The 72,089-nt window shown below is 46.3% G+C and overlaps 1 pseudogene; it reads left to right on the plus strand.

Annotated features, from left to right (window-relative positions):
• Window positions 1-9,336: 9,336 nt before the first annotated feature.
• LOC103629123 (uncharacterized protein At4g06598-like) lies at window positions 9,337-50,256 on the plus strand (annotated as a pseudogene).
• Window positions 50,257-72,089: the final 21,833 nt, after the last annotated feature.

A 72,089-nucleotide genomic window follows, 5' to 3' on the forward strand; every position in this document is an offset into this window, starting at 1 on the left:
ACACTTCACGTGAGCTCCCACCTTTGGCGAGTTCATGCACATTATTCCCCACAACTTGTTGAGCGATGAACGTATGTGAGCTCACTCTTGCTGTCTCACACCCCCCCACAGGTCAAGAACAGGTACCGCATGATGAGGCACTTGGAGGATGTTGTGGCGAGTTCGTGAGAGATCTAGGTCGTCGTCTCCCAGTCAACTTTGGGTTGCTGGACCGTTGTCTCCTTATATGTAATTATTTATTTATTTTGTATAGAACTCCTATTATGTAGTAAAGATGTGACATTCGATCCTGTGCCATGAATCATCATATGTGTGAGACTTGATCCCAGCACACCTGGTGATTATGTTCGCGCCCGGGTTTTGGACCCCTAAAATCCGGGTGTGACAGAAGTGGTATCACAGGAATGTTGACTGTAGGACGAAACCTAGATAGAATTGGACAACCATTGTCTACTTACCTCTGCTACTTTTATTTTTTTCTAAACTTTTCTTAATCTCTTCTCATCTATTTCCGCTTTACTCTGATTATTCTTACCTTTTCCTTCTAAAGACAAATGTGGATTTCACACTTTGAAATCCTGTGCCTAAAGTGACCTTTAGGAATAAGAGACCTACCCTTAAGAACAAAAACAAAACTATTTTTTTATATAGATATCTATGAACTTGAATGCTTGTTCTTATGATACTTGTCTGATTTGGATCTTTGATTGAGTGTGATGAGTTGTGGAGTAATGTCCACAATTACATCTGCATATACATATAGAAAAAATGCTTATAAAAATAACTAGATAAACTAGATTATCCCTCGTTAAAGTATCTAGCCTAACAATATCCATCTAATCTTAAAATATTATATCCTACACTCATAAATCCATCTTATCCTAAAAAATACTCATCTTATCTTGAAAAGGGTCTTATGACATCCTAATAGATCTAACTGACCTCAAAAGATTCTACCTTGTCCTTATGGATTCATCTTACCCTAATAAGCATATTTACCCCCACACTAGTAACAACTAGGATCTAATCCAAAATAATGAGATCTTAACTAGTCTAATCTAGTCATATCCAATCTAATCTCGATCCTATCTAATCTTATATGATCTAATCTAGTGTGAGTTACTTAATGCTGGTACAAAGGATAAGGCCATACTTCTAATTCACTTACACCTAAATTGGTGACTTAGATCAACTCGGCCATACCCAACAACTTGACCTACATGATAGGTTACATAACCTATCCCACCCGTCTAGAAGCAAACGACCAAACCAGATTCTGACTAACCTCATTAAACTCATAGCCATCTACTAAACCAGCTGCTCTACCTACGTGTTACATACAGATCTATCTTAACCAAGACACCAATACGAAGAAGATCAACCTCATCAAGGAAAGGATAAGAGTCACCGTCAAGGAAGGTAATCGTCAAGGATAAAAGTCAAACCAGATCTCTAGATGCATCAAGATCCACCATCCAGGATAGAAGTATTTCTTGCCTAACCTTCTCTTATCCTAAGCTTTTCTAAATCTTACTTATTAGCTAAAACATAATATGTGCATGTTTCCTAGCCACACTTGCTAATGAAGAGAAACTTTTGGGAGCATTAAAACTAATTGAAAACAAAAAGTTAAAAAAAAACTTTCTATATCCCTTTCTTGCAAATCTCGAGGACGAGATTCTTTTTAAGGGGGTAGGATTTGTAATACCCACTTTGTAAGAAAAGTCTAAAAGGAGAAATTATATTCCTTTATATATATATGTGTGTGTTGTCCCTATTTATTACTTCATGTGAACACCTCATTTAAAAAAACAAATACTTAATAAAGGACATGCCATTAAATTGTGCATCATGATGAGTTTTGTTTGTTTTTGCACTTAATAAGAATAACAATAATATGAATTAAAATATAATAATAATGAGAAAAAGGGGAGGAATATAAAAATAAATAAAAAACATAAATATATCTTTATAGTGGAATATCTATTTTGTGCACATGACCTATGAAATCTGCAAATCATTTTGGAATTCAAATAGTATGTTTGAATTTAGAAAAAAAGGTATTTCAAAAATAAAAATAAAAATAGAAAAGAACCCACCTGGGCCATTTCCTTTCCTGCCGGCCCAACTCCATTTTTTTCCTTGCGCAGCCCATCTATCCAGCTCCATCTCGTGCGCTAGCTGTGTGTATGGCGCGTGGGGCCCTTTAGTCAGCACCACCTTTTTGCCTCAAGCCGATGGACTTCTGTTTCGGCGCCTGCGAACTCTACGGAATCCATAGCTGAGTCGTCGGGGTTGTTGAGATCGGGCGAGTCTCTCGCCGCCAATCTCCGCGAAGTTCGTGGCTCCTGTGGTTAAGTACCGTGCCGGCTACCTCTCTCTCCTCTCCATTCTTCTCCCACGACCGAGCCCTTTCCCTGGGGCAGCAGCTCCCTGCTCGCCGCGCTGCTCTTCAATGGCGCCCAGGTCCGGCGACTCCGCTGCTCACTCCTTCCTCCTCCTCCCTCCGGCACTGCGACCAGCGGACTGGCCCTGGTTCTTCCCCAAGTCACGAGCACCGGCGCCCTCACGACTCATGCGTTTCAGTGGCGCACCCAGGATCCATCACCGAATCGGCGGTCCGCGGTGCGAAGTCGGCTTCCACGGAACCTGGTTCTTGGGCGCGCTCGCACATCCTTCGTGTTGGTCTACATCCGCCCGCGGCCACCGCCCATGTCCACCCCGTCGCCTCTGCGCTGGTTCGGCCTCGCCGCGGCCGAGATCCGGAATGCGCTCTGGCCTAGCCATGATTCGCAGCGAAGTCCTCCAATGCCGGTAAAGCCTCACCCACTCCGTTCGCCTTGATGTCGTCTACTCTTATAATTATGCGCCATCGACTGTCGCGCATCGTGTGACCATGGATTTCCTTGTCGGTGGTTTAGCCTCGCCAAGGATCCGCCTGCGCGTAACCTGTCGTCTTCATGATCGTCGTCGGTGCGCCCTTCCCCGGATTGGATTCACCATAATCTTACCCCATACCACCGCTACCAGGGTAGGGATTAGGCCTTGGGGGCACCTGGGGATTTCACTCCGGCGAACCCACCACTGTAGGTGTAGAGCACCGCCGTTCCTGACCATCCTGGGGTAGAAGAGAATGTTTGCGCCGTTGATTCGGTCAGGGACGGCGCAGATTAGAGAAACCATCGTACTGTTTCAGAGATGTGATCCGGACCGTAGGTTTTGGATCCAAGGGGCGTGATCTCATACCATTCGCGATTTAATCTATGCCCTCGCGATGGATCCAGCGGTCAGGATTCATAGATGCCCTTTCGCCATAGTAAATTTGTAAAAGAGCCCTCGGGGTTATTCATAATAAACACGCCGTCCAACTCGTGGTTTACTGAGTCTGGGGAAACTTGCAGGCTAGCCCCTGGGTTATCTGGTTATTCGGTGCGCAGTCCAGGGATTTTGTAAATCAGAGGAATAGAGTTAAAAATAGATTTTTAATATAAAAATAATTGCTAGAATTTGTATAAATCATAGAAAATGCATATGACCTCCAAATTGATCCATTCCAATTTCTATAATTTTGTAATAATGTGGTTTATCACCTATTGCCTCTGTTTTGGCATGAAGGCCACAATAAAATTTATATTTTATTCAATCTTGTACAAAACACATAGAATCTCTGGAAATTCATAACATAAAATCTATAACTCCGATTTGAACCGTTCAAGATGCGTTAGTCCCATATAAGTATTTACTACACAGTAACAATATTTATTATACAATGTCTTATTCTTTTGCAATTAGATCTTTATTTAACTTATATTGGTTAGTCTCGTTAAACTACTTATCATTATAATCTTATAGAATATAATCTATGGTCAATTTATAACTTATATTTAAGTTGATATAATTATAATATAGTTTAATATTTTAATCACACAGATCTTTTATAAAAATCATAACTCCTTAATCGTAAATCCGATCTTAGTAGTTCTCGATCCCGCGATCTCGTAGCAACGCGTAGATCATTATTTTGTAGTATGTTCTTATGTCTGGTGTGATGTTAATTTTATCTATACCATGTTTGTTTGTATTGCTACGACTAGCGCGAGGACACGTGTCATCTGAAAAGCAAGTTTTACCTGGAATCTCAAGTGCCAGGCAAGTTGTGCCCTTGTCCACTTTGTACCCAATAATGTTCTTTATAATCATTTACCATGCATAGGTTTAATTTTGATGGGACCCAATAGGTCACCCTAGTTTGTTTATCCTGAATACCTTGTTTACCGCTGAATCACTTGGGTAGTTCTGCTACTGCTTTATATGGTTTCGGGTTAATATTTCATTATATATGTTCCAATTATGTTGTTATTTTATTTATGTTCATGACAAGATCATTAAATGTTAATTGGAACATAGAGCATAACTTGAGAAACACGTGCCACCACAAGGGTTTATGGACGCCCTTGGCTGATTAATTAGGAAAGCTAGTGGAGGACTACCTTACCCGAAAGGGGCAAGGGCAGTAGGGGAGTGGTCAGTGTAGGGAGGTCCTTGGTTGATTTTGCTGCGATGGCGGTCAGTCAAGAACCCTGCATTGGAGCTTCCTATAAACTGTAGCGGGTTTTCTGAAGCTAGTGGAACTTTGTAAAGGCCTCGTAGTGTTACCCTGCCTCGCCTCCTTGGTAGAGGTGTATGGGAAGTCACGATCCCTTGGCAGACGGGTAACATGACTTGTGGGTAAAGGGTACCACCTCTGCAGAGTGTAAACCTGGTATACTAGCCGAGCTCACGGTCATGAGCAGCTTAGGACTCTCTGATGATTAACTTATGGAACTAAATTCAATTTGTCATATGCATTGCATCGCAGGTGATGTTGTTACTTTTGTTCTACTACTTAATTGGGTTGGTATTTACTTATACTTAGTAATTGCTAATAAAATTTTGACCAACTTTAAAAGCAATGCTTAGCTCTAACCATCCTCTTTGGTAAGCCTTACACTTCACGTGAGCTCCCACCTTTGGCGAGTTCATGCACATTATTCCCCACAACTTGTTGAGCGATGAACGTATGTGAGCTCACTCTTGCTGTCTCACACCCCCCCACAGGTCAAGAACAGGTACCGCAGGATGAGGCGCTTGGAGGATGCTGTGGCGAGTTCGTGAGAGATCTAGGTCGTCGTCTCCCAGTCAACTTTGGGTTGCTGGACCGTTGTCTCCTTATTTGTAATTATTTATTTATTTTGTATAGAACTCCTGTTATGTAGTAAAGATGTGACATTCGATCCTGTGCCATGAATCATCATATGTGTGAGACTTGATCCCAGCACACCTGGTGATTATGTTCGCGCCCGGGTTTTGGACCCCTAAAATCCGGTGTGACACGAGAGGAGTACAAACAAGGTTTCAACTTGGGATGGCCATTGCTCTGTTAATCTAGCCTCTCAAGGGCACTATGCGGGGGTATTTATAGGTGCCTGAGTACCCAGCGTCTTGGATTAAGGACGCATGTGCCCTCAGGCGCCTAGGTCATCCCCGGAATATTCCCATAAAGCAGGGTTACAGACGGTCATTACAGAAAAGCCTTTACAAATCGGGCCCGTAATACACTCAGCCGCTCGGGGCCTATTACAATGGGCCGAATTCCTCGTGGGCCTTCGTGTTGGACGAGGACGCGAGACAGGGCGACCTCGTCGTAGGCCTTCGTCTTGCAGCGTGTTGGACGAAGAGTGGAAACTGCCGGTCGCTTTGCCTCCGTTGGTGCGGCGAGACCGACAAAGGCATCGAGCGAAGGGTAGCGTCTTCGCCTTCGCCCCAACAGGACACTTGCCTTCACCAACCAGCTGCTACTCAGGGTCTTCACCTGCAATTCCTTCGGACTCCACCAACTGACCGTTATCTATACGAGTTCAAACATACATTCCACACATTTAATACATAAGAACAGTACACCATACAATAGAATGTTATAAATAAACAGACACTCAGCGCAGGGCTCACACCTACGACTAAGCGAGAAAGGGAGAGTAACGGTCGAGGCTACGGTCGAAGAGCGATCACGTTATGCAGTTATAAATCGAAGAACTCATCTAAACATAATAGTATTAATTTAGCCATCGCTTTAAGCATAGGGTAAAGTCATGTTCCATGTTTAATCATTATGAATAGATTAAAATAAATTAAAAGGATTTTCGCGTGGTGAAACACGCCACACAATACCTAGACTGAATTAAGAACGAATCGACTCGTCGCGCGACGGAGCGCGCCATGAGACACATAAACTAATTATGAAAATAACATCAAACATCGCGCGACGAAGCGCACGACAGCATACGTCATCCAAACTGAATTTAAAATGAAATGTCGCGCGACTGGACACGCGACGCCATACATTAAACAATCTGAAATTAAAATGGATCGTCGCGCGACGAAGCGCGCGACACAACACATTAATAGAATATGAAATTATACAAATTCGCCGCGCGACCAAGCGCGCAACGCAGCATGCTAACTAAACAGAGTTTAAAATTAATTAAAACCAAAAATCAATCACCACACGCGTGGGGCTGCGCACGGAACGCGTTGGGCGAACCAGGAGCGCGAGACCGCGCCGGGGGACCACGCTGCTGAAGGTAGGGGCCACGCGTAGGGGGCCAGGGAGCCGCGCGCGAGGGGGGCGAGGGGCCGCGCACGAGGGAGGTCGAGGGGCCGCGCCGCCGGGGCCGGGGAACCGCGCGCGAGGGGGCCAAGGGGCCGTGCGGGGGGGGGGGGGGGGCGCCAGGGAGCCGCGCCGGGGGGCGCCGAGGGGTCGCGCTAGGGGGCGCCGAGGGGGCTGAGCAGGGAGGCCGCGCGAGGAAGAAAGAAGGGGAGGGGAAGAGAGAGAGGGAGAGGGGAGGGGAGCTCACCTCGGGGTCCAAATCCAGCGATCACCATCTCCAAAACCTAGGGCACCACGGGGAAGAGAGAGATGTGGAGGAGAGGAGGATGCTGCGCGGGAAAATTGAATGAGAGAAAGGAAGAGAAGGGAGAGGGGGAGGGGAGCTCACCTCGGGGTCCAAATCCGGCGATCACCGTCTCCAAAACCTAGGGCACCATGGGGAAGAGAGAGAGAGGTGGAGGAGAGGAGGTTACTGCGTGGGAAAATTGAATGAGAGAAAGGAAGAGAAGGGAGAGGGGGCGCGCGCATGGGGAGGGGCAAGGCGCTAGGGGCGCACGGGCCAGGGTCGGGCCGAGCTGGGCCGGGCTGGGTCGCGTCGCGGGTCAAATTCCACGACACGCACAACCGCAGATCGGAAACCACCGCGAAACGAAATCCAAAATGAGACTAAGCAAAACACGCGATTAAGCACGATATCATACAAGAAATATGCCTCGACATGATGCAACACCCACGACAACTTAGGTTTTTGTTTACACGCAATACGGACACCAGTCGCTATACCGCTTTGAAACCGGGAAGGAGTGAAATGAAAGAGAAAAGAGAGTAAGGCCTGAATTTGGTGAGTAAAAAGGAAGAAAAAAATCTGCCCCCAAATTCAAGGTGTTACAGTTTTCCCCCAGTTTAACCTCGTGCGAAGGAAAATTTGCAATAGTAGACTTATCAAACGCACGCATTAGCCTTTTATAATTATTTTGTATACCCCCTACGATATGTTGCATTTGCTCTCGCTGTTCGTCTATGTAAGCTTTAAGAGATTGGAGCTCATTGGTGTCACTTACATTGAGGATATTCGTAGTAGGTCGGAGCGAAGCCAGATCTGTCGACCGTTGCCATACGACTTTGTTGTTCCTGTCCACCTTGAAGTCGGCCATGAATTTCGCCTTTGCTTCCTTGATTAGCTGCTTCCGGCGCTCCTGGAACATGAACTGTTCTTTAGCCGACAAGGTTTCTCATGTCGGTTTGATGATATTGCTGGAGGAAACTTCAGAGATATCCTTTGAACCGGCCATTGAGGGCCGATCTTGATAGGTCTATATGAAATGTCCCCAGCGGAGTCGCCAAAAGTGTGTTGGTTCCTTTTTGGGGCACCAATCACTGCGGGAGAACCGACGGCGATGCTCTCTACATAGGCGCGGACGGTCCACAGCCAGGGCCCGAACGGTCCGTGACCTGGGGCAGGGCTAGGGTTTCCTGCCTAACGGGCCGGACGGTCCGCGCGTACTGAGGGGCGGAGAAGGTCGCCGGCGGCGCCTGGATCTCGCTCCCGGAAGGGACCCCGTCGGGGAGGACAGGTCTTAGGTGTTGTCTAGGCTCGGCAGGCCGACCTAGACTCCTCTAATCGACGTAGAGTCAAAGAGAAGAAGAGAATTTGGGGATTGGAAGGCTAAACTAGAACTAAACTAGAATTACTCCTAAATGTACAAGAACTAAATGCGAGATAAATTGATTATTGATTCGATTGTTGATGCTTAATCGATCATAATCTTATGTGTTTATAGAGGAGGGGGCAGGACCCGTTACAAACAGATTTCCCGAGCTAATTCCGCGAATCTAGCCAACAACTATAGCAAGAAACTTGGAACCCGAACTGGTTCTGCATGCTCGGACCGTCCGGCCACAGGGCCGGACCGTCCGGCGACTCAATACGGTGCTCAACAGAATCCAACAAAAAGTTGCATCATGTGATTGATCTTCATCTCGCAACATGTTACCTCAGAAGTTTTAACCTTTTCCCCATCCTACATGAGTATCCAAATCAAATTCCCCGCAACATTGGCCCCTTCGTCGGACTACGCGATCCAACGGCCAGGATGGATCGATCTAGATAAAGTGCATCGATCCCAGGCGTCAAAACCCTATACTTTTCTTTCCCCGTCCTCTCTATCTTGTCGTTTATCTGCCTCCAGGATTATTATGAGCCACAGGAGCCTAAGATTCGGATTTAGGATTGGTATTCTGGCACGGGAATCAAAGCGGCCACACGCCGGCTAGAGCCGTGACCGATTTGGTACGTGCTTTTCCTCCACCTATTCTGCATAGCCAATTTAGTGTTCTGTTATTGACTGCCCTGTCTCGATCCGGTTCATCAATTGGCGCAATTCCAACTGGATTTCGTTTTCCCAGCCCTTCTTCTCCGTGCGAGAGATTGGTTTTAGCTTCGTTTGTTTACCGCCGTTGATTTTTCTCGCTTTGATACTTCCTTGATGCGAATTCGCTGTAAGTTCTTTGATTTTTGGCACACGTGGTGGTTCCCGGACGAGATCTAGCTTGAGCCGCAACATTTTCGCTTGAATTTTAACTTTTCGGCGAGGTAGTTTGAGTGCTACGGTTTCTCAAACCTTTGGGATTTTTCCTCATCATTTTATATCACTATTTCTCTGGCCAGTTTGGGTGAGCACGCCAACGCCATGATGGCAAACGGGAGGCTTCAGAAGCAGGCGTTGCTTCCCGCCGTGGAGCCTGTTCCCCGCGGTAGCGCCGGCGCCGCACGCGGAGCTCGACCCGATCGCGCGACCGCGGGACGCGCACCACCGCGGCCACCAGCGCACGTCGTTCGAGAGATTCCTCACTGACGAGCAGCTGTCATGGCTGGATGACCTGCTCGACGAGCCCGGGATGCCAGCGCGGGCACATGCCCGGCCAGGTGTCACACCCGGTTTTAGAAGGCAAACCGAATGCGAACCATGTACGTGTCAGGATCAGCAATTCACGTACACAGCAGTTACATAACTGGACATCATCACACAGTGCTCAAATAATAACATAAAAGGGGAATAATAGTCGATTACATCATATGTCTGAGACATCCACATAGTATTTACAATAATCGAAGTGCGGAAAAGAAACGTAGATACACGCGGCCTTCACAGGCAGCCGACTGGGGGTTGCCGCTAACCCACACCTAGAACTCGTCGTAATCTTGAAACTCCTGGAAGTCTCCTTCCACGGCTTCTTTTTCTCCTGAGCAGTGGTTGCAATGCTGACAACCTGGGGATGGGGGGGGGGGGGTTTGGTGTGTAGAGCAAGGGTGAGTAGACATCAACATACTCAGCAAGTGTCCTGTTTGACTATAGTGGACTAGCTTTATGTGGGGGTAAGTCAAGCAGTTGCTTTTAGTAGGTCAGATTATTATTACTAGTAGAGAAAGCCAAGTTTTAGAATTAACCCACGTTATTAACCCAAGAGTACCCTTTCCAAACGGAAAGAATACCACTTACCATTACCAGACTCAATACCAAAACCATCATTCTCATTGCCACCTGCAATCCGAACATCTCTGATCAAGTATCACTAATCAATGGAGCTTCCTTGGCCGCTCATAACCGCGAGCATGGCTGATATATCAGTTTTCAAACACTCTGCAGAGGTTGCGCACTTTACCCACAAGCCATGATTCCCTTTCTGCCCGGAGATCATGACTCTCCATTGATCACTACCAAGGTGACCCAGCAGGGTATCACTACGTAGCCTTTACAAAGATTTCCCGGGGCTGTAGCCGCCCGTTAGGTTTCCTAAATGCACCGCACTCCTCCCCAAGGGGCGAACCAAACTTGGCGGAGCGAGCCGCATACACCGAGCCCCATTAACGGCATGAAGGCTAAGCGAACTACACCCCAGTTCCTCTAATTATTCAGCTAATGGCGTCCCACTCCACCCTCATGGTTGCATTGTTTTCCTGGGCGATCATCCAACGAACAGGTCCTTATAGAGAGGCACTCAAGAAACCGCTCGAGCCCCCTTAAATGCCACAAGTATATCATAAATAAGAAGGGAAACAACGTATCATTGATAAATCTCATCATGTTCATTGATTAGTGTTGAGCAATAGCATAAAGCTAAACAATAATAATCCAACCCAAATAGGTAAACAAGGACATGGATACCAAAAGCTAGTCAATCCTTAGGTATAACTGTGTAAATGTGGGAAGTGAATTACAGAATGTATAGGACAAAGATAGGTCAAGGGACACTTGCCTCCACCAACCAGCTGCTGCTCAGGGGCTTCTCCTGCGAGTTCTTCGGGCTCTTCAACCAGATCGTTCTCTATACGAGTTCAAACATACATTCCACACATTTAATACAAAAGAACAGTACACCATATAATGGAATGCAATAATCAAATAGACGTTCAACGCGGGGCTCGCAATTACGCTTAAGCGAGAAAGAGGAAATGACGGTCGAGTCTACGGTCGAGAAGCGATCACGTTACATAATTATAAATTAAACCACTCGTTTAACAGAAGGGTATTAATTTGGTCACTGCGTTTAGCATAAAGTAAGGTCATGTTCCACATTTAATCATTATAAATAGATAAAGATGAATGAAAGGGAGTGGTCGCACGTCGACTAAACTAAAATTAAAATGGATTAAGACGAGAGTTGAACGCAGCGCGACTACGTCGCACGCGCAAGAGCACGCTGCGCGTGCCGAGGGCACGCGTACCGTGCAGGCGCGCGGGGCGCGAGGCCGCCAAGGCATGGGCTCGGGCAGGGGCGCGTGAGGGCGCGGGGGGGGGGGGGGGGGCAGGCTCGCCGGGGAGGGCCGGGGAGGGAGCTCGCTGGGGAAGGGCTCGACGGGGCGGGGCTCGCCAGGGAGGGGCGCCGGGGAGGGGCCGTGACGGGGAGGGGCTCGTGCGGGGGAGGGGCGCGACGGGGGCGGGGCTCGCCGAGGAGGGGCACGCGGAGGGGCGGGGCGCGCGCGGGGGAGGGCAGGGGAGGGCGCGCGGGCAGGAGGAGGGCGCGCGGGCAGGGGAGGGCACGCGGCCAGGGGAGGAAGAAAGGGAGGGGGAGGGAGAGAGAGAAAGGGAGAGGGAAGGGGAAGCTCACCTCGGGGATCCAAACTCCGGCGATCACCGTCTCCAAACCCTAGGGCACCACGGGAAGAGAGAGAGAGGTGGGAGAGGGAGGTTACTGTGTGGGAGAAATCAAATGAGAGAAAGAGACCAGGGGGAGGGGGGCACATGGGGCAGGGGTGCTAGGGGCGCGCGGGCCGGACTGGACCGGACCGGGCTGGGTCACATCGTGGATCAAAACCCACGACACGCACAACCACCAATCGGAATCCGATCGCGAACCGAAATCTGAAACGGGATGAGACGAACACGCGACTAACCACGACATCAGACAAAGAAATATGCTTCAGCATGATGCAACACCCATGACATTTAGGTTTTGTTTACACATGACATAGACACCCGTCACTATATTGCTTTGAAATTGGGAAGAAGGAGCGAAACGAGAAAAGGAAAGAGAGTAATGCCTGAATTTGGTGAGTAAAAAGAAGAAAAAATTCTACCCCCCAAATTCAGGGCGTTACAAACCTATCCCCCTTAAAAGAATCTCGCCCTCGAGATTCAAGGTTGGCCAGTGAAGAGTTCAGGGTACTTGGCCATCAGATCATCTTCACGCTCCCAGGTTGCTTCTTCCTCAGAGTGGTGACTCCATCTGACTTTGCACATTCTGATAGTCTTCCTCTGGGTGACTCTGTCTGTAGTCTCAAGAATCTGCGCTGGCTTCTCTATGTAGGTAAAGTCCTCCTAGACCTCCAGACATTCCACTGGAAACTGCTCTTCTGGCACACGCAGACATTTCTTCAACTGAGACAAATGAAAGACATCATGCACTACGGACAAGCCTTCTGGCAAACCGAGCTGATAGGCCACTTCTCCATGCCTTGCGAGAATCTAATACGGACCAACATAGCGGGGCGCTAGCTTGCCTTTGACTTCGAATCTTCCGACTCCTCTGATAGGCAAAACCTTCAAATAGACGAAGTGACCGACTTTGAAACTTAGCTCTCTCCTTGTGTGTGCATAACTTCGCTGCCTTGATTGCGCTATCTTCAAATTCTCCCGGATCATCTTGATGTTCTCTTCAGCTTCAAGCAAAATGTCTGGCCCAAACACTTGCTTTTCTCCAGGCTGATCCCATTGCAGTGGAGTTCTACAACTCCTCCCATAAAGCGCCTGAAATGGTGACATCTTCAAGCTGGCCTGGTAACTGTTATTATAGGAGAACTCTGCATAAGGTAATCTCTTGTCCCATCCAGACTGATCTTGCAACGCACAGGCCCTCAACATATCTTCAAGGATTTGATTAGTTCTTTCGGTCTGACCATCTGTCTGCGGATGATAAGCTGAATTGAAATTCAGATGTGTACCCAAGGCTTCATGCAACTGCTGCCAGAAATGAGAGGTGAACTGTGTTCCTCTGTCTGACACTATCTTCTTTGGCACACCATGAAGACAAACAATCCGAGACATGTACAACTCTACCAATACTGCACTGCTTTAGTTGGTCTTGACAGGTATGAATTGGGCTGACTTGGTTAAGCGATCCACCACTACCCAAATGGAATCGTAGCCGGCTCGAGTGCGAGGCAATCCTACTATGAAATCCATACCGATTTCATCCCATTTCCACTGAGGAATTTGCAACGGTTGCAACAATCCGGCTGGCCTCTGATGCTCTGCCTTGATCCGTCGACAGCTATCACACATGGCCACATGCTCTGCGATTTCCCTATTCATTCCGTACCACCAGAATTTCTTCTTCAGATCCTGATACATCTTCTCACTTCCAGGGTGTATCGAGTAAGCTGTCTCATGAGCTTCCTTGAGAATCAATTCTCGAATAGACTGGACATTGGGAACACACAAGCAGTCTTTGAACCATATCACACCTTCTGCATCTTCCCGAAAATCTTTACCTCTGCCATCTAGAATCAGTCGCCGGATTTCATTGATCTTCTCATCATTCTTTTGTGCTTCTTTGATTTCCCGCTCCAAGGTGGGTTCTAACTCAACTGTTACTCCTCGCATATTATTCAGAAATCCGAGACTCAGCCTGTCAAACTCTTTGGCCAACTCATATGGCATCGGATGAGCGACCATCAGATTGACCTGACTCTTCCTGCTCAAAGCATCTGCCACTACGTTCGCTTTGCCTGGATGGTAATGAATCTCCAATTCATAGTCTTTGATCAACTCTAACCATCTTCGTTGCCTCATATTCAGCTCCGACTAAGTGAATATGTACTTCAGACTCTTGTGGTATGTGTAAACATCACATTTCTGCCCATACAGATAGTGCCTCCATGTCTTCAGTGCGTGAACCACTGCTGCCAACTCTAGGTCATGGATTGGGTAATTCTTCTCATGAACCTTCAGCTGTCGGGACGAGTAAGCCACAACTCTTCCCTCTTGCATCAACACACATCCCAAACCAGTGTAACAAGCATCGCAATACACTGAGAAGGGCTTGTGCACATGAGAGCACCTAGAGGGGGGTGAATAGGTGATCCTGTAAAAACTTAAAACTTAATCCACAAAATTTGATTAGGAGTTAGCACGGTTAAGCCAAGTGGCTAGAGAAGAGATCTTGCAGAACACGATAACCACAAAGAGATCAACACAGAGATGGCACAGTGGTTTATCCCGTGGTTCGGCCAAGTACAAAACTTGCCTACTCCACGTTGTGGCATCCCAACGGACGAGGGCTGCAATCAACCCCTCTCAAGCGGTCCAAAGACCTACTTGAATACCACGGTGTTTTGCTTTCTTGACTATATCCCGTTTGTGAGGAACCTCCACAACTTGGAGCCTCTCGCCCTTACAATTGATGTTCACAAAGAAGCACGGAGTAAGGGAGGGATGAGCAACACACACAAGACATGAAATCAGAGTACCAACACGCACACAAGTCGCAACAAGAGCTCACAACACAACTCGACGAGTACACAACTCAAATGGAGCTCTAGTAGCTATCTCAAAGAATCAAATGCGCGGAATCGAAGTCTTGGTGCTTGGGAATGCTTAGAGAATGCTTGGTGTACTCCTCCATGCGCTTAGGGGTCCCTTTTATAGCCCCAAGGCAGCTAGGAGCCGTTGAGAGCATTCTAGGAAGGCAATTCCTGCCTTCTGTCGCCTGGCGCACCGGACAGCCCGGTGCACCACTGGACACTGTCCGGTACGCATCTCTTTCCTTATCTGGCGAAGCCGACCGTTGGCGCTTTGGAGCCGTTGGCGCACCGGACACTGTCCGGTGCACACCGGACAGTCCGGTGCTCCTCCCGACCGTTGGCACTTGCCACGCGTCGCGCGCGGATTCTCTGGCCGACCGTTTGCTCGGCTGACTGTTGTCTCACCGGACAGTCCGGTGCACCACCAGACAGTCCGGTGATTTATAGCCGTATGCTGCCGACGAAGTCCCGAGAGCAGCCAGTTCGCCTGACTCAGCCTGGCACACCGGACACTGTCCGGTGCACCACCGGACAGTCCGGTGCACCCAAACCGAGCAGCCATTTGGCTGTACACAGCCAACTTCTCCAAAATCGATTTTCCTGTTTCTAGCACTTAGACACAATACATTAGTCTTTAAAACAATGTACTAAGTCTAGAAACATACCTTTTAAACTTGATTTGCACTTCTTGAGCCCTTTGCACAATTTAGCACTTAAGCACTTGTGTTGGACACTTAATCACCAAAATACTTAGAAATGGCCCAAGGGCACAATTCCCTTTAAATCTCCCCCTTTTTGGTGATTTATGCCAACACAATAAAAAGCAACTAAAAGAAGTGCAGTATCAATGCAAATGAAAACTCACATTTGTTTTGAAACATATTTGGCATATTTGGATCACTCTTCGCCACCATTTGTTTTGTTTTTGCAAATCGAACTCAAATTCCTATCTCTAAGTCAAAAACTCCCCCTATTTCCCATAATTAACCATTCTCCCCACAAGAGGCCAACTTTTGACAAAAGAGACAATAAGCGATTTTTGACAAACCAAAAGCTCTATTCTACTATTTTCAAAGGTTCTCAAGTGGTAGCTGATCCATTTATTGCTTTGGCCTTTATTTTCTCCCCTTTTGGCATCAAGCACCAAAACGGGATCAATCTTGGCCCTTTAACCCCATTGCCTCACCAAAATCTTCAACTAAGAGTAAAAAGGCAATAAGAGTACAAAGATGAACTTGGAATTAGTTACTCTTTCATCGGAGTGCAGTGGAAGTCTTGCATGGTCCAAGTCCACCTTTTCCCTTTCAAACCTCCTTTGAGACTAAGTTAAGCAAACTCAAGCACACGGTTAGTCTCAAGGAGTCAAGTTGTAGCACATCTCCCCCTAGATATATGCATCACTTGCAAATGGACTTGTGAGGTCCGGGGAGTGCTTGTACAACTTGAGCATCATGTATAAACAACAAAATGCATAAGGAACATGATCAAAGCATAAAACACATGTATGCTACAAGTCAATCCAAGTTCCGCGAATCTAAGACATTTAGCTCACTACGCAGCCTGCAAAAGGTCTTCTCATCTAGAGGCTTGGTAAAGATATCGGCTAGCTGGTTCTCGGTGCTAACATGAAACACTTTGATATCCCCCTTTTGCTGGTGGTCTCTCAAAAAGTGATGCCGGATGTCTATGTGCTTTGTGCGGCTGTGCTCAACAGGATTATCCGCCATGCGAATAGCACTCTCATTATCACATAGGAGTGGGACTTTGCTCAGATTGTAGCCAAAGTCCCGGAGGGTTTGCCTCATCCAAAGTAGTTGCGCGCAACACTGTCCTACGGCAACATACTCGGCCTCAGCGGTGGATAGGGCAACGGAGGTTTGTTTCTTAGAACTCCAGGACACCAGGGACCTTCCTAAGAATTGGCACGTCCCTGATGTACTCTTCCTATCGACCTTACATCCAGCATAATCGAAGTCTGAATATCCAATTAAGTCAAAGGTAGAACCCTTTGGATACCAGATCCCGAAGCAAGGCGTAGCAACTAAATATCTAAGAATTCGCTTCACGGCCACTAAGTGACACTCCTTAGGATCGGATTGAAATCTAGCACACATGCATACACTAAGCATAATATCCGGTCTACTAGAACATAAATAAAGTAAAGACCCTATCATAGACCGGTATGCTTTTTGATCAACGGACTTACCTCCTTTGTTGAGGTCGGTGTGTCCGTCGGTTCCCATTGGCGTCTTTGCGGGCTTGGCGTCCTTCATCCCAAACCGCTTTAGCAAATCTTGCGTGTACTTCGTTTGGGAGATGAAGGTCCCATCCTTGAGTTGCTTTACTTGGAACCCAAGGAAGTAGCTTAGCTCGCCCATCATCGACATCTCAAACTTTTGAGTCATCACCCTGCTAAACTCTTCACAAGACTTTTGGTTAGTAGAACCAAATATTATGTCATCGACATAAATTTGGCACACAAAAAGATCACCATCACAAGTCTTAGTAAAGAGAGTTGGATCGGCTTTCCCAACCTTGAAAGCATTAGCAATTAAAAAGTCTCTAAGGCATTCATACCATGCTCTTGGGGCTTGCTTAAGTCCATAGAGCGCCTTAGAGAGCTTACACACGTGGTAGGGGTACCGTTCATCCTCGAAGCCAGGGGGTTGCTCCACGACATCTCCTCCTTGATTGACCCGTTGAGGAAAGCGCTCTTCACATCCATTTGGAACAACCTGAAAGAATGGTGAGCGGCATAGGCTAACAATATACGAATTGACTCTAGCCTAGCCATAGGAGCAAAGGTCTCCTCAAAGTCCAAACCTGCGACTTGGGCATAACCTTTTGCCACAAGTCTAGCCTTGTTCCTTGTCACCACCCCGTGCTCATCTTGTTTGTTGCAGAACACCCACTTGGTTCCCACAACATTTTGCTTGGGACGAGGCACCAGTGTCCAAACTTCATTTCTCTTGAAGTTATTGAGCTCCTCTTGCATGGCCAACACCCAGTCCGGATCTAGCAAGGCCTCCTCTACCCTGAAAGGCTCAATAGAAGAGACAAAGGAGTAATGCTCACAAAAATTAACTAATCGAGACCGAGTAGTTACTCCCTTGCTAATGTCACCCAAAATCTGGTCGACGGGATGATCCCTTTGAATCATCGCTCGAACTTGGGTTGGAGGTGCCGGTTGTGCTTCTTCCTCCATTACTTGATCATCTTGTGCTCCCCCTTGATCACTTGCCTCCTCTTGATGAACCTGTTCATCATCTTGAGTTGGGGGATGCACCATTGTTGAGGAAGAAGGTTGATCTTGCTCCTTTTGTTCCTGTGGCCGCACATCTCCAATCGCCATGGTGCGTATTGCGGCAGTTGGAACATCTTATTCATCTACATCATCAAGATCAACAACTTGCTCTCTTGGAGAGCCATTAGTCTCATCAAATACAACGTCGCTAGAGACTTCAACCAAACCCGATGATTTGTTGAAGACTCTATACGCCTTTGTATTTGAGTCATAACCTAACAAAAACCCTTCTACCGCTTTGGGAGCAAATTTGAAAATCCTACCCTTCTTCACTAGAATGTAGCATTTACTCCCAAAAACTCGGAAATACGAAACATTGGGTTTGTTACCGGTTAGTAGCTCATACGAAGTCTTCTTGAGGAGGCAATGAAGATAGACCCGGTTGATGGCGTGGCAAGCCGTGTTCACGGCTTCCGACCAAAAGCGCTTGGGGGTCTTGAACTCTCCAAGCATCGTCCTCGCCATGTCTATAAGCGTCATGTTCTTCCTCTCTACCACACCATTTTGCTGTGGTGTGTAGGGAGCGGAGAACTCGTGCTTGATTCCTTCCTCCTCAAGATACTCCTCCACTTGAAGGTTCTTGAACTCGGACCCATTGTCGCTTCTTATCTTCTTCACCTTTAGCTCAAACTCGTTTTGAGCTCTCCTTAGGAAGCGCTTGAGGGTCCCTTGGGTTTCAGATTTATCCTACAAAAAGAATACCCAAGTGAAGCGGGGAAAATCATCAACTATAACAAGACCATACTTACTTCCTCCTATGCTTAGATAGGCGACAGGTCCGAAGAGATCCATATGAAGTAACTCCAGGGGTCTTGATGTGGTCATCACATTTTTTGCATGATGAGAGCTTCCCACCTGTTTCCCTGCTTGACAAGCTGCACAAGGTCTATCTTTTTCGAAGGTAACATTAGTTAGACCTATTACGTGTTCTCCCTTTAGAAGCTTGTGAAGGTTCTTCATCCCCACATGTGCTAAGCGGCGATGCCATAGCTAGCCCATGCTAGTCTTAGCAATTAAGCATGCATCTAGACCGGCCTCATCTTTTGCAAAATCAACTAAATAAAGTTTGTCGTCTAATACACCCTTAAAAGCTAATGAACCATCACTTCTTCTAAAGACAGACACATCTACATTTGTGAATAGACAATTATATCCCATATTACATAATTGACTTACGGATAACAAATTATATCCAAGAGACTCTACTAAGAATACATTGGAAATAGAGTGCTCATTTGAGATTGCAATCTTGCCTAAACCTTTCACCTTGCCTTGGTTCCCATCACCGAATATAATTGAGTCTTGGGGATCCTTGTTCTTGACGTAGGAAGAGAACATCCTCTTCTCCCCCGTCATGTGGTTTGTGCATCCGCTGTCGATAATCCAGCTTGAGCCCCCGGATGCATAAACCTGCAAGGCAAATTTAGGCTTGGGTCTTAGGTACCCAACTCTTGTTGGGTCCTACAAGGTTAGTACAAATAGCCTTAGGGACCCAAATGCATGTTTTATCTCCCTTGCATTTTGCCCCTAATTTTCTAGCAACTACTTTCTTATCCTTTCTACAAATAGCAAAGGAGGCATTTAAAGCATGATAAATTGTAGAAGGTTCATTAACTTTCCTAGGGACATTAGCAACATTTCTCCTAGGTAAATTTCTATCATGCACATAGGAAGAACTTGAAGCAATCATTGCATTTGAACCATAAGCATTACAATTCCTATCATGATGAACATTTTTAGCAAATTTCCTATCATGGTATAAGAAAGCATGGTTCTTTTGCACACTATTTGCCATAGAGGCCTTCCCTTTCTCCTTGGCGGAGATGGAAACCTTATGGCTTGTTAAGTTCTTGACTTCCCTCTTGAAGCCAAGACCATCCTTAATTGAGGGGTGTCTACCAATCGTGTAGGCATCCCTTGCAAATTTTAACTTTTCAAATTCATTCTTGCTAGTCTTAAGTTGGGCATTAAGACTAGCCACTTCATCATTTAATTTTGAAATGCAAACTAGGTGTTCACTACAAGCATCAACATTAAAGTTTTTGCACCTATTGCAAATTTCTACACAAGAGTTAGATTTATTTGCTACTTCTAGTTTAGCATTTAAATCATCATTAACACTCTTTAAAGAAGAAATGGTTTCATGACAAGTAGATAGTTCACAAGAAAGCATTTCATTCCTTTTAACTTCTAGAGCAAGAGAATTTTGAGCACTAACAAATTTATCATGCTCTTCATATAGAAGGTCCTCTTGTTTTTCTAGTAATCTATTCTTGTCATTCAAAGCATCAATCAATTCATTAATCTTGTCGATCTTAGTTCTATCTAAGCCTTTGAATAAGCATGAATAATCTATTTCATCATCATCACTAGACTCATCCTCGATTGAAGAAGCATAAGTAGTATTGTTTCGAGTACATACCTTCTTCTCCTTTGCCATGAGGCATGTAAGATGCTCGTTGGGGAAGAGTGATGACTTGTTGAAGGCGGTGGCGGCGAGTCCTTCATTGTCGGAGTCGGACGAGGAGCAATCTGAATCCCACTCCTTTCCAAGATGTGCCTTGCCCTTCGCCTTCTTGTAGTTCTTTTTCTTCTCCCACTTTCCACTCTTCTTTTCCTGATCACTATCATTATCAGGACAGTTAGCGATAAAATGACCAATCTTACCGCATTTGAAGCAGGAGCGCTTCCCCTTTGTTTTGTTCTTGTTGGGGTGCTCCTTGTGACTTTTTAGCGCTGTCTTGAACCGCTTGATGATAAGGGCCATCTCTTCATCATTAAGCCTGGCCGACTCAACTTGAGCCACCTTGCTCAGTAGCGCTTCCTTGCTTCTTGTTGCTTTGAGGGCAACGGTTTGAGGCTCGTGGATTGGGTCATTCAATGCATCATCCACGTATCTCGCCTCCTTGATCATCATTCGCCCGCTTACAAATTTTCCAAGAATTTCTTCGGGCGACATCTTGGTGTACCTAGGATTTTCACGAATATTGTTTACCAAATGTGGATCAAGTACGGTAAAGGACCTTAGAATTAGGCGGACGACGTCGTGGTCCGTCCATCGCGTGCTTCCATAGCTCCTTATTTTGTTGACAAGGGTCTTGAGCCTGTTGTACGTTTGGGTTGGCTCCTCCCCCCTTATCATCGCGAATCTCCCGAGTTCGCCCTCCACCAACTCCATCTTGGTGAGCATGGTGATGTCGTTCCCCTCATGTGAGATCTTGAGGGTGTCCCAAATCTTCTTGGCGTTATCCAAGCCGCTCACTTTATGGTATTCATCCCTGCACAAAGATGCTAGAAGAACAGTAGTAGCTTGTGCATTTTTGTGAATTTGCTCATTTATGAACATGGGACTATCACTACTATCAAAATGCATTCCATTCTCAACTATCTCCCATATGCTTGGATGGAGAGAGAACAAATGACTATGCATTTTGTGACTCCAAAATCCGTAGTCCTCTCTATCAAAGTGGGGAGGTTTACCAAGTGGAATTGATAGTAAATGAGCATTGGTACTTTGAGGAATACGAGAGTAATCAAAAGAGAAGTTAGAGTTAACCGTCTTCTTTTTCTTGTAGTCATTGTCGTCATCCTTTTGGGAAGAAGAGGACTCGTCACTGTCGCTGTAGTAGACGATCTCCTTGATGCGCCTTGTCTTCTTCTTCTTCCCGTCTCTTCTTTTGTGGCTCGAGCCCGAGTCCGTAGGCTTGTCATCTTTCGGCTCATTGAAGATAGACTCCCTCTCGTTGTTGTTGACCACCATCCCCTTTCCTTTAGGATCCATCTCTTCGGGCGATTAGTCCCTTCTTGAAGAGAACGGCTCCGATACCAATTGAGAGCACCTAGAGGGGGGGTGAATAGGTGATCCTGTAAAAACTTAAAACTTAATCCACAAAATTTGATTAGGAGTTAGCACGGTTAAGCCAAGTGGCTAGAGAAGAGATCTTGCACAACACGATAACCACAAAGAGATCAACATAGAGATGGCACAGTGGTTTATCCCGTGGTTCGGCCAGTACAAAACTTGCCTACTCCACGTTGTGGCGTCCCAACGGACAAGGGTTGCAATCAACCCCTCTCAAGCGGTCCAAAGACCTACTTGAATACCACGGTGTTTTGCTTTCTTGACTATATCCCGTTTGCGAGGAACCTCCACAACTTGGAGCCTCTCGCCCTTACAATTGATGTTCACAAAGAAGCACGGAGTAAGGGAGGGATGAGCAACACACACAAGACACGAAATCAGAGTACCAACACGCACACAAGTCGCAACAAGAGCTCACAACACAACTCAACGAGTACACAACTCAAATGGAGCTCTAGTAGCTATCTCAAAGAATCAAATGCGCGGAATCGAAGTCTTGGTGCTTGGGAATGCTTAGAGAATGCTTGGTGTACTCCTCCATGCGCCTAGGGGTCCCTTTTATATCCCCAAGGCAGCTAGGAGCCGTTGAGAGCATTCCAGGAAGGCAATTCCTGCCTTCTGTCGCCTGGCGCACCGGACAGTCCGATGCACCACCGGACACTGTCCGGTGCGGATCTCTTTCCTTATCTGGCGAAGCCGACCGTTGGCGCTTTGGAGCCGTTGGCGCACCGGACACTGTCCGGTGCACACCGGACAGTCTGGTGCTCCTCCCGATCGTTGGCACTTGCCACGCGTCGCGCGCGGATTCTCCGGCCGACCGTTTGCTCGGCTGACTGTTGTCTCACCGGACAGTCCGGTGCACCACCGGACAGTCCGGTGATTTATAGCCGTACGCTGCCGACGAAGTCCCGAGAGCAGCCAGTTCGCCTGACTCAGTCTGGCACACCGGACACTGTCCGGTGCACCACCAGACAGTCCGGTGCACCCAGACCGAGCAGCCATTTGGCTGTACACAGCCAACTTCTCCAAAATCGATTTTCCTGTTTCTAGCACTTAGAAACAATACATTAGTCTTTAAAACAATGTACTAAGTCTAGAAACATACCTTTTAAACTTGATTTGCACTTCTTGAGCCCTTTGCACAATTTAGCACTTAAGCACTTGTGTTGGACACTTAATCACCAAAATACTTAGAAATGGCCCAAGGGCACAATTCCCTTTCAGCACATGAGGCAAGACTAAGACATGTGTTGTAGTCAACTTCTCTTTCAGCGCTTCGAAGGCCTCTTGGCATTTTTGAGTCCATTTGAACTCAACCTTGTTGCCTAGCAAAGCTGTCATTGGTTTCGCAATCTTTGAAAACCCTTCAATGGATCGCCCATAATATCCGGCCATTCCAATGAAGCTTTTGATTCCTCGAGCATCTGTTGGAGCTTTCCAGTTCAGAATGCCTGCTACTTTCTTCAGATCCACAGCTAATCTGTCTTTGTTGATTATGTGACCCAAGAACAGGAGTTCACTGATCCAGAACTCGCACTTTCTCAACTTTGCATACAACTAGTGCTCTCGCAATCTTTGCAATACCATCCTCAAATGATCTGCATGCTCTTCTTCACTTTGAGAATATATGAGAATATCATCAATAAATACCACCACAAACTTGTCAATATAATCCATGAATACACTGTCCATCAGATTCATGAAGAAGGCCGGTGCATTTGTTAGACCAAAAGACATCACAGTAAACTCATACAACCCATACTTGGTAATGAATGTTGTCTTCGGAATATCTGAAGGTCGAATCCTGAGCTGGTGATAACCTGACCTCAGATCTATCTTTGAAAACATGCTGGCTCCTCTCAACTGGTCGAACAGATTTTCTATTCTGGGCAAGGGGTACTTGTTCTTGATTGTGACCTCATTCAGAGCTCGATAATCGATACACATCCTTCTGGTGCCATCTTTCTTCTCCACAAATAGGACAGGGGCGGCCCAAGGTGAGGTGCTTGGCTGGATGTAACCTTTCTCTGACAGCTCATCAATCTGCTTCTTGAGCTCAACCAATTCAGGTCCAGATACTCTGTAAGCTCTCTTAAAGATGGGGGTGGTGCCAGGAAGAAGCTCTATAGCAAACTCAACTTTCCGCTCTAGTGGCATACCTGGTAGGTCCTTTGGGAACACGTCTGGGAACTCGGACACAACCTTGATGATCCCAAGTGGATCTACCTCACTGCTATCGACAACCATCTGATAACAACTTCCTTTCTTCAGCTCAGGCGGGACTAACTCGGTCACCACTTCCTCTCCTAGTGGAGACATCAACTTGATTATCATCTTATCACAACTGATAACTGCCTGATACTTATCTAGCCAATTCATCCCTAGGATGACATCTATTCCCTGAGTACCCATTACTATAAGATTAGCATGAAACGTTATCCCCCCTTATTTCTGTTGGCGCACCGGACATGTCCGGTGCGCCAGATCTGCAACGGTCGGCAACGGTCGGCTTCGCCATTTAAGGAAACAAATCGGGCACCGGACAGTGTCCGGTGTGCACCGGACTGTCCGGTGCGCCACGAGACAGAAGGCAAAGATGGCCTTCCAGATTTGCTCTCAACGGCTCCTAGCTGCCTTGGGGCTATAAAAGGAGCCCCTAGGCGCATGGAGGAGACACACAAGCAACCTTTGAGCATTCTTGATCATCCACACTAAGTCTCTGCGCATTCGTTTGTGTTTCTAAGTGATTCGAGCTCTGTTCTAAGTGAGAACTCTGAGATAGTCTTGTGAGCTCGATTCTTGGCCGTGTGTGTGCGCTTTTGCTGTGGATTTGTGTGTGTTGCTTCCCTCCCTTACTCTGTGTTTCATTTGTGATCATATACTTGTAAGGGCAAGAGACTCCAATTTGTGGAGATTCCTTGCAAACGGGATAGTGAAAGGAAAACAAAACACCGTGGTATTCAAGTGGGTCTTTGGACCGCTTGAGAGGGGTTGATTGCAACCCTCGTCCGTTGGGACGCCACAACGTGGAGTAGGCAAGCGTTGGTCTTGGCCGAACCACGGGATAAAACCACTGTGTCACTCTGTGTTTGATTCTCTTGTGGTACTGTGTTTTGTTGAGATTGTTGAGACTTCACCTTAGCCACTTGGCAATAATCGTGCTAACACTTAACAAGTTTTTGTGGCTTAAGTTTGAAGTTTTTACAGGATCACCTATTCACCCCCCCCTCTAGGTGCTCTCAATTGGTATCAGAGGCGTTCTCTTCACAAAGGGACTAACCGCCCGAAGAGATGGATCCTAAGGGGAAGGGTATAGTGATCAACGACAAAGAGAAGGAATCCTTCGTCAACGAGCTGAAGGACGATAAGCCTACCGACTCCGGCTCGGGCCAAAGACGGAAGGAAGGGAAGAAGAAGAAGACCAGGCGCATCAAGGAGATCGTCTACTACGACAGCGACGAGTCTACTTCTTCCCAAAAGGACGAGGACCACAACGACTACGAGAGAAGAAAACCGGTTAATTCGAACTTTTCTTTTGATTACTCTCGTATTCCGCAAAGTTCACATTCTCATTTGCTCTCCATTCCACTCGGCAAGCCCCCACACTTTGATGGAGAGGACTACGGATTTTGGAGCCACAAAATGCGTAGTCACCTATTCTCTCTCCATCCTAGTATATGGGAGATTGTAGAGAGTGGAATGCATTTTGATAGTTCGGATAGTCCCATGTTCATTAATGAACAAATTCATAAGAATGCACAAGCCACTACTGTTCTTCTAGCTTCCTTGTGCAGGAATGAATACCATAAGGTGAGCGGCTTGGATAACGCCAAGCAAATCTGGGACACCCTCAAGATTTCTCATGAGGGGAACGACGTCACCTTACTCACCAAGATGGAGTTGGTGGAGGGCGAGCTTGGACGGTTCGCAATGATAAGGGGCGAGGAGCCAACGCAAACATACAATCGGCTCAAGACCCTTATCAACAAGATAAGAAGCTACGGGAGCACGCGATGGACGGACCACGACGTCGTCCGCCTAATGCTAAGGTCATTTACCGTTCTTGATCCTCACTTGGTGAACAATATACGTGAAAATCCCAGGTACACCAAGATGTCGCCCGAAGAAGTTCTTGGGAAATTTGTTAGCAGGCGAATGATGATCAAGGAGGCGAGATATGTGGACGATGCCTTGAATGGTCCGATCAACGAGCCGCAACCTCTCGCTCTCAAGGCAACACGAAGCAAGGAGGCGCTACCTAGCAAGGTGGCACAAATTGAGGCGGCCGGACTCAACGATGAAGAGATGGCTCTCATCATCAAGAGATTCAAGACGGCGCTAAATGGTCGCAAGGGGCAGCCAAGCAAGACCAAGACCAAGGGGAAGCGCTCATGCTTCAAATGCGGTAAGCTTGGTCATTTTATCGCTAACTGTCCCGATAATGAAAGTGACCAGGAAAAGGGGAACAAAAGAGAAAAGAAGAAGCAATACAAGAAGGCAAAGGGCGAGGCGCATCTAGGAAAGGAGTGGGACTCGGATTGCTCCTCCTCCGACTCCGACAACGAAGGACTCGCCGCCACTGCCTTCAACAAATCGGCTCTCTTCCCCAACGAGCGTCTCACATGTCTTATGGCAAGGGAAAAGAAGGTGAGTACTCAAGACTCCACTTATGCTTCTTCTAGTGATAGTGAGTCTAGTGATGATGACATAGATTATTCATGCTTGTTCAAGGGCTTAGATAGATCTAAGATAGATAAAATCAATGAATTGATTGATGCATTGAATGAAAAGGATAGGCTTTTAGAAAAGCAGGAGGATTTATTGTATGATGAACATGATAAATTTATAGAGGCACAAAAATCATATGCTTTAGAAGTAAAAAGAAATGAAATGCTTTCTTATGAACTATCTACTTGTCATGAAACCATTTCTACTTTACAAGGTGTTAACAATGATTTAAATGCTAAGTTAGAGGTAGCAAATAAATCTAATTCTTGTGTAGAACATGTTGAAATTTGTACTAGGTGTAAAGACTTTGACATTAATGCTTGTAGTGAACACCTAGTTTCAATTTCCAAGCTTAATGATGAACTGGCTAGTCTTAATGCTCAACTTAAGACTAGCAAGAATGATTTTGATAAGCTAAAATTTGCAAGGGATGCCTACACAATTGGTAGACACCCCTCAATTAAGGATGGACTTGGCTTCAAGAGAGAAGCTAAGAACTTAACAAGCCATAAGGCTCCCATTCCCGCCAAGGAGAAAGGGAAGGCCCCTATGGCTACTAGTGCTAAAAGGAACCATGCATTTTTGTATCATGATAGAAGACAAACTAGAAATGTAAGTCATGATGCTTATGATTCATATGTTTATGATTCTCATGCCATGTTTGCTCCTAGTTCCTCTTATGTGTATGATAGAAATGTTACTAGGAGAAATGTTGTTCCTAAAAGAAATGCTATTCATCATGTGCCTAGAAGGAATGTTATTCATGCTCCTAGGAAAATAGCAAATGAACCTTCTACAATTTATTGTGCTTTGAATGCTTCATTTGCAATTTGTAGAAAGGATAGAAAAGTAATTGCTAGGAAGTTAGGGGCAAAATGCAAAGGTGATAAAACTTGCATTTGGGTCCCTAAGGAAATTGTGACTAACCTTGTAGGACCCAACAAGAGTTGGGTACCTAAGTCCCAAGCCTAAATTTGCCTTGCAGGTTTATGCATCCGGGGGTTCAAGCTGGATTATCGACAGCGGATGCACAAACCATATGACGGGGGAAAAAAAGATGTTCACCTCCTACGTCAAAAATAAGGATTCCCAAGATTCAATTGTATTCGGTGATGGGAATCAAGGCAAGGTAAAAGGGTTAGGTAAAATCGCGATTTCTAATGAGCATTCTATCTCTAATGTATTTTTAGTAGAGAGTCTTGGATATAATTTGCTATCTGTTAGTCAATTATGTCATATGGGGTATAACTGTCTATTTACAAACGTAGATGTGTCTGTCTTTAGAAGGAGTGATGGTTCACTAGCTTTTAAGGGTGTATTAGACGGCAAACTTTATTTAGTTGATTTTGCAAAAGAAGAGGCCGGTCTAGATGCATGCTTAATAGCTAAGACTAGCATGGGCTGGCTGTGGCATCGCCGCTTAGCACATGTGGGGATGAAGAACCTTCACAAGCTTCTAAAGGGAGAACACGTGATAGGTTTGACTAACGTTCAATTCGAAAAAGATAGACCTTGTGCAGCTTGTCAAGCAGGGAAACAGGTGGGAGGAGCACATCACAGCAAGAATGTGATGACCACTTCAAGGCCCCTGGAGCTGCTGCATATGGACCTCGTCGGACCCGTCGCCTATCTAAGCATAGGGGGAAGTAAGTATGGTTTAGTTATTGTTGATGATTTTTCCCGCTTCACTTGGGTGTTCTTTTTGCAGGATAAGTCTGAAACCCAAGGGACCCTCAAGCGCTTCCTCAGGAGAGCTCAAAATGAGTTTGAGCTCAAAGTGAAAAAGATAAGGAGCGACAACGGGTCCGAGTTCAAGAACCTTCAAGTGGAGGAGTTCCTTGAAGAGGAAGGGATCAAGCACGAGTTCTCCGCTCCCTACACACCACAGCAAAATGGTGTGGTAGAGAGGAAGAACAGGACGCTCATTGACATGGCGAGGACGATGCTAGGAGAGTTCAAGACCCCCGAGTGCTTTTGGACGGAAGCCGTGAACACGGCGTGCCACGCCATCAACAGGGTCTACCTTCATCGCCTCCTCAAGAAGACGTCGTATGAGCTACTAACCGGTAACAAACCCAATGTATCTTACTTTCGTGTATTTGGGAGCAAGTGCTACATTCTAGTGAAGAAAGGTAGAAATTCTAAGTTTGCTCCCAAAGCTGTAGAAGGGTTTTTGTTAGGTTATGACTCAAATACAAAGGCGTATAGAGTCTTCAACAAATCATCGGGTTTGGTTGAAGTCTCTAGCGACGTTGTATTTGATGAGACTAATGGCTCTTCAAGAGAGCAAGTTGTTGATTGTGATGATGTAGATGAAGAAGATGTTCCGACAGCCGCTATACGAACCATGGCGATTGGAGAAGTGCGGCCACAGGAACAAGATGAGCAAGATCAACCCTCTTCCTCAATTATGGTGCATCCCCCGACTCAAGACGATGAACAGGTTCATCATAAGGAGGCGTGTGATCAAGGGGGAGCACAAGATGATAACGTAATGGAGGAAGAAGCGCAACCGGCACCTCCAACCCAAGTTCGAGCGATGATTCAAAGGGATCATCCCGTCGACCAAATTCTGGGTGACATTAGCAAGGGAGTAACTACTCGATCTCGATTAGTTAATTTTTGTGAGCATTACTCCTTTGTCTCTTCTATTGAGCCTTTCAGGGTAGAAGAGGCCTTGCTAGATCCGGACTGGGTGTTGGCCATGCAAGAGGAGTTAAACAATTTCAAGCGCAATGAAGTTTGGACACTGGTGCCTCGTCCGAAGCAAAATGTTGTGGGAACCAAGTGGGTGTTCCGCAACAAACAGGACGAGCACGGGGTGGTGACGAGAAACAAGGCTCGACTTGTGGCAAAAGGTTATGCCCAAGTCGCAGGTTTGGATTTTGAGGAGACTTTTGCTCCTGTGGCTAGGCTAGAGTCAATTCGAATCTTGCTAGCATATGCCGCTCACCATTCTTTCAGGTTGTTCCAAATGGATGTGAAGAGCGCTTTCCTCAACGGGCCAATCAAGGAGGAGGTGTACGTGGAGCAACCCCCTGGCTTCGAGGATGAACGGTACCCCGACCATGTGTGTAAGCTCTCTAAGGCGCTCTATGGACTTAAGCAAGCCCCAAGAGCATGGTATGAATGCCTTAGAGACTTTTTACTTGCTAATGCTTTCAAGGTTGGGAAGGCCGATCCAACTCTTTTCACTAAGACATGTGATGGTGATTTGTTTGTGTGCCAAATTTATGTTGATGACATAATATTTGGTTCTACTAACCAAAAGTCTTGTGAAGAGTTTAGCAGGGTGATGATGCAGAAATTCGAGATGTCGATGATGGGCGAGTTGAACTACTTCCTTGGGTTCCAAGTGAAGCAACTCAAGGACGGCACCTTCATCTCCCAAACGAAGTACACGCAAGATCTGCTAAAGCGGGTTGGGATGAAGGACGCCAAGCCCGCAAAGACTCCGATGGGGACCGACAGACACACCGACCTCAACAAAGGAGGTAAGTCCGTTGATCAAAAAGCATACCGGTCAATGATAGGTTCTTTGCTTTACTTATGTGCTAGTAGACCGGATATTATGCTTAGCGTATGCATGTGTGCTAGATTTCAATCCGATCCTAAGGAGTGTCACTTAGTGGCGGTGAAGCGAATTCTTAGATATTTGGTTGCTACGCCTTGCTTCGGGCTCTGGTATCCAAAGGGGTCTACCTTTGACTTAGTTGGATACTCAGACTCCGACTATGCTGGATGTAAGGTCGATAGGAAGAGTACATCGGGGACGTGCCAATTCTTAGGAAGGTCCCTGGTGTCATGGAACTCTAAGAAACAAACTTCCGTTGCCCTATCCACCGCTGAGGCCGAGTATGTTGCCGCAGGACAGTGTTGCGCGCAACTACTCTGGATGAGGCAAACCCTCAGGGACTTTGGCTACAATCTGAGCAAAGTCCCACTCCTATGTGACAATGAGAGTGCTATCCGCATGGCGGAGAATCCTGTTGAGCACAGCCGCACAAAGCACATAGACATCCGGCATCACTTTTTGAGAGACCACCAGCAAAAGGGAGATATCGAAGTGTTTCATGTTAGCACCGAGAACCAGCTAGCCGATATCTTTACCAAGCCTCTAGATGAGAAGACCTTTTGCAGGCTGCGTAGTGAGCTAAATGTCTTAGATTCGCGGAACCTGGATTGAATTGTAGCATACATGTAGTTATGCTTTTGATCATGTTCCTTTTTGCATTATGTTGCTTATTATGGTGCTCAAGTTGTACAAACACTCCCTGGACCTCACAAGTCCGTTGCAAAGTGATGCACATGTTTAGGGGGAGATGTGTTACAACTTGACCCTTTGAGACTAACCATGTGCTTGAGTTTGGTAATTTAGTCTCGAAGGAGGATTGAAAGGGAAAAGGTGGACTTGGACCATGAAAGACTTCCACTGCACTCCGATGAGAGGGTAACTAATTCCAAGTTCATCTCATGAAATCTTATTGCCATTTGCTCTTAATTGAAGACTTTGGTGAGGCAATGGGGTTAGAAGGCCAGGATTGATCCCGTTTTGGTGCTTGATGCCAAAGGGGGAGAAAATAAAGGCCAAAGCGATAAATGGATCAGCTACCACTTGAGAGATTTTGAAAATAGTAGAATAGAGTTTTTGTTGTGTCAAAAGCTTTTATTGTCTCTCTTGTCAAAAGTTGGCTTCTTGTGGGGAGAAGTATTGATTATGGGAAATAGGGGGAGTTTTTGAAATCTTTGATCAATCTCTTTTGGAATGACTCTCTTTATACTTCAACATGTGTGTTTGACTTAGAGATAGAGATTTGAGTTTGATTTGCAAAAACAAACCAAGTGGTGGCAAAGGATGATCCATATATGCCAAAATTGAATCAAAACCAATTTGAGTTTTTATTTGAAGTGATTTTGCACTTGCTCCACTTGCTTTATGTTGTGTTGGCATAAATCACCAAAAAGGGGGAGATTGAAAGGGAAATGTGCCCTTGGGCCATTTCTAAGTATTTTGGTGATTGAGTGCAAACACAAGGGCCTAAATGTGAATTTATGTACATGGATGAACAAGGTGAAAATCATGAAGTAAAGGTATGTTTCTAAGCCTTAGTACATTGGTTTTAAGTACTAATATATTTGTCTAAGTGTTAGAAACAGAAAGAAGAAGAATAGAGAAAAGAAGAAGGGACTTGGCTGTGTGCTGCCAAGACCCAGCTCGGTCTGGAGCACCGGACTGTCCGGTGTGCACCGGACAGTGTCCGGTGCGCCAGGCTGGCGCGACTCGAACTGGCCGCTCTCGGGAAATTGGCCGGCGGCGTACGGCTAAAATTCACCGGACTGTCCGGTGTGCACCGGACTGTCCGGTGAGCCAACGGTCGGCCGGGCCAACGGTCGGCCGCGCGATCGGCGCGCGACACGTGGCCGAGCCAACGGTCGGAAGGAAGCACCGGACTGTCCGGTGTGCACCGGACTGTCCGGTGCGCCAGATCTGCAACGGTCGGCAACGGTCGGCTTCGCCATTTAAGGAAACAAATCGGGCACCGGACAGTGTCCGGTGTGCACCGGACTGTCCGGTGCGCCACGAGACAGAAGGCAAAGATGGCCTTCCAGATTTGCTCTCAACGGCTCCTAGCTGCCTTGGGGCTATAAAAGGAGCCCCTAGGCGCATGGAGGAGACACACAAGCAACCTTTGAGCATTCTTGATCATCCACACTAAGTCTCTGCGCATTCGTTTGTGTTTCTAAGTGATTCGAGCTCTGTTCTAAGTGAGAACTCTGAGATAGTCTTGTGAGCTCGATTCTTGGCCGTGTGTGTGCGCTTTTGCTGTGGATTTGTGTGTGTTGCTTCCCTCCCTTACTCTGTGTTTCATTTGTGATCATATACTTGTAAGGGCAAGAGACTCCAATTTGTGGAGATTCCTTGCAAACGGGATAGTGAAAGGAAAACAAAACACCGTGGTATTCAAGTGGGTCTTTGGACCGCTTGAGAGGGGTTGATTGCAACCCTCGTCCGTTGGGACGCCACAACGTGGAGTAGGCAAGCGTTGGTCTTGGCCGAACCACGGGATAAAACCACTGTGTCACTCTGTGTTTGATTCTCTTGTGGTACTGTGTTTTGTTGAGATTGTTGAGACTTCACCTTAGCCACTTGGCAATAATCGTGCTAACACTTAACAAGTTTTTGTGGCTTAAGTTTGAAGTTTTTACAGGATCACCTATTCACCCCCCCCTCTAGGTGCTCTCAATTTCCACACTTACATTCAAACAAATGCTATCGACTCGAATCCTACCACCGGCTGAGTCAATTTGAATGGGGGTTGACATGGTAGTTATTGGAAGATTATGTGCTTCTACCCATGATGCAGTAATGAATGAATGTGTTGCTCCAGTATCAAATAACACTTCTGCAATATGGGAGTCGACTAGAAACATACCAACTATCATGCCGGGGGTCTCCTGAACTGCTTCAGCCTCCAAGTGGTTCAGTCTCCCATGGTTATAGCGTGGCTGAGAGCGGTTGCCTGCTCTTGGCTGAGGCGCATTCTGCCTTGCTGGGGCACTGGGGGCTGACTGCTGCTGGGCTGCCTTCTTCGGACATTGCATCACCCAATGGCCTTGCTCTCCACAGTGGAAACATGCTCTGTTTCCACCCTGAACTGGTGCTGCTTGACTGTTCTACTGGTTCGCTGGGGCAGGAAGACGAGGTGCCTGCTGATTTTGCCTCTGGAACTGACCTCCTCCTGACTAATTGTTCTGGCAATTCTGATGCTGGTGCTGAGGATACTGCCTTTGAAACTGCTGCTGCTGAGGCGGGCGATGGTTCTGCCTGAACTACTGAGGTGGATTGCCCGAGAAACGAGGGCGATTGCTGCTTCCAGACTGAGGTCCACTGATCTTGCACTTGCGATCTTCCATCTCTTTACGCTTCCTCACTGTCATGATTGCTCTGTCAATCAGGTGCTGGAATGTCGGGAAGGTATGATTCATCAGCTGATACTGCAGAGGGTCAACCAAACCTCTCAAGAAACGATACTGTCGCTTGGCGTCGGTGTTGACATCTTCAGGAGCATAGCGAGACAGCTGCAGAAACCTGTCTCGATACTCACTAACAGATATTGACCCTTGCTTGAGGGCCAGTAACTCCTCCTTTTTCACTGTCATTAGACCTACAGGAACATGGTACTGACAAAAGCTATCTCTGAATTCTTCCCAGGTGATGGTGTCGGGGTTGGCATGAGTGGTGAGATAAGACTCCCACCAAGACTGAGCGGATCCTCTCAACAGACGGAGACCATACAGAACTTTCTCCCTGTCATCACACTGAGCGGTATGCAACTCTCGCTCCACTGTGCGCAGCCAGTCTTCGGCATCCATGGGGTCAGAAGAGTGAGCGAACACTGGGGGATGACCTCTCATGAATTTAGTATGCTTGTCCCTGGGCATCTGAGGCTGAGGTGGTGGCTGCCGCTGCTGCTGCTGCTGCTGAATGGCGGCCAGAGTCTGACCGATGGCTTGAACTGCCTAAGTCTGCATCATGAACATCTGCTCGATGGACATCGGGGGCGGGGGTGGCAGCTGCTATTGCTGGGGTGCCTCATCCTGTGGTGCTGCCTGCTCCTGCTGAGCACGCCTTCCTCCTCTGCGCCTGTTTTTTGACATTTGCAGAATGCAACCACACATCAGAACTGATCTTGCAAACCTTGCAGCATAAGAAAAGAGTATAGAATTCTTCACAACACTGAACAGATGGACATCTTCACTGATCTCCAACACAGACCAACACAGCTTCTCAGATAAAGAGGAAAGTGGAATGAAAGGCTTTCCAACTAGATAACTAACTTCATTAACATATAACAGGTAAACCAAAATTGTAACGCTCTTAATTTGGGGGTGGATTTTTTTTCTTCTTTTTACTCACCAAATTCAGGTGTTACTCTCTTTCCTTTTCTCGTTTCGCTCGCTCTTCCCAATTTCAAAGCAATGTAGTGGCGGGTGTCCGTGTCATGTGTAAGCAAAACCTAAATGTCATGGGTGTTGCATCATGCTGAAGCATATATCCCTGCCCGAGCCCGTGCCCCGGTGGCCTTGTGCCCCGCGCGCCTGCACGGCTCGCGTGCCCTCGGCACGCGCAGCATGCTCTCGCGCATGCGACCGTAGTCGCGCTGCGTTCAACCCTCGGCTTAATCCATTTTAATTTTAGTTTAGTCGATGTGCTGCATCGTGCGCTTCGTCGCGCGACGGTTCATTCTAAATTTGTCTTTATTAATGTGTTGTATCGCGCGCTTCGTCGCACGACGATTCTTTTTAAATTTATATTTATTAATGTGCTGTGTCGCACGCTTCGTCGCGTGACGATTCATTTTAAATTCAGTTCTGTTGACATAATGTCGTCGTGCGTTTCGTCGCGCGACGCTTAACGTTTATTCATAATCAATGCAGGAGTCTCGTTGCGCGCTCTGTCACGCGACGAATCGTTTATTTCTTAATTCAATTTAAATGCTGCCTCGCGCGTCTCGCCGTGCAATCATTTCCTTTAATTCACCTTTATCTGCTTATAATGATTAAATATGGAGCATGACCTTACTTTATGCTAAACGCAAGGGCCAAATTGATACCCTTCTGTTTAAATGAGTGGTTTAATTTATAATTATGTAACGTGATCGCTTCTCGACCGTAGACTCGACCGTCAGTTCCTCTTTCTCGCTTAACCGTAATTGCGAGCCCCGCGTTGAACGTCTGTTTGATTATTGCATTCCATTGTATGGTGTATTGTTCTTTTGTATTAAATGTGTGGAATGTATGTTTGAACTCGTATAGAGAACAATCTGGTTGAAGAGCCTGAAGAACTCGCAGGAAAAGCCCCTGAGCAGCGGCTGGTTGGTGGAGGCAAGTGTCCCATGACCTATCTTTGTCCTATACATTCTATAATTCACTTCCCGCATTTACACAGTTATACCTAAGGATTGACTAGCTTTTGTTATCCATGTCCTTGTCTACCTATTTGGGTTGGATTACTATTGTTTAGCTTTATGCTATTGCTCAACACTAATCAATGAACATGATGAGATTTATCAATGATACATTGTTTCCCTTCTTTATCATGATGTTATACTTGTGACATTTAAGGGGGCTCGAGCGGTTTCTCGAGTGCCTCTCCGTAAGGACCTGTTCGTTGAATGACCGCCCGGGAAAACAGTGCAACCATGAGGGTGGAGTGGGATGCCCTTAGCTGAACAATTAGAGGAACCGGGGTGTAGTGCGCTGAGCCGTCGTGCCGTTAATGGGGCTCGGTGTATGCGGCTCGCTCTGCCAAGTTGGTTCGCCCCTTGGGGAGGAGTGCGGTGCATTTAGGAAACCTAACGGGCGGCTACAGCCCTGGGGAATCTTTGTAAAGGCTACGTAGTGATACTCTGCTGGGTCACCTTGGTAGTGATCAATGGAGAGTTATGATCTCTGGGCAGAAAGGGAATCACGGCTTGTGGGTAAAGTGCGCAACCTCTGCTGAGTGTTTGAAAACTGATATATCAACCGTGCTCGCGGTTATGAGCGGCCAAAGGAGCTCCATTGATTAGTGGCACTTGATCAGAGATGTTCGGATTACAGGTGACAATGAGAATGATGGTTTTGGTATTGACTCTGGTAACGGTAAGTGGTACACTTTACATTTGGAAAGGAGTATGTTTGGGTTAATAACGTGGGTTAATTCTAAAACTTGGCTTTCTCTACTAGTAATAATAACCTGACCAACTAAAAGCAACTGCTTGACTTACCCCCACATAAAGCTAGTCCACTACAGCCAAACAGGACACTTGTTGAGTATTTTGATGTGTACTCACCCTTGCTCTACACACCAAACCCCCCCTCCCCAGGTTGTCAGCATTGCAACCACTGCTCAGGAGAAGACGAAGCCGTGGAAGGAGACTTCCAGGAGTTTCAAGATTACGACGAGTTCTAGGTGTGGGTTAGCGGCAACCCTCAGTCGGCTGCCTGTGAAGGCCGCGTGTATCTACTTTTATTTTCCGCACTTTGATTATTGTAAAGAATATGTGGATGTCTCAGACATATGATGTAATCGACTATTATTTCCCCTTTTATACTATGATTTGAGCATTGTGTGATGATGTCCAGTTATGTAACTGTCATGTACGTGAATTACTGATCCTGGCACGTACATGGTTCGCATTCGGTTTGCCTTTTAAAATCGAGTGTGACATAGGTGGTATCAAAGCCGTGCTGACTGTAGGACCGCTAACCTAGAGTAGAATGGTCGTTCTAAGGATTATAGACCCCTATTCTCACCTTGACTTTGGTATCACTTCAAAAGTTGGTCATATCGACCAAACCTATGTTCTACTATATACTATACCTTGCTAAAAATTTTGTTTATTCTCATTCCTTATTTATTTATTTATGGTTTACTTGCTGGTCATATTAGTTTTGTTCTCACCCTTATGCTTACGGTGTCTTTTGTAGATGGCTCGTCTTAGACACACCGCACGGAAGTCTGTCATCCCCTTCTTGCCCTCTCGTCTCGCTGAGCGTCCGCTTCGCCGTCCAGTGACCGGTCCGTCTAGCCACTTGGAGAGGCTGCACCACCGTCTGCACGAGGAGCAGGAGCGTCGATGACAGGAGCAGGAGCAGCAGGGCTCTTCTTTCTCGCTCCAGTAGGAGATAGAGTCTGTGAGGAGCTGCTCCCCTGTGCTCCCCCTGGAGGCACCCCCTGCACCACCACTGAGCGCCCCAGCCCCTGGAGTAGCTGCTGGAGGAGACCCAGACGGCAGAGGCAAAGATTTTCGGGAAGATGCAGAAGGTGTGATATGGTTCAAAGACCGCTTGTGTGTTCCCAATGTCTAGTCTATTCGGGAATTGATCCTCAAGGAAGCTCATGAGACAACTTACTCAATACACCCTGGAAGTGAGAAGATGTATCAAGATCTGAGGAAGAAATTCTAGTGGTACGGAATGAAGAGGGAAATCACAGAGCATGTGGCTATGTGCGATAGCTGTCGATGGATCAAGGCAGAGCATTAGAGGCCAGCTGGATTGTTGCAACAGTTGCAAATTCCTTAGTGGAAATGGGATGAAATCGGTATGGACTTCATAGTCGGATTGCCTCGCACTCGAGCCGGCTACGATTCCATTTGGGTAGTGGTGGACCGCTTAACCAAGTCAGCCCACTTCATACCTGTCAAGACCAACTACAACAGTGCAGTATTGGCAGAGTTGTACATGTCTCGGATCGTTTGTCTTCATGGTGTGCCAAAGAAGATAGTGTCAGATAGAGGAACATAGTTCACCTCTCATTTCTAGCAGCAGTTGCATGAAGCCTTGGGTACACATCTGAATTTCAGTTTAGCCTATCATCCGCAGACAGACGGTAAGACTGAAAGAACTAATCAAATCCTTGAAGACATGTTGAGAGCCTGTGCGTTGCAAGATCAGTTCGGATGGGACAAGAGGTTGCCTTATGCAAAGTTCTCCTATAACAACAGTTACCAGGCCAGCTTGAAGATGTCACCATTTCAGGCGCTTTATGGGAGGAGTTGTAAAACTCCACTGCAATGGGATCAGCCTAGAGAAAAGCAAGTGTTTGGGCCGGACATTCTGCTTGAAGTGGAAGAGAACATCAAGATGGTTCGGGAGAACCTGAAGATAGCGCAATCAAGGCAGCGAAGCTATGCAGACACAAGAAGGAGAGAGCTGAGTTTCGAAGTCGGGGACTTTGTCTATTTGAAGGTTTCACCTATCAGAGGAGTCAGAAGATTCGGAGTCAAAGGCAAGCTAGCACGCCGCTACATTGGTCCGTATCAGATTCTCGCAAGGTGTAGAGAAGTGGCCTATCAGCTCAGTTTGCCAGAAGGCTTGTCCGCAGTGCATGATGTCTTTCATGTGTCTCAGTTCAAGAAGTGTCTGCGTGTGCCAGAAGAGTAGTTGCCAGTGGAAGGTCTGGAGGTCCAGGAGGACTTGACCTACATAGAGAAGCCAGCACAGATTCTTGAGACTGCTGACAAAGTCACCCAGAGGAAGACTATCAGAATGTGCAAAGTCAGATGGAGTCACCACCCTGAGGAAGAAGCAACCTGGGAGCGTGAAGATGATCTGATGGCCAAGTACCATGAACTCTTTGCTGGCCAACCTTGAATCTCGAGGGCGAGATTCTTTTTAAGGGGGATAGGTTTGTAACGCCCTGAATTTGGGGGTGGATTTTTTTTCTTCTTTTTACTCACCAAATTCAGGCGTTACTCTCTTTACTTTTCTCGTTTCGCTCGCCCTTCCCAATTTCAAAGCAATGTAGTGGCGGGTGTCTGTGTTATGTGTAAGCAAAACCTAAATGTCATGGGTGTTGCATCATGCTAAAGCATATATCTGTGTCTGATGTCGTGGTTAGTCGCATGTTCGTCTCGTTCCGTTTCGAATTTCGGTTCGCGATCGAATTCCGATTGGTGGTTGTGCGCGTCGTGGGTTTTGACCCGCGGTGTGGCCCAGCCCGGCCCAGCCCGGCCCGGTCCGGCCCGCGCGCCCCTGGCGCCCCCTGCCCTCCCCATGCGCGCGCCACCCTCCCCCTGATCCCTTTCTCTCATTTGATTTCTCCCGCTCAGTAACCTCCCCCTCCCTCTTCCACCTCTCTCTCTCCCCGTGGTGCCCTAGGGTTTGGAGACGGTGATCGCCGGATTTTGGATCCCCGAGGTGAGCTTCCCCTCCCCTTCCCTCTCTCTCTCTCTCTCTCTCCCTCCCCCTCCCTATTTTCCTCCTCGCGCGCCCTGCCCTCGCGTCGCGCGCCCTGCCCGCGCGTCGCGCGCCCTACCCACGCGCCCTCCCCTGGCCGTGTGCCCTCCCCTCCCCTCCTCGCGAGCCCCGCCCCCGTCGCGCCCCTTCCCCACCGCGGCCCTGCCCCTGCGAGCCCCTCCCCTCCCCGGCGAGCCCCGCCCCCGTCGTGGCCCCTCCCCGGCGGCCCTCCCCGCCGCGACCCCGCCTCGTCGCGCCCTCCCCCTCCCTGGCGGCCCTCCCCGACGCCCCTCCCCGGCGAGCTCCCTCCCCGGTGAGCCCGCGCCCCGTGCCCCGCCCCCGCGCCCTCGGCCGTGCCTCGGCGGCCTTGCGCCCCGCGCGCCTGCACGGCTCGCGTGCCCTCGGCACGCGCAACATGCTCTCGCGCGTGCGACCGTAGTCGCGCTGCATTCAACCCTCGGCTTAATCCATTTTAATTTTAGTTTAGTCGATGTGCTGCGTCGCGCGCTTCGCCGCGCGACGGTTCATTCTAAATTCGTCTTTATTAATGTGATGCGTCGCGCGCTTCGTCGCGCGACAATTCTTTTTAAATTTATATTTATTAATGTGCTGTGTCGCGCGCTTCGTCGTGCGACGATTCATTTTAAATTCAGTTTTGTTGACGTAATGTCGTCGTGCGTTTCATCGCGCGACGCTTAACGTTTATTCATAATCAATGCAAAAGTCTCGTTGCGCGCTCTGTCGCGCGATGAATCGTTTATTTCTTAATTCAATTTAAATGTTGCGTCGCGTGTCTGCCGTGCGATCATTTCCTTTAATTCACCTTTATCTGCTTATAATGATTAAATGTGGAGCATGACCTTGGCCAAATTAATACCCTTCTGTGTTAAACGAGTGGTTTAATTTATAATTATGTAACATGATCACTTCTCGACCGTAGACTCGACCGTCAGTTCCTCTTTCTTGCTTAACGTAATTGCGAGCCCCACGTTGAACGTATGTTTGATTATTGCATTCCATTGTATGGTGTAATGTTCTTTTGTATTAAATGTGTGGAATATATGTTTGAACTCGTATAGAGAACGATCTGGTTGAAGAGCCCGAAGAACTCGCAGGAGAAGCCCCTGAGCAGCAGCTGGTTGGTGGAGGCAAGTGTCCCTTGACCTATCTTTGTCCGATACATTCTATAATTCATTTCCCGCATTTACACAATTATACCTAAGGATTGACTAGCTTTTGTTATCCATGTCCTTGTCTACCTATTTGGGTTGGATTATTATTGTTTAGCTTTATGCTATTGCTTAACACTAATCAATGAACATGATGAGATTTATCAATGATACGCTGTTTCCCTTCTTTATCATGATGTTATACTTGTGACATTTAACGGGGCTCGAGCGGTTTCTCAAATGCATCTCCGTAAGGACCTGTTCGTTGGATGACTGCCCGAGAAAACAGTGCAACCATGAGGGTGGAGTGGGACGCCCTTAGCTGAATAATTAGAGGAACCAGGGTGTATTTCGCTTAGCCGTCGTGCCGTTAATGGGGCTCGGTGTATGCGGCTCGCTCTGCCAAGTTGGTTCGCCCCTTGGGGAGGAGTGCGATGCATTTAGGAAACCTAACGGGCGGCTATAGCCCCGGGGAATCTTTGTAAAGGCTACGTAGTGATACCCTGCTAGGTCACCTTGGTAGTGATCAATGGAGAGTCATGATCTCCGGGCAGAAAGGGAATCATGGCTTGTGGGTAAAGTGCGCAACCTCTGCAGAGTGTTTGAAAACTGATATATCAGCCATGCTCGCGGTTATGAGTGGCCAAAGGAGCTCCATTGATTAGTGGCACTTGATCATAGATGTTCGGATTACAGGTGACAATGAGAATGATGGTTTTGGTATTGACTCTGGTAAGGTAAGTGGTACTCTTTCCGTTTGGAAAGGAGTACGTTTGGGTTAATAACGTGGGTTAATTCTAAAACTTGGCTTTCTCTACTAGTAATAATAACCTGACCAACTAAAAGCAACTGCTTGACTTACCCCCACATAAAGCTAGTCCACTACAGCCAAATAGGACACTTGTTGAGTATGTTGATGTGTACTCACCCTTGCTCTACACACCAAACCCCCCCTCCCCAGGTTGTCAGCATTGTAACCACTGCTCAGGAGAAGACGAAGCCGTGGAAGGAGACTTACATGAGTTTCAAGATTACGACGAGTTCTAGGTGTGGGTTAGCGGCAACCCCCAGTCGGCTGCCTGTGAAGGTCGCGTGTATCTACGTTTCTTTTCCTCACTTTGATTATTGTAAAGACTATATGGATGTCTCAGACATATGATGTAATCGACTATTATTTCCCCTTTTATACTATGATTTGAGCACTGTGTGATGATGTCCAGTTATGTAACTGTTGTGTACATGAATTGCTGATCCTGGCATGTACATGGTTCGCATTCGGTTTGCCTTCTAAAACCGGGTGTGACAAAAATGCAGGGGATACCCACACTCTGGTGACAGTCATTACAAAGATCCAAATCCAACATAGTTCATCATGACAAACATAAATGCACAGGATAAGCAAACTACCATGTCTAACTAAGACTAACTAAAAGCAAGACTAACGCTAAGACTATAGCTTCTATGTATATATTTTCGTATTAATTACAAGATCTGACTCTGACGATCTATGGTTCTAAATTTATCTTGGTCTTGCAGTCGGGGTTGCCATAAGACTGGTGTCCACGCCGAGGTGAGCGGTACGGGTGCTAAGTCTCGACGGGAGCGGGGGAGCCATCATCCAGGTGACGACGCTCCACGCGCTCAGCCCACAGCCGGGCGATCTCAGCACGAGCCCTACTCAGCTCGTCTAGCGCATGGTCCAGCTCCGTGTTTAGCATGGCGGCTAGGTTGACTGTGCTGCTCAACCTAGGATTGTCCTCACCAACAGGTGAGACAATCACGCCTCTTGTGCTGCCAGATGGGCGACGGGGGTAATACTTCAGGTTGAGATCGTCGGCTATCCCGCCGAGAACTGAGCAGTAGTGCGAAAGCGCATGCCGTGCGGCATCTTGCATGGCCGCCTCAGCTGAGTCCCGTTCAGAGATAGAGTAGTGCTCTGAGCAGATCTCCGCACCCCGGAGATTGTTCTCCGGACGGCGCACCAAGCAGGTCGCCTCCCAGAGATCCGGGTAGACCCCGCGACTGTGCTGTAAGACCACACAGCGATACTCGATGGACCAGGTACGCCGGTCAAGTGCCTGACGTAACAGGGTGTCGAGCGCATCGTGGAAGTGACACCCGCGAGCAGCGTCGCGAGTGATGGGTCGAGCAACCCATCCTTCCAACTCCTAGTCGGCGGAAAGGTCGGTGTTGAAGCTCGAGCTGCTGTCGCCACCTCCGTCGTCTGGGTCTCCTCCAGCAGCTACTCCAGGGGCTGGGGCACTCAGTGGTGGTGCAGGGGGCGCCTCTAGTGGAAGCACGGGGGAGCAGCTCCTCATAGACTCTATCTCCTGCTGGAGTGAGAAAGAGGAGCCCTGCTGCTCCTGCTCCTGTCGTCGACGCTCCTGCTCCTCATGCAGGCGGTGGTGTAGCCTCTCCAAGTGGCTGGACTGACCGGTCACCGGACGACGAAGCGGACGCTCCGCGAGACGGGAGGGTAAGAAGGGGATGACAGACTTTCGTGCAGTGTGTCTAAGACGAGCCATCTACAAAAGACACCGTAAGCACAAGAGTGAGAACAGAACTAGTATGACCAGCAAGTAATAAACCATTAATAAAATGAGGAATTAGAAAAAACAAAAAGATTTTTAGCAAGGTATAATATATAGTAGAACATAGGTTTGGTCGATATGACCAACTTTTGAAAGGATATCAAAGTCAAGGTGAGATTAGGGGTCTATAATCCTTAGAACGGCCATTCTACTCTAGGTTAGCGGTCCTACAGTCAGCACGGCTTTGATACCACCCATGTCACACCCGGTTTTAGAAGGCAAACCGAATGCGAACCATGTACGTGCCAGGATCAGCAATTCACGTACACAGCAGTTACATAACTGGACATCATCACACAATGCTCAAATAATAACATAAAAGGGGAATAAAAGTCGATTACATCATATGTCTGAGACATCCACATAATCTTTACAATAATCAAAGTGTGGAAAAGAAACGTAGATACACGCGGCCTTCACAGGCAGCCGACTGGGGGTTGCCGCTAACCCACGCCTAAAACTCGTCGTAATCTTGGAACTCCTGGAGGTCTCCTTCCACGGCTTCATCTTCTCATGAGCAGTGGTTGCAATGCAGACAACCTGGGGATGGCGGGTGGTTTGGTGTGTAGAGCAAGGGTGAGTACACATCAACATACTCAGCAAGTGTCCTGTTTGGCTGTAGTGGACTAGCTTTATGTGGGGGTAAGTCAAACAGTTGCTTTTAGTTGGTCAGATTATTATTACTAGTAGAGAAAGCCAAGTTTTAGAATTAATCCACATTATTAACCCAAGAGTACCCTTTCCAAACGGAAAAAATACCACTTACCATTACCAGAGTCAATAGCAAAACCATCATTCTCATTGCCACCTGTAATCCGAACAACTCTGATCAAGTATCACTAATCAATGAAGCTCCCTTGGCCGCTGATAACCGTGAGCACGGCTGATATATCAGTTTTCAAACACTCTGCAGAGGTTGTGCACTTTACCCACAAGCCGTGATTCCCTTTCTGCCCGGAGATCATGACTCTCCATTGATCACTACCAAGGTGACCCAGCAGGGTATCACTACGTAGCCTTTACAAAGATTCCCCGGGGCTGTAGCCGCCCGTTAGGTTTCCTAAATGAACCACACTCCTCCCCAAGGGGCGAACCAAACTTGGCGGAGCGAGCCGCATACACCGAGCCCCATTAACGGCACGACGGCTAAGCGAACTACACCCCGGTTCCTCTAATTATTCAGCTAAGGGCGTCCCACTCCACCCTCATGGTTGCACTGTTTTCCCGGGCGGTCATCCAACGAACAGGTCCTTACGGAGAGGCACTCGAGAAACCGCTCGAGCCCCCTTTAATGCCACAAGTATATCATAAATAAGAAGGGAAACATCGTATCATTGATAAATCTCATCATGTTCATTGATTAGTGTTGAGCGATAGTATAAAGCTAAACAATAATAATCCAACCCAAATAGGTAAACAAGGACATGGATACCAAAAGCTAGTCAATCCTTAGGTATAATTGTGTAAATGCGGGAAGTGAATTATAGAATGTATAGGACAAAGATATGTCAAGGGACACTTGCCTCCACCAACCAGCTGCTGCTCAGTGCTTCTCCTGTGAGTTCTTTGGGCTCTTCAACCAGATCGTTCTCTATACGAGTTCAAACATACATTCCACACATTTAATACAAAAGAACAGTACACCATACAATGGAATGCAATAATCAAACAGACGTTCAACGCGGGGCTCGCAATTACGGTTAAGCGAGAAAGAGGAGTCTACGATCGAGAAGCGATCACATTACATAATTATAAATTAAACCACTCGTTTAACAGAAGGGTATTAATTTGGTCACTGCGTTTAGCATAAAGTAATGTCATGTTCCACATTTAATCATTATAAATAGATAAAGATGAATGAAAGGGAGTGGTCGCACGGCGAGACGCGCGACACAACCTTTAAATTGAATTAAGAAATAAACGACTCGCCGCGCGACAGAGCGCGCAACGAGATTCTTGCATTAATTATAGATAAACGTTAAGCGTTGCGCGACGAAACGCACGACGGCTTACGTCAATAGAACTGCATTTAAAACGAATCGTCGCGCGAGGAAGCGCGCGACGCAGTACCTTAATAAATATAAATTTAAAAAGAATCATCGCGCGATGAAGCGCGCGACGCAACACATTAATAAAGACGAATTTAGAATGAACCGTCGCGCGGTGAAGCGCGCGGCGCAGCACATCGACTAAACTAAAATTAAAATGGATTAAGACGAGAGTTGAACGTAGCGCGACTACGTCGCATGCGCGAGAGCACGCTGCGCGTGCCGAGGGAACGCGAACCGTGCAGGCGCGCGGGGCACGGGCTCGGACAGGGGCGCGCGAGGGCGCGTCCGAGGGCGCGACAGGGCGCGAGGCCGGGCGCGGCCACCGGCGCGCGACCAGGGCACGAGGGGGGGTGCGGGCTCGCCGGGGAGGGCCGGGGAGGGAGCTCGCCGGGGAAGGGCTCGACGGGGCTCTCCGGGGAGGACCGCCGGGGAGGGGCACGCGGCGTGGCGGGGCGCGCGGGGGGAGGACAGGGGAGGGCGAGCGGGCAGGGGGAGGGCGCGTGGACAGGAGAGGGCGCGCGGCCAGGGGAGGAAGAAAGGGAGGGGGAGGGAGAGAGAGAAAGAGAGAGGGAAGGGGAAGCTCACCTCGGGGATCCAAACTCCGGCGATCACCGTCTCCAAACCCTAGGGCACCACGGGGGGAGAGAGAGAGAGGTGGGAGAGGGAGAGGGAGGTTACTGCGCGGGAGAAATCAAATGAGAGAAAGAGACCAGGGGGAGGGGGGCACATGGGGCAGGGGCGCCAGGGGAACGCGGGCCGGACTGGAACGGACCGGGCTGGGCCGGGCTGGGTCACATCGCGGATCAAAACCCACGACACGCACAACCACCAATCGGAATCCGATCGCGAACCAAAATCCGAAACGGGACGAGACGAACACGCGACTAACCACGACATCAGACAAAGAAATATGCTTCAGCATGATGCAACACCCATGACATTTAGGTTTTGTTTACACATGACATAGACACCCGTCACTATATTGCTTTGAAATTGGGAAGAAGGAGCGAAACGAGAAAAGGAAAGAGAGTAACGCCTGAATTTGGTGAGTAAAAAGAAGAAAAACTTCTACCTCAAATTTAGGGCGTTACACCAGGCCACCGCATAGGGGTGAAAACGGGTAGGGTACCCGAAACGGGTACCGGATACGGGTACTGATTCGGGATCATTTTTCGGATACGGATACGAGTATTTTTATATTCGGGACGGATACGGGTAATACCCGGATAATACAGCTTCGGATTCGGGTCGGATACGGAACGAGTACTACCCGGTAAATACCCGGATATTCGGGTCGGATACGGGTACCCGGAATTCGGGTACCCGTTTTTTTCTTTTTCTGCATAATAATATAGTTATAAAATCATAACTTTTACATATGAAATCGGATGAAGATAAAGTTTATATGAAAATTGTAGAGCTCGAAGAGATCTAAAACTTTGTAGTACAAGACATTTTTGTTTAAACATATCTTTAGGCAAAAATCATTGAAATAATGTTTAAATTTATATCAAAATAATAGACTTTAACATTTTCATGTGGGGACTTAAGATTATCTCCATGTGGGAACTTAGAATTATCTTTTTATAAACTATTTATTAATATTGGTAACTTATTCATAATTTCCGGTCGACACTACAATATTTTTATGAATTTAATTGTATTTTGATGATTTTCTACAACAAGAAATTAATAATACACCAAATAGCCTAAAAATTCATGAATTTTTACAGGGACACAACATATATCCACATATAGTTCTCAAAAACATTTGGATTATAAAATCCACAAGATGTTGGTGTTTCTTCCATTCCACTCCCACTTATTGCGTGAGTTACACGTGAAATCATTTTATGTATCAACGTTTCAACATAATTAATATTTCACTTATCATTTTCATGTGGCGACTTGAGGTTTTATTTGAATAGAATGTTTATTTGTTTTGGTAAGCTTTTTGCAATTTTGGGTCAAAACTAGTGTATTTATGAATTTTAATTATATTTTGATGATTTTATGTAGAAAGAAATTAATAATGTACAAATAGCCTCAGAAATATATGAAATTATACGACGGTACAACATATGGCCACATATAGTCATAAAAAATAATGGGACCATAAAATCCACAGGATGTCAACGTTTTTTATATTTTATTTCCACTTATTGCGTGAGTTACACGTGAAATCATTCTAAGTATCCAAGTTTCAACATAATCAATACTTCACTTTACCATTGTTATGAGGGAACTTGAGATTATCTTCTATTAAATGTTTATTAGTATTAATTTACTTGCAATTTCGTGGTCGAACAATAATATTTTATGATAACCAATTAATGCATTATCCGACAAGTATCCGATATCCGATCAAATAATATCCGTATCCGTTACTTATCCGCCCGGATAAATATCCGGTCCCTGTATCCGTATCCGTCCCGTTTCTAACTATCCGTATCCGATCCCGAATCTGTTTTAAATACATTAGGGTAGGATACAGGATGAGCTATTATCCGTCCGTATCCGCCCGTTTTCACCCCTACCACCGCAGGTGATCCTGTGACTCGTTCGCGCTCTTCGAAGGCGGCAGCACTGCGGGGGACATGTATGACAATGTGCTCGATGGCATGAGGGGAGGAGGAGGAGGAGGGCAGTTGGCTTCTTGGGCTGGCGCGCCAGAGTTCTTCCCTGACTCAACCTCATTTAGGCGGCCTCAGGGCAGGCCATGGGGGTCAAGGCAGATGTATCAGCGGGGTGGTGGCATTCTAATGCCAGGGAGGGAGAAGAATGGCGGGCGCCATGGTCCATCCATCTCATTTGGCGATCATGAGCATGGTCATGTGCCGAATGAGATTGACAGGAAGGGCCATGGTGATGCGGCTCATGACCTGAGGATTGTAGCAGAGAGAGTGCAGGACCTGAGGCACTCGCAGTCGGAAGCTGACACCAAACGAGCCAAACAGTGAGTTGGATTGATATTATTGTTTCACTCAATTTGAAAAATTATGTTACTCCATCCAATTATAAATTATAAGACATTTTGTTTTTTTCTCAATACATAGATTTTGCTATGCACTTAGATGTACACTATATCTAAATACATGGTAAAGAATTGTATCTAGAAAAAAACAAAACTTATAATTTAGAACGGAGAGAGTAGTTTTTGTGGACTCTGTGGTCTTGAGACATCAGTAGTGGTAATAAGTCTGATTGTTGAAAGCAAACACTTAAGTGGAACCATAATTCTAATTTGCAATATTCTTTTAGACTAAAAGGTAAGCACATAGCTATACCACAAGCTGCACATCAGGTTGATTTCTCTTATGATGTGCTTTGCTTAAGAACTGAATTAAGTGTTACTAAACAGTGCAAATGTGTCTGTTCTGAATGTCTTGTCTATGTATTTGGATAGACATTTTATTGGTCTATTGGCTGTGGCAATTCCACAGGAGTACAAACTTAAAGTGGGAAACTCTACTCATGTGGAGTAGAGTCCCTAAAACTCAAGTAACTGATTTCAAAACAAAATGATTGTATGCACAATAGAGGGTTTTAGATTAGATGACCACTGAGCAATCAATTTGTAAATAGATTATGCGGGAAGTTCTTTAGCTCCTTAGGATGTTTAAGTCCTAATAAGATGGAACTGTACATGTGGAATGTGTTTGTCAGTGTGTGCCATCTTTAAATTTGGAAGAAGCTTGAATGCAAAATAGGTGCACATCTTCATGTGCATCGAGTTTCATTTTGGCTTCAGTATATGCTGACTTAAGTCTGCACAATGATATTTTTACTTTTGTTGACAACTGCAGACAATACGCTCAGAGATCTCGTGTTCGCAAGATCCAATATATTCAGAGCTCGAGAGAAGAGTTCAGTCCTTACAGGTAATCTTTCTTTTTAAACAAATCATATGAGTCATTTATTGCACGAGTTAGAAAGCTTTAACATCCCAAAGAATTCTTAATTTTTTATGCTTGCAGACAGAGGGGATAGAAGTAACTGCTGAAATTGATTTTATCGGTCAGCAAAATATCATGTTAGACTTGGAAAATAAGGCCTTGAAGCAATGGCTCGAGAGTCTGTCTCAGGAGCATCTTATTAAACGCTGTAAGTATTCCTCTTCCCCCAAGGGTTTCTTCAGTGACCTTCAGAATGTCTTCTGTACTTCGGAAAGACGGTAGCAGTCAGGTTTCAGTTTTCTATGAGTTTGGCGAATAAAATGAGCTTATGGATGTTATATGTTAAAATTTTATTTTGAGAATGATTCTTGTGATGAATATGTAGATATGTTAGGAACCGATAAAAATGTTTTGTTGGAAATTAAGTGCCAACTATATGCTACAGTTAACATGTTCTGATAAAGTTTTATTTCCAGCTAAAAACAGAGAGGATGACGATAATTCATCACTTCCATGTTTGTGTCATAGGTTGTCAATCTTTCAAAATTTACCGTTATGGTAAAAATATAGGGATTTTTAAATCTGTGCCCCTAGTTCAGCAGCAAAGTTTAGTTTTACCCTTCTCTAGTACTAATGGATGAGACATTTTTACTACTAGAGAGAGGTAAAACTAAAAATATACAGGGGACGTATTCAAACAATATAGCTGTTAACTACCAAAGTACCAAATATTTGTATAACAATTATATTGTATTTTGTAGCATATAAAAACTAGAATACCTTGCATAGTTGTTTTGCTAAATTCTAATAGACAATGGTTGTAGCTAAAACATTATTATCTTGATATAAAGACTACTGCATTACCACTTTTATGAGAACAGTGAGATTATCTGGACAGTTCCCTTCAGATTATGGTACCATAGTTGCATTTCAGTAGGTGTTACTTCATAAATTGTTCAGTAGGAAACTGCTGGCTCATCAATCATCAGGAATATACTGGAGGTCATCAGTTGTCTTTTTAAAACAGTTGATTCACCAATTTTTCTCTCCAATGATGCAGATCAGCATGAGATGTTTGAGAGGGAAATTGGTAGTCTTAGAACATTGTTCCAGCAGCAGCAACAACATGTACCATAGCAGCAGGTTCCTACCCATAGGGGTAGTAACAGCAGAGACCTGGATTCACAGTTTGCAAACCTGTCTCTAAAACACAACGATCCAAGTTCAGACCGTGATGCTATCTCTAGCCTTCGCATTTAAGATTCCTTCGTTCCAGCTTTTGGTTTTCTGAGCTTCACCGAAATTCCTCTCCCCTTTGTGCCACTATTTGTGGTTGTTAGTAGCATCAGCACCAGTGAACTGGGAATCTCATCCCATGGTGAATAAAGCTGGATAGTTCTTTCAGAATTAGCACCTGATGGTCATCCTTAGCTTCTGTCCATTGTTGATGCTTGACCTGTCGGAGGTGTTTAGCTGTTTAGGATCTGTTTGCAGATCAATGGCTTTCATGGATCCTTGTATCAGTTTGAAGTTAGAGCACTAAGGCCCTAATTCATTTTTTTAGTTGATTCTCTGTTGAGTTTAGGCGCCATGTGGTGCTTGTATTAGTTTGGCACTTGAATGGAATGTGAGCTGGTCCTCTTCAGGTAGTGAGGTTGAAGGGTTGATGTAGTTTAGTTTCATTTCGTTTGTGATATGCGCAAACTAAGGGCCCGTTTGGCACAGCTCCAGCTCCTGATTCTAAGCGAGGATCTAGAGGAGCCGTGCCAAACGGGTATTTTTTAAAACTGATTCTCGTGTGGAGCCGAAAGATCAGGAGTCGTTTTTGTGAAGAAAGGTGGGATCTAAAAAAACCTGCTCCACCCTCCCTTAAAACAGCTCCTCAACCAACCAAATATGGACCTCCCCTTAAAGTTTGATCGAAATTACCCGCAATTGCCATTGGACAAAAACATAACGAGCCAATTTATGGATTAAACATTTGAGACCATTTTATACACTACTATGATGGGAATATTTTATATGTTATTGTTTCATATTTTTTTCGTATATGCATCCTACTTATTGGTTTGTAACAAAGTTGAACTGCAAAGGGTAAAACAGACAATCGCCACAGACCACCAACTCTCAGAAGATAAGAATCAGTTTACTTGCCAAACGGTTTAAAAATGATTCTGATTTTCTAGAAGAATCAGGAGGATCAGCTCCTCACGAGGATCAGGATCTGGAGCTAAAGAAGCAGGAGCTGGAGCTTTGCCAAACGGGCCCTAAGATATTGGATACTCTGGGTTCTCATTTATTTGAGCGCTGTATTTGTTTTGCATTGTGATCACAGTACATCAAATCCTGCAAGTTCACTTTTAACTTCAAAATTTCTGCTTGTGTTTGTTGTAGGTTTTATGAGATTGATTGGGTTTATGTTATATTGTTATCTATGCAATGCGCAAAACTCACTAGCAGTTATCCAAGCTTAAAATGCTTCTGTGATGTTTCTGGAACGCCATTTTACTCTGTCAAGTACCCCGGTGGCAATGCCATTTCATACTTCGTTTTAAGCCTACTTTAAGGACTACATCTCATGGAATTAGGATGGTACCAAATTTTACACTATAAATATTGAGGTATTAAGGATCAGATCAAATTAGGATCAGCTCTATTGCTATTCATTTGTGAAGTAAAATGTATTAAGGGCCTTAATTAATTGTAAATAAACATTTGGATCATGATCTATTATCACCTCTACATGAAACTAAAATGATTTGAATTGTATAGTTTTGTTTAACCGTCTTTTTCTTGGAAGAAGAGTCATCGTTGTTGTCTCTTTGGTGTAGATGAAGAGATGTCGTTGTCGTAGTAGACTATCTTCTTAATGTGCCTCTTCTTCTTCACGTCCTTCTTGTTGTTTGAGCCTGAGTCGATGGGCTTTTCTTCCTTTGGCTCGTTGTTGTTGATGGCCTCATCCTTCTCATCGATCACAATCCCCTTGCCTTTAGAATCCATCTCTTCAAGCAATTAGTCCCTTGATGAAGAGAACGACTCTGATACCAATTGAAAGCACCTAGAGGGAGGGTGAATAAGTGATCTTGCAAAACTTAACTCAAACCACACAAACTTGGTCTAAAATGTGAGTTAGAGAGAATTAAAATCTAGTTTGAGAGTAGAGTTAAGAAAGAAGTTCATTTCACTTGATTGTTCTATCAAGATTTAATTTAGACCTAGAGCAATATTGCAAGTGAAGAATTGGAATGAAGAAAAGATAAAAATTGCAATAATGTAAATAGCACAAGAGACACAGTAACTTTTACCCTTGGTTCGGTCAAGCGTAATATGTTTTCCTACTCCACGTTGTGGCATCCCAATGGATGAGGGTTGCACTAATCCCATCTCAAGTGATCCAAAGATCAAACTTGAGTACTACGGTTGTCTTCCTTATATCAATATCCTAGTTGTGAGGAATCTCCACAAATTGTAATCTCTCACGCCTTACACAATTGATCAAAATCAAATCAGAGTAAGAAGGGGAGTAGAAACACACACAAGAGCACAATTGCAGCAACACCACGCACACAAGCAAACAAGAGAGTGCATGAATCAAAACGACAGAGTCACAACTAAAAAACGCGCTCAAATCTCTCTCTAACAAATCAAAAGTGTGGTCGTGGAGTCTCAAAGTTGTAGTATGCTCTTGTGATGCCAAATTTCTTTGTTTTCTTTTGGCTTGACATGAGATGATCCCTATCACTTAGACAAACATGATTAGCACCTAAAACAATTGACTAAGTACTAGAAACATACCTTTTCACTTTGATCCATAGAGGTCTGCAATATTCTCATTTTAAAACCCAAAAGTGATTTCTTATTTTCCTCAATTTGCTTCCTAAACACCTGTGCTCATGCTCATATGAGGAGTGTTAGTTCAATGTGTAACACCTCGTCCAATCCCGGACGGATGGTACTTACTCGTGGCAGCTCGCTAGAATCATATATTGTCCCCCACATACCAACACGAGTCTTTTATGCACACTTTTTCCTCATTCATGTGCACCCGAGAAAACTTCTCGATCGGTCACCCATCCCAAATTGCTTCAAGCCAAGCACGCTTAACTTGGAGGTTCTTTCGAGATAGGCTTCCAAAAAAGATGCACCTTGTTGGTATGGATACTCTATTAATTCTATTAATCCTTAGGCCAAGATATCACTATCCCAGGGGCCAGGATTTCACAATTCACACCCTTAGAAGACTGACGTCCTCGTCGGTCAACCCCAATACAGGAACCTTCCCTCTTGGCCGCGTCTGTGTGTCTAGTGTCATCATATGCCATGCCATGTGACCACTCAGGGCCCCATGTGTCATATACCCGAACACCTAATCCACACACGCCCGTAAAACTGCGAGGGTCAGCTCTGATACCACTTGTAACATCCCATCCAATCCTGGACCGGCGGTACTTACTCCTGACAGCTCGTTAGGATCATATATTGTCCCCACATACCAACACGAATATTTTGTGCACACTTTGTCCTCACTCATGCGCACCTGAGAAAACTTCCCGTTCGGTCATCCATCCCAAATTTTGCTCCAAGACAAGCATGCTTAACTTAGCGGTTCTTTCGAGATAGGCTTCCGAAAAAGAAGATGCACCTTGTTGGTATGGATACTATATTAATTCTATTAAGATTTGTCCCAGAATTTAAGTGAGTAATGGGGAGAGGGTTATCAGTTTTGATGATGTGTTAAGTATGGGTGTAATTTGTTTGGTGGATTTAGTGGAGGTCATGGGTGTAATTACTGAACGTTTCATCAATAATTACCAAATGTTCTTCACTACTTAAGTGATAAATTACCGAATGTTTCGTTACTAATAATTTTTGAAATTGAATGATGAATGACTATGAATGACTGAAAGAGCATAATGTGAGTACTTACTGAGCCGCTGAAGTGATAAATTATTAAATGTTTCGTTTTTTTGCACTAACAATTTATTGTGCTTGCTAATAATTACTAAAATTGATTAATGAATGACTGAAAGAGCACAAATTATTTAAATAAAGATGTTGTGGCGTATGAGTGAGTACAAGAACTGGTAGTGGATTGCGGATCTGAAATAGTTTGGCGGGTTGGGTAGTTCGTTTGTGGGGTGTTAGACTGGACAAATGGGCTTGGTGAAGCTGATATATACACATGTAGGTAGATAATGTTAGGCTGTCTCCAGCAACGTCCTCTATATACATCCTCTATATCCGTCATTTAGAGTCTTCTCTAAAAGATTATATCCTCTATATCTCCTTTCTCTCCAACAACGTCCTCTAAATCACGTCCTCTATGCTCAAATATCTATATTAGAGACATTTTTTATTTTTATTTTTTGTACATACGTATTTGTCATACTCTCAAATGTATTGTACATATTTTAGTTTTACTAAACCGGTTATTTAAAGTATTCAAATGGATAGATGATCGTTTAGAGAAACTATATATATACAGAATTCAGCAGCGTCCTCTAAATTTAGAGGACCGTTTAGAGGACATTGCTGGATAGCGTAGAGGACCATTTGATCCTCTATATTTTAGAGTACATAACCTTTTAGAGTTTCTTGCTGGAGCTAGCCTTGTATCGGAGACCGAATGAAATCCATGAAAACAATAGAGAGCCAACTAGCTAATGGCATCTTCTTGAGGGCCAAGGTTGCAACGCTATCGAGATGGGCCAACTAGCTAATGGCATGCATGCGCACTGAAGGGGACGACTGGGCTGAACTCGTGAAATATATATGATGCATGGGGCTGAGAATGCATTGATAATAATTGATGGACGCATGCACACCGGACGGTGGCATATATTTTTGCGTGTAAGTGTAACACGAGACGACAAAGTGAGTAGCTATAGCCAGGGCCAGGGGTCGGACATAAAACGTTTCAACGTTTTATAAAGAAGAACGTATCCACAGTACAAATTATTTTCACTAAATCCACTATAGAATATATTTGTTGATATTGCATAAATTTGATATTGTAATTATTAATATACTTTCTAGATCCTCTATAAAAACTTCTGAAAGTAGTATAAAAAGCATAATGACCTATATTTTTGAACGGAGTAAATACCAACCTATTATATTATATTAATCATATATATGCACCGTCCTGCAGTACTATAGTACCTAGTACGCGGGCGTTTATATTGTTGCCATTGCATTGTCTCACTACTCTCATGCACGTTTATATCAATTGGTGGACAAGTTGAGCAATGCCCGATGCATCGTCTCTTTTCATGGTCGAACCTCAAGTAGCACATCTTCGTGGCCAGTTGTCCCCCCTGCTACCAATCCCAAAGCTAATTGTGCCAAATACCTGAGTTTGTTACCACCACTGGCACTTCCTTCGCTCAGCAGTCCATCTCCATCGATTTTGTGGAAGCTCTACAAATGTCCGAGCGTACAATCATGTTCTGATGGTTGTGGATAGATTCTCTAATTTTACTTAATTCCTGTCACTTAACGTGGTCGCCAGCAGGTTATCCATCCTATCTCTTATCCTATCTTCTATTTTAAACTTCACTATATAAACTGTGAAGTCTACAGTGCAAAACAGTGTTTTGCACGACCATTTGTACGATCTATTGGAGACAGTCTAAGCATCTATTCGTTGCTTTTGGAGTGGCACAATCGTTCATGCAACAAGTTTACAGACTTTATGGGCTTCCTGACTCCATTGTCTCGGACTGTGACAAGATATTTCTCACCAAATTATGCCAGGAATTGTTCAAGCTAGCTGGTGCCACTCTAAAGATGAGATCGTATTACCTTCCGCGGACTGATGCACAATCCATAGGCCGACACAAAAATAGAGCGGGTTAGGTGGAGTTTGGATCCACGTAACTAAAAGGTGTGTTTGGTTGAGTAGATGAGAATGGAGTGGTTCTATTCCTATTTTCTAGATGCTTAGTTTCCAACAAAAGATAAGCGAGGTGGCTCCTGGAGTCTTAATATGAAAATTTACCATAAATAGTATCTGCGCTCATCTCTCTCCTCCTCTCTACACTCATATGACTCCCTAATCAAACAAAGAACGGAGTATCTGCGCTCTATTCTACTATTCAACTAAACAAAAAATGAAGCGGCTCTGTTCTACTTGCCAAACGCAGAATAGAATTGCTATATTCTCAAAAGCTAGAATGAAGTCGTTCCATTCTAGTTAACTCTACAACCAAACACACCCTTAGTCCCGTCATATCTAATGTTTAGATGTTAGTTATAAGTATTAAATATAACCTAGTTACAAAATTAATTACATAGATAAGGGCTAAGTGACAAGACAAACCTATTAATCCTAATTAATCCATGAATCACCCATGTGATGTTACTTACCGTAAATATTTGGTAACCATAAATTAATTAGGGTTAATAAATTCATCTCGCCGTTAAATCTTCATATGTATGATTAGTTTTGTCATTAAACTATGTATAATACTCGTAACTATCATTGTAATATCCACGGTGACATGGACTAAACTTTTGTTAGGGGGAAAGCTGCTCCGTAGAAATGGTACCATTGGCTGTAGTTGGCGGAATTCTGGTGCAATTCTAGTAATCTAGTTGGCATTCAGCTCCCAAATCGTTTCCCGTTTGAGGCTCTTTTTGGTGCCCGTTCGTATGCTGCTTGTCCTTCGCTGGCAGGCTGGCACTCGCGGACTGCTTGAGGAGAAGCACAGGCCGGTGATGCAGAACTTGATTCAGCAGCATCTCTTGCGAGCTCTTTGAGTCAATGAAAAACTTGCTTTGAAGTTGTTTGAGTCGTTTCAAATTCAGTCTCGCATTGGACCGGTCACTTACAATACAAGCTCGAACTGCCCAAACACTCTCAGGTCCATCCGGTTTTCCATGTCTCCCAGCAGCAAGCTATTCATTCCCGTGTCTCAGAACTGTTGCCGAATTGCCCTACATCATTGGATGGCCACGAAATTAATTCCAGAACAGGAATTGCAGCATCGTGTATTTGCATGAGGCAACAGTGTCTCCTTGCAGGGTTTGATAAAGTGGTCGGGGCGTCTGCCGCGTTCCTAGGCGACATGGGAGGATTTGGAGGCGTTGCCATGCTGCTTTCCCAAGGCACCCTGGTGCTTCAGGGCAAGCAGGATGGATATAAAGGGGGAGAGACCGTTGTCCTGGGCCAGACCTCTGTAGACGGAACACCAGAAGTAAATGGGCTGGACACTGAAGCCCATCGGGTAACAGCACTTGGCCCAAGAGTTCCAGGCATCAGTGGGCTTGTAGAGAGTGATCCCAGGAAGTACGACTTGTGATGAAAGAGAACAATGTATTGAACAACCGAATTCCTACCTGTTCTGCCCTCCTATCTTCATATCTTGCTTGCATGCGTTTCCTCCTTCCATATTGAATATGACCTGAATTCTGTTGTGATAATTAGTTGATTTGTTTCCGTATTGCAGCGAGATATTTTATAAGTCACATGGAAAGAGAGATGATTTAATGTATTTTCAACTCTCCTTGTATATTTACTTTATTTGCTAACAAGTGACACCAGAGCTAGACATGAGTTGGAAAAAAAAAATCTAGCGTTTTGATTGACATGCATATTCATCGTTCCATCACATGTGTTTGCAAATGGTGTTGTCGAGAGATAGAGTTAATTTCGGAAGATACATGCATATTCTGTCGATCCCATATCTATATCTTGTAAGTCACATTGGAAGAGACATGGCTCGTTATATTGTTTGATCCATATTTGGATTATTCCCTAACACTCAAATCAAACTTCTAGTCTCTTAGCAGATTATGGCATGTCTTATCTTTGACACATCGTCGCAGCTAACACCTTTATGTTTCTATTATTTGCAAGGATTGATTCTTCTACTAACTAACTAACTAACTAATGAAGAGAAACTTCAAAGTTGATCTAGTACTAGCTGTGAATAATGCCTTGTGTCGGTCTGCCCAAACTTCCCCGTCTTAAAAATCGGACAGGATGTGTGTTGCTGCAGAGCATGGACCAGGACTGCATCCACATCCACGACAATCCGCTGTCGCAACTGACGTCACCAAAGTAGCCAAGCCACGTGAGAAGTGCCTTGACGTCTGTGCTCACCCGGCGCAAGTGGCCAGTAAAAACAAGTACAGTCAGACGAAAGATGATTGCACGAATAATCTTCAGACAAGATCTGGAGTGGGCCGATCGGGTCTGCCATTAGTGCATCCAGGGGGGCCCCACCCATCAAAGCACCTGGATCTGCCTGCCTGTAACTCTCTGCTGCCCACTGGACTGGACCAACAAAGACTTCTCTTGCGTAGTCTTGCAAAATACAAATGAATCCCCTCCCATACTGAAAAGAGAGATGATGTTGAGGATAGAACTGCGACGAGAACGCTGGTTCATCCTGAGCTCTCAATAATATAAATGGACCACATGCATTTTGGGTGTCAAGCCCACAAGCACTCTGTTGGTGTCAATCTGGACGCCAATCACTGTAAGGTATATGGATGGCAGTGTTCTCTGCGACAACACAGACGGTCCGTGGTCTAGAGTCGGACGATCCACGACATGAGGCAGGAGCGGGATCTTCTCAGTGCGGAAGCCGGACGGTCCGCTTTTGGTAGTGGAACGGTCCGCGTGTGCGCAGAATCGACGACATTCACCAACGACATCTGGATCTAATCCCATTAGTGAAGAGAGATTCTAGGGTTTGTTTTGTTATCGGCAGGTTACACAAGACGACTTACAGCTACAAAATGGACCACATGCATTTTGGGTGTCAAGCCCACAAGGACTGTTGTGTTCTAATCTGAATCGATTCAGTGCAGAGTGACGTGATGTCGAGTATAAATTATACGGATTAGTTCGTAAAGCACTAGCAATAGGCTTTGCTGAAAAATAAACATATCACAGTGGAGGTCCTGCCACAAAAGGGTGTTTGTTCCAATAGGTATCCAGCGCGGACAGCACCGAATTAGTCTTGGAATTTATGCGTATCCATTTCTCCGTGTAGCACTCATTGGAAAGATTGATTCAGTAGTGATGTGACCTACGTATATCTTGGGTGAGTACAAACTGGTAAAAAGTATACGAATTTTTCAAAACATATTAACCGGTGAGTTCAAAGATATTTTGTACTGCATTTTTTAGATCATAGTTTCTCTTTGTTATGCACATTTTGGTTCGCAACAAAAACTGAATTTCTAGGTGAGCTAGGAATTTTCTAAGTACTAGTTTGGAAATTTCATTTTTTTCCAAGGGATTCCTATTTTCCTAAGGGAAAATGAACTAATTTTACTTGGGAAAATGAAAATCCTTTTGCAAAAATAAGGTTACCAAACTAGTCCTAAATGTTGCAATTTGTCGGTTCAATATGGTGGGCTATATTCACTAGTTTACGGTGGGTTCCACTTTTTAGAGCCTGTATCAATTATCGCGCGCGAGCGGTAATAAACTGGTTGGCCCGATTAAAGAATCGTGAGTAGAAACACATTTTCACTGCTGGTTTTCTTAACACAGCCGTCAATGAAAACCGTCCATTTCCACTAGCTGTTGTTGTAATGGAAGCGCTAGTGGAAACTAGATTATCACTGGCGGTTCAATTACAACAACCGCTAGTGGAAATGTGTTTGCACCGACGGTTGCTTATTCCAACCGTATGTGACCTTTATTGTGTAAATACTTGTTCTTCCTCCTCGATCAGTACTGTTTCTCGTAGCCACCTTCCATTGTAGATTTCACAAAATACAACGGGGTTTGATCTTCATTTTTGGAAAGAGGTTGCTAAGAAAAGTTGGTTTATGTTTCTCTTGCCAATTTTTGTTCATTCTAGTTCAATTTTAGCCACATTTTGGACCTAAGATTTAACTATATGTGGGAGAGAAGACTATAGCTAGGTTATTTTCTGTATTTCATCCAATTAGGTTGCTTAAGATGGTTACATTTTGTCTCTCGTCTTTCCCTTTACATGTTTAGTTCTCAACTTAGTTTATCCATGTTATATTTTAGTTGTTTAATGAATGGTGCATGTGTTTTTATGGAGAGATAGAGGAAGATAGGTTTGATAATTAAGATTTTTTATTAGTTGCTATAAAGGTTGGTTTAATTATGTTTCTCTTGCCAAATTTATTCATTTTTGCTCAATTTTAGCCACATTTTGGAACTAGGCTTTCACCATGTGTTAGAAAGCTTAGTATAGCTAGTTTTTTTTATTTATTTATTTAAATGAGGTTGCTTAAAATGGTTAGATATTGTCTCTCCTCTCTCTCCTTTTCATGTTTAGTTCAAGGTTTAGTTTCTCCACATTTTTTGTTTATTAGTTACTAGGAAAGTGTAAAACCCTGAATTTAGGGTATAAAATTTCTTTTCTGATATCCACCAAATTCAGATATTACCCTGTCTTTCCTTTGACTTTCTATGTAAGTGTCAGGTGTTAATAAAACCATAAGGGAATCCTGGTTGATGCATCATGCTGGAGCACATGTGTATATTTTGACCGATGAGTGATTTAATTTGAGTGTTCTTTTAATTGATAGTTGGTGCTTGATGTTGAACTCAAGTAGTAGGAAAAAGAAATAGGAAAAAGAAAGGACGTAAATTTAAAAGGAAAATTCCCCCATCAGCCCACCCCTTTTTTCCCAGCCAGGCCACCCCAACCTAGGCTCCACTCTCACGCTTGACCCACTCTGCACTAGGCTCACATGCCCTTCGCGCTCTCGCGACTCAGTCGCGGCTTAGCCACAGCCCAGCCCCACTCGCGTGGCTCGCTTCACTGCTCGGCATTGCATTCGAGTGTGTGCCCTAGTCGACCGCCTCACCCGTTCTTGCTCCGGCGCTATAGATGTCCAAACGGGATAGGCTACCCGGTAAACCCGTAAACCAACACAATTTTGGCATGGCCCAAACATGACCCGACACGGTGGTTACCGAGCTCGTGCCGGCCCGACCCGATTACCGGGCTGTGCCTGAGCCCAAGGTGTGACATGGCGGGCTCGGCCCAGCATGGCCTATTTTTATGTTTTCCTATTTTTTAAATTGAAATATCTATATTACACATGATTATAGGGTATAAAACACAAAAATACATGTGTCTTGTTGGTTAAGTGGGTGTAGATATGATTTTAAAGCCAACAACCATGGTTCAAACCCCTATTCTTGCACATTTTTAGCCTTTTTGTCTATTTAAACTTGAAGGGCTGGCGACGGGACGTCCTGACATAAATAGCCTACCGAGCTATGCCTGGACCTCGACCGTAGCTCGTAGGCTGGCACGCGTGAAGGGCTGGCCACAGGACGTCCTGACACGATAAATAGCCTACCGAGTTGTGCCTAGGCCTCGACCGTAGCCCATGGGCCGGCATGACACAACTCACATCTAAACCAGGTCAGGCCGGGCTTGTCCGAATTCCGAAATCATGCTGTGCCTCAGCAGGCTTGTGCCGGACTGGGACGAGCGGCCTGTTTGGGCATCTATACCTGGTGCATGCTCGTGAGCGGTTTGGGTGCCGCCTTTATAGAGGTGATGATTATGAAGACTTGAAGAGCAGTTCAAAGTGTGGTGCAAGTAGGCACAAGATGAATAAAGACTATCAAGAGGAAGAGTGTGTTGCATATGTGTCTAAAGGGAAGAAGCGAAAGTAAGCCCAACAGAAGACCCAACAAAGTTCAAAACCCACGAGTAAAGAAAAATAAGAAGTTTACTATTATGCGCTGAAAAAGATTCCTACTTTGGTGATTGTAAATGTAAGAAAAATGGACCTAGACCCATTTGACTAATTGATTTTCGTGATTGATGATCTGAAAGAGAAATGGCCTTTATAGAGGTGATGATTATGAAGACTTGAAGAGCAGTCCAAAGTGTGGTGCAAGTAGGTACAAGATGAATAAAGACTATCAAGAGGAAGAGTGAGTTGCGTATGTGTCTAAAGGGAAAAAGCGAAAGTAAGCCCAACAAAGTTCAAAACCCACGAGCAAAGAAAAAGAAGAAGTTTACTATTATGCGCTCAACAAGATTCCTACTTTGGTGATTGTAAATGTAAGGAAATTGGACCTCGATCCATTTGACTAATTGATTTTCGTGTTTGATGATCTGAAAGGGAAATGGCCTTAACCATATTCTATAATCGATTTTTGTGCTTGACGACCATCAAAAATCTTATGGACTAACTAGTTTGCCTAGTTAAATATTTCTCAGGTGCATAAGTCCATATATATCAATTCTAAGTCGTTTGACCAGAATACCGTAGATTATTTCGGATAGGAGAAGCTTTTTGGAAAATTCTCCTTTGCACGGACCGTCCGGGCCCTTTCGACGGACCGTCCATGACACAAAGGTGTGCCTTGGACAGAAGCTGTGCAAAACTCACATTTACACTATGGACTATCCGAAGGAGAAGAGAGAACTGTCCGGGACAAAGCTCAAACCGTCCGACCTCAGGCGCGGACCGTCCGCTCATTGAAAAACAGGAAAATCTGAAGTTGACGGGTTCGGTAAAATGCATTTTTAGTGTCATCGCGGACCATCCGGGGTGGACGACCGGACCGTCCACGACTGCTTTATCTGACATCTGACGACACATTGAATGCATTATATCCGTTGATATAATCGTTACTGCTGACATTTGTGATTTCAGTCGTTGATGTGCAGGGGCGGACCGTCCGGACGAGGGGTGCAGACTGTCCGTTGTTGGCAGAAAGGAGGCAATGACTAGGAAGTGGTTGGTGGCTATAAATACAACCCCAACCACCTCCATTCAATCAATCCAAGCATCCCATTAACTCATATTCAATACAAGAGCAAGTACTCCATCTCAAGACACAATCAAAGCTTCCGAGTCTCTCCAAGTGCCATAATTGTGACTAGTGACCATTAGTGTTTAGTGCCCTGGAAAGTCTAGAGAGAGTGTGATCCGGTGTTTCATTTGTTGTTCGTGTTGCTTGGTTTTCTTAATCGTGCTTTCTTCATCCCTTCTAAACTCTCATGTGACTTGTAAAGCTAGCAAGAGACACCTAAGTGTGTAGTGATCCTTGCGGGGTTTAAGTGACCCTCGAGATTAAGGAGAAGCACTCAACCGATCTAAGTGATTGTTTGAGAGAGGGAAATGGTTGAAAGAGACCCGTCCTATGTGGCCTCCTCAACGGGGAGTAGATTCTTTGGAACCGAACCTCGGGAAACAAGTCATGTGTTCATTTGTGTTGATCATTACCTTACGATTTGATTCTTCCTATCCCCTCTCTTTAAGTTCTCTTGCTTACCATCTTTTTGAGTTTGCTTCCAAAGTTATCCGCTGTTGGGGCGAAGGCGAAGACGCTACCCTTCGCTCGATGCCTTCGCCAATCTCGCTGCACCAATGGAGGCAAAACGACTGGCAGTCTCCACCCTTCGTCCAACACGCTGCAGGACGAAGGCCTACGACGAGGTCGCACCATCCCGCGCCCTCGTCCAACACGAAGGCCCACGTGGAATTCGGCCCATTGTAACAGGCCCCACGTGGCTGCTGCGCATTACGGGCCTAATTTGCAAAGGCTTCTCTTAATTACAGTCTGTAACCCTGCTTTATATGAATATTCCGGGGATAACCTGGGTGCTTGAGGGCACATGTGTCCTTAATCCAAGACGATGGGCACTCAGGCACCTATAAATACCCCCGCACAGTGCCCTTGAGAGGCTAGATTAACAGAGCAATTGCCTTCCTGAGCTAAAACCTTGTTTGCACTATTGTCATTCCCCCGTTGGATCATCCTTCTCAGGAGAGAAATTTCCAACATTTGGCGCCCACCGTTCGTGCTACGAGAAAACCACCCGCGATGGCACCCAAGAGAGCTAGCTCGAAGGCAGCCCCATCCGTTGACGAAGTAGCGAAGGCAGCGCTGTTGGCTGAGAAAAAGGGCAAGGCCCTTGTCGACACCACCCACCAAGAAGCCTGCGAAGACGACGCACTCAACAAGAGGCAGCGCAATGAACAACCCACACCCGAAGGCAGCCTCTGCACCTGTAGTTCATGAGGACAACCGCAACCTCCCCCAGGCTTCGCTCCACCGGAGGGCACGGACGCCACTGAGGATGGTGAAGTCATTGGCGTTTCAGCAGAAGAACTGAGAGCACCTAGAGGGGGGGGGTGAATAGGTGATCCTGTAAAACTTGAAAACTTAAGCCACAAAAACTTGGTTAAGCGTTAGCACAGTAAATGCCAAGTGGCTAGAGAGGAGTCTCAACAAAACACAATAACCACAAGAAATCAATCACAGAGATGGCACGATGGTTATCCCGTGGTTCGGCCAAGACCAACGCTTGCCTACTCCACGTTGTGGCGTCCCAACGGACGAGGGTTGCAATCAACCCCTCTCAAGCGGTCCAAAGACCCACTTGAATACCACGGTGTTTTGCTTGCTTTTCTCAATCCCGTTTGCGAGGAATCTCCACAACTTGGAGCCTCTCGCCCTTACACTTGAAGTTCACAAAGAAGCACAGAGCAAGGGAGGATTAGCAACTGTCACACCCGGTTTTAGAAGGCAAACCGAATGCGAACCATGTACGTGCCAGGATCAGTTATTCACGTACACAGCAGTTACATAACATGGACATCATCACACGGTGCTCAAAATAGTATTAAGAAGGGAAATAGTCGATTACATCATACGTCTGAGACGTCCATATAGTTCTTACAATAAATCAAAGTGCGGAAAAGAAACGTAGATAACTGCGGCCTTCACAGGCAGCCGACTGGGGGTTGCCGCTAACCCACACCTAGAAATCGTCGTAGTCTTGGAACTCCTGGAAGTCTCCTTCCACAGCTTCATCTTCGCCTGAGTAGTGGTTGCAATGCTGACAACCTGGGGAGGGGGGGGGGTTTGGTGTGTAGAGCAAGGGTGAGTACACATCAACATACTCAGCAAGTATCCTGTTTGGCTGTAGTGGACTAGCTGTATGTGGGGATAAGTCAAGCAGTTGCTTTTAGTTGGTCAGATTATTACTTACTAGTAGAAAGCCAAGTTTTAGCATTAACCCAAGTTATTAACCCGATGTACCCCTTCCAAACGGAAAGAATACCACTTACCAGCACCATAGTCGTAACCAAAACCATCAATCTCATAACCACCTGTACCAAAGTATCTCTGATCAAGTACCACTAATCACTGGAGCTCCCTTGGCCGCTCTTAACCGCGAGCACGGCTGATATATCAGTTTTCAAACACTCTGCAGAGGTTGTGCACTTTACCCACAAGCCGTGATTCCCATTCTGCCCGGAGATCATGACTCTCCATTGATCACTACCAAGGTGACCCAGCAGGGCATCACTACGTAGCCTTTACAAAGATTCCCCGGGGCTATAGCCACCCGTTAGGTTTCCTAAATGCACCGCACTCCTCCCCAAGGGGCGAACCCAAACTTGGCAGAGCGAGCCGCATACACCGAGCCCCATTGACGGCACGACGGCTAAGTGAACTACACCCCGGATCCTCTAATTATTCAGCTAAGGGCACCCCATTCCACCCTCATGGTTGCACTGTTTTTCCCGGGCGGTCATCCATAGAACAGGTCCTTACGGAGAGGCACTCGAGAAACCGCTCGAGCCCCCTTGAAGACCACAAGTATAACATCATAATAAGAGAAGGGAAAACAGCGTATCATAGATATTCTCATCATGTTCATTGATTAGAGTTTGAGCAATAGCATAAAGCTAAACAGTAATAATCCAACCCAAATAGGTAAGCAAGGATAGGGATAACAAAAGCTAGTCAATCCTTAGGCATAAATGTGTGAAGCGGGAGGTGAATTAAATAATGAATAGGACATAGATAGGTCAAGGGACACTTGCCTCCACCAACCGACTGCTGCTCAGGGGCTTCTCCTGCGAGTTCCTCGGGCTCTTCAACCGGATCGTTCTCTATGCGAGCGCAAACATACATACATCCACACATTTAATACAAAAGAACAGTACACCATACAATAGAATGCAATAAGTAAACAGACGTTCCACGCGGGCTCGCGAGTACGGTTAAGAGAGAAAGAGGAAAAGACAGTCGAGAAACGATCACGTTACATGATTATAAATTAACCACTCGCTTAATGGAAGGAAATTTAATGTAGACACTATGTTTAGCGTAAAGTAAAGTCATGTTTCATGTCTAATTATTATAAGCAGGTGGAGATAAACAAAAGGATGGTCGCGCGGCGAGACGCCCGACAAAGCTCTCTAAAACAAATTAAGAAGTTAACGACTCGTCGCACGACCGAGCACGCAACGAGGCACTTCGCCTTAGTTACGAGGAGACGTTAAGCGTCGCGCGACGAAGCGCACGACGGCGTACGTCGACTAAACTGAGTCCAAAGTGGAACGTCGCGTGAATACACACGCGGCGTTACACCTTAAACAACCTGAAACAAAAATGGATCGTCGCGCGACGAAGCGCACGACGCAACACAAGATAGAATCTGAATTTAGACAAATCCGTCGCGCGGCGAAGCGCGCGACGCAACACGCTAATTAACGAATAATCACCGTGAGCGCGGGCGAGCGAAGATACGGTCGGGCGAGGCCGGGACGGGGGGAACGGGCGGCCGAGCCGGGGCCGAGGCGGTTGAACCGGCCAGGGGGGCGGTTGAACCGGCCAGGGGCCGCGCCGGGGACACGCCGGGGGCCGGAGGCCGCGCCGGCGAGCAGGGGCCACCGGGGCCGCACCGGGCCACGCCGGGGGCGCACTGCGCGCGAGCAGGGGAGGAGCGGGGGCGGGCGGGAGCCGCCACGGGGCCGGGACGGGCGGGCGCCGCAGCGGGGCCGGGATGGGCGGGGAGCGCCGCGCGGGGCCGGGGAGGGGCGGGCAGGGGGCCGAGCGGGGGCCGAGCGCCGCCGGGGAGGGAGGCCGGGGACGGGCGCCGAGCGCCGCCGCGGGAGGGGGCGGGCGGGCGAGCGCCGCCGGGGAGGGCAGCCGGGCGGGGCCGAGCGCCGCCGCGGGCGAGCGGGGAGGGGCGGGCAGGGGCGCCGCCGCGGGCCGGGGTGGGGTCGGGGTCGGGGTCGGGCGCCGCCGCGCCGGGCAGGGGCGGGACGGGGTCGCGCGCGGGCAGGGGGAGAGGGAGGGCGCGCGGGGGGGGGGGGGGGGAGAAGAGGAGGGAGAGGGAGAAAGAGAGGGAGAGGAGAAGGGGAGGGGAGGGGAGCTCACCTCGGGGTCCACAATCCGGTGATCGCCGTCTCCAAATCCTAGGGCACCACGGGGAGAGAGAGGTGGAAGAGGGAGAGGAGAGGTTGTTGCACGGGAGATCCAAATGAGAGAGAGAGAGAGGGGAGGGGGGCGCATGGGGGGGGGGGGGGGGGTTTGGGCGCCAGGGGCGCGCAGGCCGGGGCGGGCCGGGCCGGCTGGGCTGGGCTGGACTAGGTTGGGCCGGGCCACTTCGCGGATTGAAAACCCACGACGAGCGTGGACCACTAAACGGAATTAAATCGCGAATCGAAATCCGGAACGGAACGAGACGAACACTCAACATCAGACAAAGAAATGCGCTTCGGCATGATGCAACACCCATGACACTTAGGTTTTGGTTTATACATGACACGGACACCTGCCGCTATACTGGTTTGAAATTGGGGAGAAGGAGCAAACGGGGAAAGGGAAAAGAGAGTAACGCCCGAATTTGGTGAGAGAAAAGAAGAAAAAATTGTACCCCCAAATTCAGGGCGTTACAAACCTATCCCCCTTAAAAGAATCTCGCCCTCGAGATTCAGGGTTGGCTAGCAAAGAGCTCAGGGTATTTAGCCATCAGATCATCTTCACGCTCCCAGGTTGCTTCTTCCTCAGAGTGATGATTCCATTTGACTTTGCACATTCTGATGGTCTTCCTTCGGGTGACTCTATCTGCAACCTCAAGGATTTGCACTGGCTTCTCAACGTAGGTCAAGTCCTCCTGGACTTCAAGACCTTCCACTGGCAACTGCTCTTCTGGCACACGCAAGCACTTCTTCAACTGAGACACATGAAAGACATCATGCACAACAGACAAATTCTCGGGCAAACTGAGCTGATAGGCCACTTCTCCACGTCTTGCAAGAATCTGATACGGACCAATGTAGCGGGGTGCTAGCTTGCCTTTCACTCCGAACCTTCTGACTCCTCTGATCGGTGACACTTTCAGATAGACAAAGTCTCCGACTTCGAAACTCAGCTCTCTTCTTCTTGTGTCTGCATAGCTTCGCTGCCTCGATTGCGCTATCTTCAGATTCTCTCGAACCATCTTGATGTTCTCTTCGGCCTCAAGCAAAATGTCTGGCCCAAACACTTGCTTTTCTCCAGGCTGATACCATTGCAACGGAGTTCTGCAACTCCTTCCATAGAGCGCCTGAAATGGTGACATCTTCAAACTGGCCTGATAACTGTTGTTATAGGAAAACTCTGCATAAGGCAATCTCTTATCCCATCCGGACTGATCTTGCAACGCACAGGCTCTCAACATGTCTTCAAGAATTTGATTGGTCCTTTCGGTCTGGCCATCTGTTTGCGGATGATAAGCTGAGCTGAAATTCAGATGCGTGCCCAAAGCTTCATGCAACTGCTGCCAGAAGTGAGAGGTGAACTGCGTTCCTCTATCTGACACTATCTTCTTTGGCACTCCATGAAGACAAACGATCCGAGACATATACAACTCTGCTAATACGGCACTGCTATAGTTGGTCTTGACAGGTATGAAGTGGGCTGACTTGGTCAAGCGGTCCACTACTACCCAAATGGAATCATAGCCGGCTCGAGTGCGAGGCAATCCGACTATGAAATCCATACCGATTTCATCCCATTTTCACTGAGGGATCTGCAACGGTTGCAACAATCCAGCAGGTCTCTGGTGCTCTGCCTTAATTCTTCGGCAACTATCGCACATAGCCACATGCTCTGCGATTTCCCTCTTCATTCCATACCACCAGAATTTCTTCTTCAGATCCTGATACATCTTCTCACTGCCAGGGTGAATCGAATAGGCTGTCTCATGAGCTTCCTTGAGAATCAACTCCCGAATGGACTGGACATTGGGAACACACAAGCGATCTTTGAACCATATCACGCCTTCTGCATCCTCTCGAAAATCTTTGCCTCTGCCAGCTAGAATCAGTCGCCGAATCCCACTGATTTTCTCATCATTCTTCTGCGCTTCTTTAACTTCGCGCTCCAAGGTAGGTTCCAACTCAACTGTGACTCCTCGAGAATTGTTCAGAAATCCGAGACTCAACCTGTCAAACTCCTTGGCCAACTCATAAGGCATCGGACGAGCGACCATCAGATTGACTTGACTCTTTCTGCTCAAAGCATCTGCCACTATGTTTGCTTTGCCTGGATGGTAATGAATCTCCAACTCATAATCTTTGATCAACTCTAACCATCTTCGTTGCCTCATGTTCAACTCCGACTGAGTGAATATGTACTTCAGACTCTTGTGGTCTGTGTAAACATCGCATTTCTGTCCATACAGATAGTGCCTCCATGACTTCAGTGTGTGAACCACTGCTGCCAACTCTAGATCATGGATTGGGTAATTCTTCTCATGAACCTTCAGCTGCCGGGACGAGTAAGCCACAACTCTTCCCTCTTGCATCAACACACATCCCAAACCTGTGTAACAAGCATCACAATACACCGAGAAGGGCTTGTGCACATCAGGCAAGACTAAGACAGGCGCTGTAGTCAACTTCTCTTTCAGCGCTTCAAAGGCCTCTTGACATTTCTGGGTCCACTTGAACTCAACTTTGTTGCCTAGCAACGCTGTCATTGGTTTCGCAATCTTCGAAAACCCTTCAATGAATCGCCGATAATATCCGGCCATTCCAATGAAACTCTTGATTCCTCGAGCATCTGTTGGCGCTTTCCAGTTCAGAATGTCTGCCACTTTCTTCGGATCCACATCCAAACCTTCTTTGTTGATTATGTGACCCAAGAACATGACTTCATTGATCCAGAATTCACACTTGCTCAACTTTGCATACAACTGGTGCTCTCGCAATCTCTGCAATACCATCCTCAAATGATCTGCATGCTCTTCTTCGCTTTGAGAATAAACCAGAATGTCATCAATGAATACCACCACAAACTTATCAAGATAATCCATGAATACACTATTCATCAAGTTCATAAAGAACGCTGGCGCATTGGTCAAACCAAAAGACATCACGGTGAACTCATACAACCCATACTTGGAAATGAATGCCGTCTTCGGAATGTCCGAAGGTCGGATCCTGAGCTGATGATAACCTGACCTCAGATCAATCTTGGAGAACACACTGGCTCCTCTCAACTGGTCGAACAGATCTTCTATTCTGGGCAAGGGATACTTGTTCTTGATCGTGACTTCATTCAAAGCTCGATAATCAATACACATCCATTTGGTGCCATCTTTCTTCTCCACAAATAGGACAGGGGTGGCCCAAGGCGAGGTGCTTGGCCGAATGTAACCTTTCTCTGACAGCTCATCAATCTGCTTCTTAAGCTCAACCAACTCTGGTCCAGATATTCTGTAAGCTCTCTTGAAGATAGGGGCGGTTCCAGGAAGAAGCTCTATGGCAAACTCAACTTTCCGCTCTGGTGGCATACCCGGTAAGTCCTTCAGAAACACATCCGGGAACTCAGACACAACCTTGATCCTCTCAATTGGGTCTGCTTCACTGCTATCAACAGCTATCTGATAACAACTTCCTTTCTTTGGCTCAGGCGGGACTAACTCGGTCACCACTTCCTCTCCTAGTGGAGACACCAAATTGATTGTCCTCTTATCACAACTGATAACTGTCTGATACTTATCTAGCCAATTCATCCCTAGGATGACATCTATTCCCTGAGTACCCATTACTATAAGGTTGGCGGGAAACGCTATCCCCCTTATTTCCACACTTATATTCAAACAAATGCTATCGGCTCGAATTCTACCACCGGCTGAGTCAATTTGAATGGGGGTTGACATGGTAGTAATTGGAAGATTATGTGCTTCTACCCATGATGCAGTAATAAAAGAATGCGTTGCTCCAGTATCAAATAACACTTCTGCAATATGGGAGTCGACTGGGAACATACCTACTATCATGCCGGGGGTCTCCTGAACTGCTTCAGCCTCCAAGTGGTTTAGCCTTCCATGATTATAGCGCGGCTGAGAGCGATTGCCTGCTCCAGGCTGAGGAACATTCTGCTTCGCTGGGGCATTGGGGCCTGACTGCTGCTGGGCCGCCTTCTTCGGACGTTGCATCACCCAGTGGCCTTGCTCTCCACAGTGGAAACATGCTCTGTTTCCAACCTGAGCTGGTGCTGCCTGATTGCTCTGCTGGGTTGCTGGGGCAGGAAGACGAGGTGCTTGCTGATTCTGCCTCTGAAACTGACCTCCTGACTGATTGCTCTGACGGTTCTGGTACTGATGCTGAGGATACTGCCTTTGAAACTGCTGATGCTGTTGAGGTGGACGCTGGTTCTGCCTGAACTGCTGAGGTTGATTGCCTGAGAAACGAGGACGATTGCTGCTTCCAGGCTGGGGTCCACTGATCTTACGCTTACGATCCTCCATCTCCTTACGCTTCCTCTCTATCATGATTGCTCTGTCAATCAGGTGCTGGAATGTCGGGAAGGTGTGATTCATCAGTTGGTACTGAAGAGGGTCAACCAAGCCTTTCAGGAAACGGTACTGTCGCTTGGCGTCGGTGTTGACATCTTCAGGAGCATAGCGAGACAATTGCAGGAACCTGTCCCGGTACTCACTGACAGACAATGGCCCTTGCTTGAGAGCCAGGAACTCCTCCTTCTTCACTGTCATCAGACCTGCAGGAACATGGTACTGACGAAAGCTACCTCTGAACTCTTCCCAAGTGATGGCGTCAGGGTGGGCATGGGTGGCGAGATAAGACTCCCACCATGACTGGGCTGCTCCTCTCAACAGACGGGGACCATACAAGACTTTCTCCCTGTCATCGCACTGAGCGGTGTGCAACTCCCGCTCCACAGTGCGCAGCCAGTCTTCAGCATCCATGGGGTCAGAAGAGTGAGCGAACGTTGGTGGATGACCTCTCATGAATTCAGCACGCTTGTCTCTGGGCATCTGAGGCATCTGAGGCTGAGGTGGGGCCTGCTGCTGTTGTTGCTGCTGCTG

The sequence above is a fragment of the Zea mays genome, chromosome 6 (assembly GCF_902167145.1).
Source record: "Zea mays cultivar B73 chromosome 6, Zm-B73-REFERENCE-NAM-5.0, whole genome shotgun sequence".
In the NCBI taxonomy this organism is placed as follows: domain Eukaryota; kingdom Viridiplantae; phylum Streptophyta; class Magnoliopsida; order Poales; family Poaceae; genus Zea; species Zea mays.